This window comes from Beta vulgaris, chromosome 5 (genome assembly GCF_026745355.1).
Source record: "Beta vulgaris subsp. vulgaris cultivar EL10 chromosome 5, EL10.2, whole genome shotgun sequence".
Lineage (NCBI taxonomy): Eukaryota > Viridiplantae > Streptophyta > Magnoliopsida > Caryophyllales > Amaranthaceae > Beta > Beta vulgaris.
Window position 1 is genome coordinate 46556073 of NC_079206.1, and position 72089 is coordinate 46628161.

The 72089-nt window shown below is 35.8% G+C and overlaps 3 protein-coding genes across 3 annotated transcripts in view; 2 read left to right on the forward strand and 1 right to left on the reverse strand.

Moving 5' to 3' along the window:
• The window catches only part of LOC104908012 (eukaryotic translation initiation factor 3 subunit B), a 4840-nt gene extending 4559 nt beyond the window's left edge, over positions 1 to 281 (forward strand). Inside the window, exon 11 of the mRNA XM_010697055.4 lies at positions 1 to 281. This exon is cut by the window's left edge and continues 405 nt beyond it. The gene's annotated coding sequence lies outside the window, so the exon portion shown is untranslated.
• A 30206-nt stretch (positions 282 to 30487) lies between these two features.
• LOC104908013 (ubiquitin-like modifier-activating enzyme 5) lies at positions 30488 to 39347 on the forward strand. Its single transcript, XM_010697056.4, has 14 exons — positions 30488 to 30760; positions 31652 to 31720; positions 31817 to 31930; positions 32315 to 32443; positions 32996 to 33064; positions 33740 to 33892; positions 34009 to 34045; positions 35994 to 36076; positions 36168 to 36242; positions 37077 to 37151; positions 37728 to 37814; positions 37916 to 38031; positions 38317 to 38363; positions 38745 to 39347. Exons 1-14 carry the CDS (start codon positions 30671 to 30673, stop codon positions 38891 to 38893), a joined length of 1293 nt encoding a protein of 430 aa, XP_010695358.1. The 5' UTR covers positions 30488 to 30670; the 3' UTR covers positions 38894 to 39347.
• Positions 39348 to 40275: 928 nt separating this feature from the next.
• Positions 40276 to 49495, reverse strand: LOC104908014 (uncharacterized). The gene is made up of 9 exons (XM_010697058.4): positions 49192 to 49495; positions 49012 to 49087; positions 42412 to 42451; positions 42247 to 42305; positions 42130 to 42167; positions 41961 to 42024; positions 41766 to 41819; positions 41207 to 41308; positions 40276 to 40587 (listed from the first exon to the last, which is right to left on the reverse strand). Exons 1-9 carry the CDS (start codon positions 49386 to 49388, stop codon positions 40531 to 40533), a joined length of 687 nt encoding a protein of 228 aa, XP_010695360.1. The 5' UTR covers positions 49389 to 49495; the 3' UTR covers positions 40276 to 40530.
• Positions 49496 to 72089: the final 22594 nt, after the last annotated feature.

The window sequence follows — 72089 nt, forward strand, 5'->3', positions numbered from 1 at the left end:
CACCTTCCCCTGCCATATCATCTTTGCTTCACCATTAGTTTAAAGGCGCGAGTTGCTGAGAGGACGATCGACTTTGTGGCGGATAATTTTGTTTTGCATTGGGATCATTTTGTTTATTGCTTCCTTGTTTTCTTTTGTTGTTTTGATATGTACCTCGTACGGGTTTGTAGAATAGGTTCGGATCTGATGGCAATTGTTTGTCAATCCTATTTACTTGAAAAGGTTTTGTTGTTCAGAGAGATGATATTACTTGCTCATAATGCTTACCCAGGTAACTCAAATTCGTTGGTCGTTCTCGAGCAGGTTGTTTTTTTGATATGTTTTGATTCATTATGTTAGGTGCTCCTTCTGTCTCCCAATAGATTTCCCATTTTCCAATATATGTTTACGTTTGTCAATGTATGTGTATTGTTAATATTTTAATTTATATAGTATTGAAATTATAAAAAATAGATTTTCTTGATGTACACAATGAGAGAATTACACAAGATTTAATTGACAATTAGTTATTAGGTTTGGGCTATGTCCCATGTAAGAAAAAATTTCATTTATTAATATTGTACTTTGAAATGATAACACTAAATACAACTTGGTCTAGTGGTTAAAACTTTAGTACATGAACTTGAGGTCATGGGATTAGAACCTATACTATGCAAATTTCTAATTTTTTTTATTGTACATGGATTACATGAACTAAAACTCCTTAGGGAGAGCGCTACGTGGCACCGTTCCTGGTTTATGCACGCCTTTTAATATATTAGTATAGATTATTGGAATTTTTTTGAAAATCTTCTTTATTTATGAATAGTGTTTAAATTAAAAATAAAAAACCTATTCACAAATTATTAGAACAAGCGGTCTAATATTATAAAAATTAAACGAATTTAAGATTGAATTTTCTAACAAGTTTATTTCATTTCACTCTAACCCAACACTATTTTAGTTATCCCTTCTCTTCTCCTTCTGTTTTCTTGTTTGTCAAACTAAAACAGACAATTTTAGAATATAACTTGATAATCTTACCGAACGGTTTAAACTAGTCACCAAATGAATTAAACTAGTCACTGAATGTCATTAATAATTAGATTAAGGCCATGTTTGGCACTAGCGTTTAAGATAGCGGTTAGCGGTTGGACAAGATTGAAACGCCACTTAAGAAAATTATGAGTGTTTGGTAAAATAGTGGTTGTAGTAGCGGGTAGCAGTTGGAGTAGATTATGAGTAGCGGTTGTGGAACGTTACTACAAGTAACGTTTGAGATTTAGAGGTAGCGGTCTAGCAAATAAACACTATATAATAGCATAATGTAGAATTATTAACCAATGTTTTTTATTTTTTTCCTTTTACCGTTTATTAATTGTTTTATTTATGGCAATTCAATGTTTGTTTTACAATAGCGGAGATGTAATTCAAATATTTATTTTAAAGATAATATATTTTACAAGTATTTTACTAGTAATATAAATTTTTTGAGGGTTGAATATTTTCTTAGAGTACATTTCTTTGAGCAGCTAAAAAGTCGTATACTCCTTTTTGCGTAACTTCTCTATAAAAAATATATAATTTAACTATTGAACGAATATATGAAATTGTTTTAATTCATTTCATATTAGAATAAATGTCATTTATTGTCTTTTACAATTCCAACAGCTACTTTTGCCAAACACTTCTAATTAAACAACTAATTTAATCGCTGACAGCTACTAGTAGACCGCTAGCAACTACCCCCAATAGCTACATCTACTACAACCGTTAATAGCTACTAGAACCGCTAGTTTTGCCAAACATGCCCTAAAGTGGTGACAAAATAGATTAAACTGATCCTTAAATAGAATAAACTAGTCACTATATTAAAAAAGGTGGCATATTCTCTTTTTCATATCGAGCTTGAGCCGTATTTAATCTATACAAATATATTAAAAGGCGTTCCAATCAAAGAAACGGTGCCACGTGGCACTCTTCTTAAGCTTCTAATACATGTTTATGTTTATAATCTCATTTTAAAATATTAACAAGGATTTTTCGCCAATTGTAGCCTTTTGTAGTTACGAGTTTGTTAATTGCAGCCTATTCATTTCAAACTCTCCAATTGCAGCCTCACAAATTCAAGGTACCTTTAAGTTGCAGCCCAATTTGGATTTGAGGCCAAAGATGACGTCATGGTTAACCTCCAACGGAAATTTTTGTCTCAAACCTTTTCCAAAATCCTCGATTTCTCTTTCTCTCTCCTCTGACCTTTAGTTTATTTACGTTTTTTTCCCTCGTTTTTTTCTCTGTTTCTTCTCTCAACCATTAACACATTTGACATTGTTTTTCTCTCTCCTCTCCTTCAATTCAGTGCATTTTCATTTGATTTGCAGTGTTGTGCATCATAAGACAAGGTTAGTACAACTAAATTTTTGGTTTTTTCCCCAATTATCTTGGTTCGAGATTCTTAGGGTTTTTTATTTCAAAATTTTTGGGTGAAACAATTCGGGTTTGTTGATCTAAAAAATTAGGACTTTTGATTTCAAAACCTAAATAAGTGCAATTGTAATCACGATTTGATACTTATGTGGTAGAAATTATGTTTAAGAAGGGTAGAAGTTGGAGTCAAGATGGTAAGAGGTGTAATTGTGGGTTGTACATTTCAAAAACGAGAGCTTGAACTAAGGACAATCCGGGGAGAAGGTTTTATGCATGCCCAAACTATGATGCTGACACTAACACAAGGGAATGCAAGTACTTTAAGTGGATTGATGAGGAAGACCCAACATTGTAACACCCCGATAATTCTCTCTTTCTAGAAAATACTTTTATAACAAATCTAGAGAATTACCCAGGCATTATCGCCCGTGTGATAACGTTTCGGCTTACTCAGAATTTTGCAGCGGAAAACTTACTAAAACAAAACCAACTTTATTAAACTTATGAAATAAGAGTAAACAATGTTTGAACTGAAACACACCAACTTAAAGCTAATGTTTGAAATATAAATTCCTAGAAACAACTTAAATACGACTAATGTCACAAAAGCCTCTCCATTCCAGATTTCCCAATGGTATGCATCTTCGAACCTGTAATGTCAATGCTTTCTTGACTCTGCTCCCCGAAGGATCACCACAGGATCAATAGGCAAAGCCATGATCACAAACACAGACAAGCACGTAATCAGCAAAGCTGAGTACTACATATCAGACACAAATAATCCTAACATGATACTACAACAAACTGTAGGAATAAATAATAACATAAGTAAATAATACTCTACAACAACTTTTACTGAACTAACTGACCAACTTTTATTACTTTAATGGAATAGTTATTGGACGAGTTGACCAACAAAAATAGGAAATACGGTCATGACTCCGTAAACCAGAATGACCTCGATATCGAGGAACCTTTGAACTAAAGAGGAATGGTGATCAATCCAACCTCGAAGATACATATCACGGCGGACTATGTACCCCAACCCTTAGTGTCCAACTCTAGACGTGCACCAGTCTAAAGTCTATAACTTATTCTCGTTTCACTTTACGTTAATATATTTATTACTTGTGTTGACACCACAACAACCAAATAACAAACATATTCATAATCACATAATCATAACAACATTCTTTTTATCTTTGAATTAACAAGTGTTCAAACTTATCAATCAAGACTCCTTTTATTTCTTTTTATCCTTTGTTGAACCTAGCCAACATAAATCCGTACCTTTATATAGGTATAATCCATACTTACCAAATAAGATCCACGGTTCTTATAAGATAAATAATAACTCCAAGAAATCTATGTAACACATGATTCAACTTACTTAATTAATCCACTTACGAATTAATACCAAAACTGAAATTATTGTCTTGCATCAAACTTCCATACAAACAAGTCATACCATACATATTCTCATTTACATGTAGCACACAGGCAAGTAACATGTAAAGCAATTATAGAAATCATATACATGACAACAAGGTCCTATACATGATACTAATAAATAAAAACATCCCTAAGGCATGTTCTAAACCATATAGCACGTAGACTATGTACGTACCTTGTATAAACGCAACGGTAGGCCACTTTTATGCTCTAAAAGTCCCCTACATGAAATCTCCGCCTAGAACAATAAATAATCAAGTAAATACTTGAACTAAAAAAAATACAGCAACTTTAAAAACGTCCCAAACCCTTTTAAACGTCTTTAAAAATCGTTTTTATAATTTAAACTCTCGTTATTTTTAATCCCTAGTATAGATAACCTATTCTAGTGATTAAAAACATTAAAAACCTTAAAATATTAACTTTCTGAATTTCCAGCATCATAAAATTTTCTAAACTTCTGAAAATATTTTAAATGCATATAAAAATCGTATTCCAATCAAAATTCATATTCATACTTTAAATATACGATTTCTAGTGATTTAAAACCCTAAAAATCACATCTTTCATGATTAAAACTAAAAATAATAAATCTGAAATTTTTTCTTTATACATATGAGAACCGAAAAAATTCTTCATAATAAATAATAACTCAAATCGTAATCATGCAAATAGTAATAAAATAACAAAAAAATTAGACTTTAATGGAATCTTAAAGGAGAAGTAAAGAAAAACAACCAAACAAAGGAGGAAGAGCAGGCCGCGGCTGTAGAACAGCAAGGAGGTGGCGGCAGCAGGTTTTGGCTTCAAGAAATTTTGTGACGTTTCTTGTTCAACAAGAAACGTTACTTAGCGAAGAAGAAACGATTTTTGAGAGAAAATATGAAACTCACGCTCAAGAGGAAGAGGAGAGAGAAAATGTCGAGTGAGAGAGAGGAATTCGGAATCACGTGCAAGGGAGGAAGAGAAAATAAAGTGTAGGGCAAAATATTTGGGTTTTTAGGATATTTAAATAGGCTAATCCTATTGGGCTTAGGAAAAGGAATTTCAATAATTAAAACTTTGATGACTAACAAGATGGGCTTATTAGGACTTTAGTCATCAAATTATCCTTTCCCTTTTATTACTTTTGGGCTTTCGATTCCATTAAGTTTCTTTTCAAATATGCTTTTAATAATTAAACTCTTATTTAAAACACGCTTAATTAAAATATTACAAATTTTATTAAGCTAAGAAAAATATTTTTAGTTGACTTTTAAAATAGTCAACCCTTTTTAAAAGTCAAATCATTTTCCAAACTCATTTGGATTTAAATATAATTACATAAATACTTAATATATTTATGAAAATCCTTTAAAAATGTGGGGGATTACAGTCTCCCCCTTAAAAGAAGTTTCGTCCCGAAACTTAACACAAAACCCTCGTGTTTTCGAAAGTTTGAACTCATCATTTCGAAAATCTTTTGAAGAAAGGTAGTGCCTCTCGTGCACTTTCCCATTTTTAAAACACTTTTGTTACTTATGAACACTTTTCTTATGCGGAGACTCTACTTCTTTTGCACTAACATGTGCAAATTGCCCAACATAGGCATACATATACATGAAAATCTCATAAAAATAGACAAAAAGCGCGAAATTTATCGCATTCTACCCCCCTTAAAGAAAACGAGTTACGCCCTCGTAACTCACCTCAAGGAATAGGTCTGGATACTTTTTCTTCATATCCTCTTCGGCTTCCCACGTTGCCTCTTCTGACTCGTGGTTAGACCAAAGAACTTTGACAATATGAACATCCTTGTTACGCGTACTACGCACTTTCCTGTCGAGAATCTTGACAGGTCTTTCCTCATAAGTGAGGCTACTATCTATCTGACTCGTTCAGGCTCTAACACATGGCGCTCATCAGGGATATAGCGCTTCAATTGGGATATATGAAACACATCATGCATCTTTTCAAACTCCATTGGCAATGCCAATCTATAAGCTACTTTCCCAATGCGCTCCAAAATCTCATATGGGCCTACATATTTAGCACTCAGCTTGCCCTTTTTCCCAAATCTCATAACGCCTTTGGTGGGTGATACTTTCAGGAATACTTTATCACCTACAGCGAACTCATCTTCGCGCCGTTTTAAGTCTGCATAACTCTTCTGCCTATCTTGCGCAGCTTGAATTCGAGCCTGAATCAATCTAACGTTCTTGACGGTCTCCTCAATGAATTCGTCCCCAAAACTACATTCTCACTATAGTCATTCCAGCAAATGGGACTTCTACACTTCCGTCCATATAACGCCTCAAAAGGTGCCATCTTTATACTCGCATGGTAACTATTATTGTAAGAGAACTCAATCAAATCTAATTGGTCCTCCCAACTTCCTTGAAAATCTATAGCACAAGCTCGCAACATTCTTCCATAGTTTGGTTAGTCCTCTCAGTCTGACCATCGGTCGCAGGGTGAAAGGCGGTACTCATCTTTAATGTTGTCCCAAGGTTTGATTGGACCTTTTTCCAAAACTTGATAGAAATCTAGAGTCACGGTCTGAAATAATGTCCTTTGGAACTCCGTGCAATCTCACTACATGCTTGATATAGGTTGTAGCGAGTTGCTTCTTCTTCCATGTCTCCTTAATAGGTATGAAAACAGCGGACTTGGTCAGTCTATCCACTATAACCCAAATGGTATCATTTCCACTCCTCGACTTGGGTAAGGCAGTCACAAAGTCCATAGAAATCGAATCCCACTTCCATCCAGGAACCTCTAGTGGTTGGACTTTCCCCATGGGCTCTTATGATCTATCTTCACTTTCTGGCAGGTTAGACACTTAGACACATACTCAGCTACTTCTCGCTTCATGTTCGGCTTCCAATATATCACCTTAAGATCCTTATAAGCTTGTCACCCCCAGGGTGCACAGAATATGGAGTGTTATGCCCTCATCCATAAGACGTTCTTTAGTCGTTACACTTCTGTGGTACACACCACCTTCCTTTAAACCTTAGACTCCCATCATCATGAATCTTGAAGTCTACTTCCTTACCTTGCTTCATTTTCTCTTTATCTTATCTAGATGCTCATCCCCAACTTGACCCTCAATGATCTCATCGAAAACTGACACTCCCAAAGAAAGATTACTGAGTCTAGCCTCACTTTCCCCAGGATTTAAAATTTCTAGGTTCAACCTTTGCATATCTCTACACAACTCCTCAGGGACTATCAAAGCACTCAAGCTATGACTCGATTTCCTACTCAAGGCGTCAGCAACCACATTTGCTTTCCCCTCATGATACTGGATGTCTAGATCGTAATCCTTAATCAACTCTAGCCATCTCCTTTGTCTCATATTCAAGTCTTTTTGGGTGAAATGTATTTCAAGCTCTTATGGGTGAATATCTTGCAAGTTGCCCCATAAAGATAATGTCTCCAAATCTTCAATGCAAACACTATGGCAGCTAACTCTAGATCATGGGTAGGGTAATTAGCCTCATAAGGTTTCAATTGACGCGATGCATAAGCTATTACCTTACCATTCTGTTGCAACACACACCCAAACCATTCTTCGAAGCATCACTATAGACCTCAAATCCCTCATTCCCATCAGGTAGGGTTAAGACAGGTGCAGTGGTTAAACGATCCTTCAAGATCTGGAAAGCTTCCTCACACTTCTCATTCCACTCAAACTTGGACTCCTTTTTCATTAAATTAGTCATAGGTCGCTATCTTTCGAGAAATCCTCACAAATCTCCTATAATAGCCAGCTAAACCCAAGAAACTTCTAATGTCAGTCACACTCTTTGGAGTTGGCCACTCACTCACAGCTTGAATCTTAGCAGGATCTACAGAGACTCCTTCCTTAGACACAAAATGACCCAAGAATGCTACTTTCTCCAAACGAAACTCACACTTAGAGAACTTGGCATATAGTTGGTTCTTCCTCAAGGTTTCCAAGATAATCCTCAAATGTTCATCATGTTCGGTTTCATTCCTCGAATATATCAAAATGTCATCAATGAAAACCACTACGAACTTATCTAAAAACTCATGAAAGATTCTGTTCATCAAGTCCATAAATATAGCAGGAGCATTGGTTAACCCAAATGGCATTACAGTGAACTCGTAGTGACCATAACGCGTTCTAAAGGCAGTCTTAGGTACATCCTTATCAGCTACCCTCAATTGATGATATCCTGAACGTAAGTCAATCTTCGAGAACACACTGCTCCATTCATTGATCGAATAGGTCATCTATTCTAGGCAAAGGGTACTTGTTCTTGATGGTAACTTATTCAACTCCCTATAGTCGATACATAACTCATACTCCCATCCTTTTTCTTCACGAACAAAACAGGAGCTCCCCAAGGCGATGCACTAGGTCTGATATAACCCTTATCCAAAAGTTCTTGCAATTGTGTCTTTAACTCACTCATCTCAGGAGGTGCCATTCTATAAGGTGCCTTAGATATAGGTGCAGTTCCAGGAACTAAGTCTATGGTAAACTCAACAGCTCTTGCAGGCGGCATACCTGAAATTTCACTCGGAAATACGTCCATAAACTCATTCACTATTGGAACATCCTCAAGTTTTAACTCACTTCTTTACTCACATCTTGCACGCTACAGAAAAACAGCTACACCCCTTTCTCATCAACTTCTGCACTTGCAGAGCAGAGATCACCCAAAGTTTTTAGGTTTCCCAAATCGTCTATATGAGGTAAATTTTCCCGAAGGGTTTCTCAACACTACTTTCTGGACTTCACAATCGATCCTGGCCTTGTAATGACTCAACCAGTTCATCCCAAGAATCACATCTAAATCTCCTAAGTTAAACTCGATAAATCGGATGGAAAGACACTCCCTCCTATCTTCAAAGGTAAGTTCTTAACAACTTAGTACACTTAACGACTTCCCCAGTAGGAATACTAACAGACAAGTCAATTGACTCATACTCCACAATCCCAGACTCTTTAAAACAGAAGGCGAAATAAAAGAATAGTAGCCCCCGAATCAAATAACGTTTTAACGAAAACTGAGTTAATAGAGAAATTACCAGTTACCACATCCGCAGATTCTCTGCCTCGTTATGACTCATCACGAACACTTTTCCTGCAGGTTTGTTCTGGGTAGGATTATCATTAGCAGTAGGCCTACTATGGTTCCCTTGGTTATTCTGACCTCCAGGCTTAGGACCCTGGTTCCCTATTTGATTAGACCCTGGTCTAGCCTGATTACCGTTTCCCTGAATCTTTAGATCTTTCCCGTGCTTGGCGTAGCACTCAACTCTCTATGACCCTTCTTCTGGCAATAAAGACAGTCACTGTCTCCCTTACAGTCTTCCCAGGATGGTTTTTGTTGCACACTTCAATGGATACCCTTCAGGTCTACCCTGTACGCGTTTTCCTGGTTGTTCTTCCTTGGAAATTCCCATTCCATTCCGGTTTTTCTTAAAGTTACTTTGGTTTCCCCAGTACTAACCTCCTTTCTCTTTCACCAACTATTCCAGCCTTCTTATCTCTTCTCGATTGCAACCATAAATATGAGAAGCTCTCCCATACACTACATCTAAGGATGTAAAGGTCTCACCCCCTAATCCCAGCTGGATTCATCAGTCAACCCTGTTCGAACCTCTGAGCCTTAAGCTCCTCAGTAGCTACCACCTCAGGTGCAAACCTAGACAAGGTTATAACTTACTATAGTATTCAGAAATAGTCATACTACCCATTCTAAGGTTGATGAACTCTTGGGCTTTCTGCTTCTCATGAAGGCAGGGTAAAACTTTCCTCTCAGCACAATCACAAAGGCTTCCCAATTGAATCCCTCAGCAGCACTCAATCTAGCCCCATTTTCTCTCCACCACAAGTCAGCCTCATCCTTTAGGTATAAAACAGCTTGTCCTACTCTCAATCAGCAGGCAATTTATACCTCAACCAACTTTTCAAATTCCCTAATCCAGTTTTCTAGGAAAGTAGGGTCAGCTTGTCCCTTAAAGTAAGGTGGTTTCACTTTGGACAGTCTTTCGAACATCTCTCCAGCAGTCTCTGGACGTTCAACCTTGTCCTGATTCAGTTTCTCCGCCAATAGGCGAATAGCATCAGCTAGTTCAGTGTTGTTAGCCATTCTACTTCTCGGGACCTAAAAGTAATATAACTCTACTCAGGTTCCAGAAAACTTTTATAGTCATCTAAGCAAGACAATACTTGATTTGATCACTAAAGATCGCCTATAATTTCACTAAGTTTCAACATGGAATGTTCACTAATATTCATACAGTTATTCACGTAAATAAATTCATAGTCATATGAATTTAAGCAAGAAAATTGTAATCACATAATGAAAATAAAAAAAAAATATTTCCCATTACGTGCCCAAAATAAATTCTTACTCCTTGAATAAACAGACTAGATTTTATTCTTCCATAGAAGGGAAAAAGAAAGAAGAAAAAAAAAATGTGAAATAAAATAACACACTAGTATATATATATATATTTCCTAAAATGCTAATCCTATAAAACACTTTTGTTTGTTGGCATATACCCAACATTATTCTTTTAACTAAAACCTTATGTACGTCTATATATGAAAAAGATATCTATACGTATATAACTTATGGCACTACACTGCCATCCTTATCCTTATCTTCCTTATATTGTTGAGGTACAAAGTCTTCATCACTAACTTCGTCCTCTTCGTCAGTCTCATAGTAGTCAACGAATTTTCTCTTGATCTTAGACTGCCTAGTAGGTATGGTGTCCAAGTCTTCCTCAGGTTCAGATTCCACCCTCATACATGCATCATATATGTCTTCCCTGGTAGTACCTCTAGCATGATCCATTTCTATGATGACTTCATCATCCCTAGCATAATGACTTCTCAAGATGCGACGCATTATCCAATGCAGTTCTTCATATTCCCTATGGTCAATGGGTGGATGATGGTCGTCGTCTTCATCGTCAGTCAGGACGATAGGGTTAAAGTAGTTCCTAAATTTGCAGCCATAATAGTAGAGCTACATCACAATAACCAAAAGGTTTAGCACTCTTCCTTAACGTATCCCACCAAGAATCAAAGGGTAAGAAAACAATGGCATGTAAAATATAACACCTTAATAGGCAAGAAGGATATAACAATTAGCAGGAAAGAAAACATTCATGCATCATTAGTAGGGAAGAAAAAATAATAATGCACTTATTTGCAGGGAAGAAATTTATGATGATGCTGAACTAATTTTCAATGCAGGCATATAATATTTCTATCCTATATGCCCTTCCTATACTACCCATTCTCACAATGCAATACTGTACCTTAAAGGCATGAACTAATGCAGACACTTTTTATGAATAACATTACTTTGTGCCTACAATAATTTTCGAAAAGAAATTTGGACTCCTAGGTTACTCGAAAAAAAAAAAAAAATTTCACTCGAAATTTATTTATTTATTTTTTTTCTCGGACTTCGCACGTTTTTCTTTTTTTTTTTTTTTTCCGAAAAAAAATTTCGAATCGTAAAATTTCCGGAAAGAATTTCGAAGCTCGCATTTCCGAAAATTTCGGTTCCTAAAAAAAAATTTAATCCTCAAAATATTTTGTCTAACTTTTCGAAATGAAATGTAGGAGCACTACTAAGGTTTCCTTCAAATAACCCGACCATCTAGGTAACTTAAGAAGCTAAAGTCCCTTAATAAGCTAGTTAGTTAGGCGCCTATAAGTCTTAAACTAACCTAAAGCTCTGATACCACTTTGTAACACCCCGATAATTCTCTCTTTCTAGAAAATACTTTTATAACAAATCTAGAGAATTACCAGGCATTATCGCCCGTGTGATAACGTTTCGGCTTACTCAGAATTTTGCAGCGGAAAACTTACTAAAACAAAACCAACTTTATTAAACTTATGAAATAAGAGTAAACAATGTTTGAACTGAAACACACCAACTTAAAGCTAATGTTTGAAATATAAATTCTAGAAACAATTAAATACGACTAATGTCACAAAAGCCTCTCCATTCCAGATTTCCCAATGGTATGCATCTTTCGAACCTGTAATGTCAATGCTTTCTTGACTCTGCTCCCCCGAAGGATCACCACAGGATCAATAGGCAAAGCCATGATCACAAACACAGACAAGCACGTAATCAGCAAGGCTGAGTACTACATATCAGACACAAATAATCCTACGCATGATACTACAACATAACTCGTAGGAATAAATAATAACATAAGTAAATAATACTCTACAAACAACTTTTACTGAACTACACCTGACCCAACTTTTATTACTTTAATGGAATAGTTATTGGACGAGTTGACCAACCAAAAATAGGAAATACGGTCATGACTCTGTAAACCAGAATGACCTACGATATCGAGGAACCTTTGAACTAAAGAGGAATGGTGATCAATCCAACCCTCGAAGATACATATCACGGCGGACTATGTACCCCAACCCTTAGTGTCCAACTCTAGACGTGCACCAGTCTAAAGTCTATAACTTATTCTCGTTTCACTTTACGTTAAATATATTTATTACTTGTGTTGACACCACAACAACCAAATAACACATAGTTCGATAATCACATAATCATAACAACATTCTTTTTATCTTTGAATTAACAAGTGATTCATAACTTATCAATTAAGACTCCTTTTTATTTCCTTTTTATCCTTTGTTGAACCTAGCCAACATAAATCCGTACCTTTATATAGGTATAATCCATACTTACCAAATAAGATCCACGGTTCTTATAAGATAAATTAATAACCTCCAGGAAATCTATGTAACACATGATTTCAACTTACTTAAATTAATCCACTTACGAATTAATACCAAAACTGAAATTATTTGTTTGCATCAAACTTCCATACAAACAAGTCATACCCATACATATTCTCAATTTACATGCAGCACACAGGCAAGTAACATGTAAAGCAATTATAGCAAATCATATACATGACAACAAGGTCCTATACATGATACTAATAAATAAAATCATCCCTAAGGCATGTTCCTAAACCATATAGCACGTAGACTATGTACGTACCTTGTATAAACGCAACGGTAGGCCACTTTTATGCTCTAAAAGTCCCCTACAATGAAATCTCCGCCTAGAACAATAAATAATCAAGTAAATACTTGAACTAAAAAAAAATACAGCAACTTTAAAAACGTCCCAAACCCTTTTAAACGTCTTTAAAAATCGTTTTTATAATTTAAACTCTCGTTATTTTAATCCCTAGTATAGATCAACTATTCTAGTGATTAAAAACCATTAAAAACCTTTAAAATATTAACTTTCTGAATTTCCAGCATCTATAAAATTTTCTAAACTTTCTGAAAATATTTTAAATGCATATAAAAATCGTATTCCAATCAAAATTCATATTCATACTTTAAATATACGATTTCTAGTGATTTAAAACCCTAAAAATCACATCTTTCATGATTAAAACTAAAAATAATAAATGTGAAATTTTTTTCTTTTATACATATGAGAACCGAAACAAATTCTTCATAATAAATAATAACTCAAATCGTAATCATGCAAATAGTAATAAAATAACAATAAAATTAGGACTTTAATGGAATCTTAAAGGAGAAGTAAAGAAAACAACCGAAACAAAAGGAGGAAGAGCAGGCCGGCGGCTGTGACAGCAGCAAGGAGGTGGCGGCAGCAGGTTTTGGTTTCAAGAAATTATTCGTGACGTTTCTTGTTCAACAAGAAATGTTACTTAGCGAAGAAGAAACGATTTTTGAGAGAAAATATGAAACTCACGCTCAAGAGGAAGAGGAGAGAGAAAATGTCGAGTGAGAGAGAGGAATTTCGGAAATCACGTGCAAGGGAGGAGAGAGAAAATAAAGTGTAGGGCAAAATATTTGGGTTTTTAGGATATTTAAATAGGCTAATCCTATTGGGCTTAGGAAAAGGAATTTCAATAATTAAAACTTTGATGACTAACAAGATGGGCTTATTAGGACTTTAGTCATCAAATTATCCTTTCCCTTTTTATACTTTTGGGCTTTCGATTCCATTAAGTTTTCTTTTCAAATATGCTTTTAATAATTAAACCTTATTTTAAAACACGCTTAATTTAAAATATTACCAATTTTATTAAGCTAAGAAAAATATTTTTAGTTGACTTTTAAAATAGTCAACCCTTTTTAAAAGTCAAATCATTTTCCAAACTCATTTGGATTTAAATATAATTACATAAATAACTTAATATATTTATGAAAATCCTTTAAAAATGTGGGGGATTACAAACATATTGATAGAAAGATGTGATATTACGGCTAATGGAAGACAAGAGACAACTAAGCAATGAAGTGGAGGTGCTCAGCTGAAGGAATCAGTTGCACTTGGAAGGAAGGACATAGACAAAATTATGTTGAAGATAGAGAGGATAAGGGTTAGTTTATTTAGGACTGAAATGTGAGATTTGGGTAATATGTGCACTTTTGGCATATTGTTGTTTTGGTACTTCATCTTAACTTGAGGTGTAATTGGAGGGGGGGGGGTTGTTAGTGTTATGATTTGTAAGAGCTTCCAATGCTCATTATCTATGTTTATAGTAATTAAATTTGTAATATAATGAATGAAATGGGAATGAAATAACATTTTGCGTTTGTTAACCAAACTCGACTTGTGTGGAGCTTCCCGCAAAATTTCCAGTCATTGCCACCTATTTTTGAAAATGTCAGCACGGAGAGGAGAGAGAAGAGAGGAGAGAAGAGAAAGAAAATGGTGGCCCTGGAGAGAGAGGAGAGACAAAATGGAGGTCAGAGGAGAAAAAGGAGAGAAAGCAACTGGAGGTCAGAGGAGAGAGAGAGAAATCGAGGGTTTTGGAAAATGGTTGAGACAAAAAAACCCGTTGGAGGTTAACCATGACGTCATCTTTGGCCTCAAATCCAAATTGGGCTACAACTTAAAGGTACCTTTAATTTATGAGGCTTCAACTAGAGAGTTTGAAATGAATGATTCGAACACATGACCTTTGAAAGGAAATGTGAGAATTTAACCACTATTCCACTACAATTTCAATGCTTAATGTTTCATAGTAAAACATAATAAAGTCTTACAATTATATGTAATTATAAAGACATAAAAACTTTTTAATCTCTAACACTTTTATTGAGTAACAACATTCTCTTACCCCAATTCTATTAAAATTATTATTTTTATTTCCCAATTCCTTAGAAGTTTTTTTTTAAAACGATTTATCATGTCATAACTTCCATTTTCCAATTTTGCACTAGACATAATATTATGAAAAACTGATACACTTAATTATAAAATCTATAAATAATACTTCCTTTGTTTCGTTTTAAATACAACAAAAGGTATTATTTGTGAGATATAAAATATATTTTTTTTGTATTTAAAACGAAACGGAGGAAGTAATATGTATGTGGAGGCATATCATTTAATATATATATGATAATTGTAACTGACCCGACGCATCACTGGGGCCAACATACTAGTTTTAAATTAAAAGTATTTAAATTAAAAGTATGCGGTCTCTTACAGGACCAACAACTGCAATCTATTAAGCTGACTAAGAGAGGAGAACACAATTTCTCAAACTTTACAACGAGACTTTTCAGCAAGCGGGTTCCTGAACAGTGGTGAGCCGGTGAGGGAAGATCATGAGCTTCCGTTTTTCTCTCATGAATTATGATTACCTCATTTCAGTTTTCATAGTATGGATCATGTTATCATGAGTACTTCTCTCATGATATCCACATCTTCATTTTTTTGTTTTTGCTTTTGTTTTCTTTCTTCATCTTTCTCTTATGTTTTTTTAATTCATTTTTCAATAATTAATATAGAGTGGATTTACTTTTGTTTGAACTTAATCTCCTTTGTGATTATTCCATGAATTTTAAGAGTAATTTGGTTTAGTTAACGGTTACTTTTTCTTTTAGTTTGAGGGTAACTTTCATACATCAAAGGGGTGACTTTGTTAAGTGTGTGTTAAATATGGGCCTGGACCGCATCCATCACAAGGAGAGAGAGAGTCCACTTCACAACACAAAGGAGGTTCCACTTAAAACCATATGGCAATAAGGGGAGTAACCCCCTTTGTATTATAAGGTGAAGCCATCTCTCTTATTTGATCAATGTGGGACACTCACATGTGGTGTGCGCTATACATCATAGCTTCAACATTCCCCTCACATGTGAATTGTGAGGTCCCTTTTTCAATTGGCCAGAATAAATTAACTGGACCCATTGTGGGCCTGGCTCTGATATCATGTTAAATATGGGCCTGGGCCGCACCCATCACAAGGAGAGAGAGTCCACTTCACAATACAAAGGAGGTTCCACCTTAAAACCATATGGCAACTGTTGAACCCTAGTTTTGATAATGACAAAGAAACAAAGGAACAAACTAAGTAGTGAACTAATGAATTATTTAAGTGTATGGTGTTTAAGGTATCAATGCAAGGAACTGGGAGAATACGAAGTCAATGAAGAAGTCAAGAGAGGATTTCAAAGGCTAAGTAAAGAAGTTTCTATGTTGATACTGGAGCAAGCATTGGATCAAGAATAATAGAAGCTAGGCGTTTTATTTTCTAGTTCCAATGTAAAGGAACAAAGAAAGAATGGTAAGGAACTGTGGCAATATTTGAGAATGAAGGTTTGTTCCTTTGTAAGGAACAAACTAGTGGCACTTAGCAAATATGTTAAAGGAACTGAACTAATATAAGGAACTAGACTTAGGCGTTTTGTAACGGTTAAAAGATAATGGAGTAAGTCATGCCTAGATTATAGGAAATTAGTTATTTCTAATTTCAAATGATAAAATCAGTTTTAAAAAGAAAATCTGTTTTGAAAAGATTTTATTTTTCGGAAAATAAGAAAATAAATATCCGGTTGTTAGAAAGATTTTATTTCAAAGATATTATTTTCTTAAAGATTAGAAATTCATATTTAAAGATAAAAAGAGTTTATAAAAACTGATTTTCGGATAATGCTCAAGGAACTCCTATTATTTAGGAGTAATGGCTGCATTTATCCACGTTCATTTATAGTTCATGGGATCATGGGACATGATGTAAAACGTGTTCCTTAGGGGAAGGAACATCATGGGTAAATGGATTAAAACGTGTACTCTAACATTAATCCCACGTTCTTCATGATTAACACTATAAATATAGAAGTCTAGATAAGTTCCAAATTGTGTCTGACTAAGTAATTAAGTGAGTTTAACTTATTAAGTGTCAGTGCCTTCATTCTCTCATAATAGCCATTTGTTCTTTGCCTTCTTACTCTAATTCCACTAAGCTTATTTCGATCAATTGTATTTTGGTTTTTGGGGTAAGGGAACTTTGAGTGAAGTTCTGTAAGAGAAAGGCTTTGAGTGAAGCTTGTATGTGTGAGAAAACTTCGAGTGAAGTTGAGAGGAACTGCTGTTAAGGGAACAGTGGTTCAGGAACTTGAGTTTAGGAACTCAAGGTGTGGCTCGAGTTAGAATTAGGTTGTAACAGAGTTGTTTGGCCTAATTAGTGAAAGTGTTGAGTTTAAAATCCCTAGTGGTCGAGGTTGTTTCTTCTTGTTGGGCCCAAGAAGTTTTTCCTCGTAAAAATCCCTTGTGTTCCTTTAGCTTGTTTATTCGTTTAAGTTTTAATTTCCGCAAAAAGTTACGTTTATTTCTACACCTACAATTCACCCCCCCTCTTGTAGTGTTCCTAGGGAAATAACAATTGGTATCAGAGCAAGAACTCACGTAAGATAGGAAACCCTATTGAGGAAAAGATCCAAGGAACAATGAATACCACCGAGAAACTTGAAGAAGGTTATTCCACTCAAAGGCCTCCTATGTTCAATGGGAAGTACTACAACTATTGGAAGAACCGCATGGAGATATTCATCAAGGCTGAAAACTATCAGGTATGGAGAGTCATTGAAGTTGGTGATTTCGAAGTCACAACTACAAATGACAAAAATGAGGTAACTCTTAAACCCCTCTCTGATTATGACAAATCTGATTTTGAAAAAATGGAAGTAAATGCCATGGCTATTAAATTATTGCATTGTGGACTTGGACCCCATGAACATAATAGGATCATGGGATGCAAATCCGCAAAGCAAATATGGGATTTACTAGAAGTAACCCACGAAGGAACTAATGAAGTTAAAAGATCGAAAATTGATTTACTTATGAATCAATATGAACTGTTCTGCATGAAATCCAAAGAAAGCATCCGAGACATGTTTACTCGTTTTACTAACATTATAAATGAGTTGGCTTCTCTTGGAAAGTTTATTTCATCTGAGGAACAGGTTCGAAAGGTTCTTAGGAGTCTTCCTAAGGACAGATGGATGGCTAAAGTCACGCTCTTCAAGAAACAAAAGACTTCACTAAGTTCAACTTAGAACAGCTGGCAGGGTCACTTATGACTCATGAGCTTCACCTTGATACTGAATATGGTGAAAGCTCCAAATCAAAATCAATTGCTCTCAAAGCAGATGATGAAGATGATTCGGACTCTGAAGAAGAAGAAGCAGCCCTCATGGTTCGAAAATTTCGAAAGATGTACAGGAACATGAAGAATGGAAACTTCAAAGGTAAAACTAAGAAATTTTCTAACAAAGCTGCTTGTCATAAATGTGGAAGTACAGATCACTTCATCAAGAATGTCCTCTTTGGGAAAAGACAAAACCAAAGAAAGGAACAAGGAACGCTTTGCTGAAAGGAACAAAGAATCAAAAGCACCTTTCTCTAAGGCAAATGTGCGCAAAGCTATGATAGCTGCTTGGGGAGATTCAGAGACGGAAGAAGAAGAGGAACAACCAACTGAAGAAACAGCAAACCTTTGCCTCATGGCAAACACTGACGAAAAAGAAGATGAAGAAAAAATTGAGGTAAGTCAACATGGACTTGAGTCAGAACTAGATGGTAAAACTAGGACTGAAATATATGATCTTCTTTATGATGCAATTCTTGAATGTAGAGATGAACGTGAAAAACGTGAACAAACGGAACAAGCCTTAAAGGTTTGCAAGGAACACATAGAATGGCTTAAGAAAATGAGAACTGATGTCGAAACTAGATTTTTGATTTGTTGATAAAAACTTAAAAATCAAAGAATGTTATGAGAGTTTGAAAAATGAAAATTATCTAATTAATTTAGAGATTTCACACTTGAAGGAATTTGTCCCTGTTCTGAGTTCCTTTGATATAAGATCAACCCCTTTGAAAGGATACAGATCTGAGATTGAAAAATAAATAAAGAGAAAAATATTTAAAGGAACAGATCTGTAATCTTAAAAAGGAACTGGTTGTCGCAAGGAACAGAGGCAAAATCATGAAAGTTCCTAAGTGGATTGAGAAACCACAGACCAAAAGGAAGGAAGGTCTTGGTTTTGAAAACTACAAGAAAAGGAACAAGACAAAGAAATATGTTGATCTACCTAGTGATAAGTTCTGTATGTATTGTGGCAAGGTAGGTCATTACATAAATCAATGTCAACTAAATCTGAGATGATTGGGAAAAATGTGACAATAAGTAAGAAAAAATGGGTTGTCAAAACAAATCCTAGTCAAGAACAGGAACCCACGAAAGATGGGGTTCCTTCAACTAACAACTAGTTGATTTTTGCAGGTTGGAGTGAGGGGGAACAACACTTGGTATCTCGATAGTGGTTGTTCCAAGCACATGACAGGAGACAAAACGAAGTTTCTCTCACTCACAACCTATGAAGGTGGCAGTGTAACATTTGGTGATAATAAGAAAGGTAACATTGTTGCTATGGGTAAGGTCGGTAAGTCACCATTACACTCCATTGAAAATGTATTTTTAGTTGAAGGTCTAAAACATAATCTATTAAGCATTTCTCAATTCTGTGACAAAGGAAATACTGTAAAATTTGATAAAGAAAAATGCTTAATCATCAACATTAAAACTAAGAAGGTTATTTGGAAGGAACAAGGAAAGGGAACACATACATTGTGGATCTAGACCTTGTTCCTCAAATCAATTTAACTTGTCTTAGTGTTATTGAAGATGATTCACTTCTATGGCACAAGCGTCTAGGACATGCTAGCTTTTCATTACTTGAGAAACTTAGATCAAAAGACTTGTTTTAGGATTACCTATCATAAAATTTCATATTGATCAAGTTTGTGATGCATGTGCACGAGGAAACAAGTAAGATCCTCTTTCAAATCTAAAACGATTGTAAGTACCACTAAACCATTAGAGTTAATTCATATGGACTTATGTGGACCCATGAGAATTCAAAGCAGAAGTGGAAAGAGGTATGTACTTGTGATTGTAGATGACTACTCTAGGTACACTTGGGTTATTTTTCTCTCTAGTAAAGATGAAACTTATGATGAGTTCCTTGTCTTTGCTAAAAGAGTTCAAAACCTAAGTGGACATAAAATAATGCACATTAGATCAGATCATGGCAAGGAATTCGAAAATTATAAATTTGATGACCTAAGCAGAGATAATGGCCTAGATCATAATTTTTCTGCCCCTAGAACACCACAACAAAATGGTGTTGTAGAAAGGAAAAATAGAACTTTGGAGGAAATGTCTAGAACCATGTTAATTGCTAGTGAACTTCCAAGGAACTTTTGGGCTGAAGCTGTTAATACTGCTTGTCACATAATTAATCGTGCCATGATGAGACCTATCATTAATAAAACTCCTTATGAACTTTACTTTGGAAAGAAACCAAACATCACCTATTTTAGAACATTTGGATGCAAATGTTATGTGCATAATAATGGAAAAGATAATCTTGGAAAATTTGATGCAAGGAGTGATGAAGCAACATTTTTAGGATACTCCTCACATAGTAAAGCTTATAGAGTATATAACAAGAGAACTATGTGTGTTGAAGAAAGCATTCATGTAATCTTTGATGAATCTGACAAACATAATCCAAGCATACAGGTTGATGACTATGAGATAGGGTTAGCGCAACCTAGTCAAGGAACACAGATTCACAGAAGAAGAAGAAGTGAAAGAGGAAAGGAACGAATTGAAAATATGAGATCAATGATATTCCTGTTCCTCAAGGAGGAGAAGATGCTCCTGTTCCTCTAAATGAAGGAACTGAGTCCACCGAGGCTAACAGAGGAACAACTGAGCAGAGTTCCTCACACTCAAGGAACTCATGAGGAACAACATGTTCCTATAAGAGAGTTTCAACCAAAACCTTGGAGATTACAAAAGTCACATCCTGTGGAACTCATAATCAGCGACATATCCAAAGGTACGCAAACTAGATCTCAGTTAAGGAACTTTTGTGCATTTCATGCGTTCCTATCAATGATGGAACCAAGAAATCATGAAGAAGCCTTAACTGACTCTGATTGGATTATTGCAATGCAAGCTGAATTAAATGAGTTTGAAAGAAACAAGGTATGGCATCTAGTTCCTTCATCTAAACAACAAAAAGTAATTGGCTTAAAATGGGTGTTTAGAAACAAACTAGATGAATATGGAACCATTGTAAGAAACAAAGCTAGACTTGTAGTAAAAGGTTATAACCAACAAGAAGGAATTGATTATGAAGAAACCTTTGCTCCTGTAGCTAGATTAGAAGCCATTAGAATCTTAATTGCATTTGCTGCTTACATGGGATTTAAATTATATCAAATGGATGTTAAGTGTGCATTTTTAAATGGCTATCTAAACGAAGATGTATATGTTGAACAACCCCCTGGTTTGAAAATAATAATCTCCCAAATCATGTCTACAAGCTTGATAAAGCTCTTTATGGGTTAAAACAAGCACCTAGATCATGGTATGAGAGATTATCAAAGTTCCTTTTAGAAAACAACTTTAAAAGAGGAAAGGTTGATAAAACCTTGTTCCTAAAATCTAAAGGAACTGATATTTTGCTTGTTCAAATATATGTTGATGACATCATATTCGGAGCTACTAATGAAACATTGTGCAAAGAATTCTCAAGTCTCATGAGCAATGAATTTGAAATGAGTATGATGGGTGAGTTAAATTTCTTTCTTGGACTACAAATCAAACAAACTGAAAAAGGTATAATTGTTCACCAACAAAAATACATAAAGGAACTATTAAAGAAATATGGCCTCGAAAATTCAAAGATAAATCACACTCCTATGGGAACTTCAACTAGATTAGATGAAGACTCCATAGGAACAAGTGTTGATCAAACAAAATATAGAGGAATGATTGGTTCACTTTTGTATCTAACTGCTAGTCGTCCAGACATAGCTTTCAGTGTTGGTTTGTGTGCTAGATTTCAAGCAAATCCAAAGGAGTCTCACCTCACTGCTGTGAAGAGAATTCTTAGATACTTAAAGGAACAGATGATCTTGGACTCTACTATCCAAGAAGTGATACATTCGAACTAAAAGGATATGCAGATGCAGATTATGCTGGAGATCTTGTTAATAGGAAAAGCACCTCAGGTATGGCACAATTCCTTGGTCATAGTTTAGTTTCTTGGAGTACCAAGAAACAAAACACAGTTGCTTTATCCACTGCTGAAGCAGAATATGTAGCTGCTGCTGCATGTTGCTCTCAAATGCTTTGGATAAAACAACAACTTAGTGACTATGGAATAAACTTTGAATGTGTTCCTATTTATTGTGACAATACAAGTGCTATAGTATATCTAAAGATCCAGTGCATCATTCTAGAGTAAAGCATATACATATAGACATCACTTTTTAAGAGAAAATGTTGAAAAAGGTTTGATTAAACTTGAGTTTTGTCAAACTGATTATCAGATTGCTGATATCCTAACTAAGCCTTTGCAAAGAGATAGATATGAAAAATTAAGGCTTGAGTTAGGCTTAATAAAAATTAAGTGATTGTTCCTATGTCAATTCCCCCATGTTTGAATCAATTTGAGTGACTTTGTGTGCTAAAAATAATTGTGTTTAATTGCCTAAGACCATTGCAAATTGGAATGTTGCAAAACATAAACATGAAGTCAAAGAAATTAAACAACTCACAAATGTCACATAATACTCCCCTTACTGTTCCTAAGGTCAAGAAACATGCATAGTATGAAGGATATTGATATGTAGCATTAGTTGTTCCTATAGCACAAGTTCCTTAGCATTTATTTTCTTTCAAAAATTAAAATTCATAAAAATCCGAAAAATCCGATAAAATCCAAAAATAAGGGAACCAGTTTAATTAAATCTTGGTTCTTTTTATCTTTTCTTTTCTTCTTTTTATTTTTATTTTTATTTTTTTTCTTTATTTCTTTCCCGCGTGTCATAATTACTATTACATGCAAAACTTCCTTCTTCAATTCAACTACAGAAACCGTGTTCCTCTCAAACGCTTCATCTTCACCAAATCCGAAACCTCATCACACCTTTGATACTCCATAAAAACCTCCAAACCTTCGAAAATCATGGCAAAAACTTCAAGAAACTCACCTTTTCCAACACCAAAAACAACCGACACTTCAAAAATGGAAATTTCTTCATCTCCAACTAAAACCCTTGAAACCGACATAATTCAAGAAAACCCCATAGAGGAACAGCAATTAGAATCTCCTAGAAGGAGCATGAGAAGAAGAAAATTGATTGGGGAAGAGATGAAGAAGAAACCCCGGAACAATCTCAGGGGGAAGAAGAAGAAACTGCACCTGTTCCTTCCAAAGGAACTGTTTCTTCGTCTTCCAAGAAAAGGGTCGAACGAAGTGAATCTAGGTATGTCTTGGGCTTTTGCGTCGATTTAGAATGGGCAATAAAATTGAATTTCTAGAATTAACCTCCATTCTAAAGGAACAAGGCATGGAATTCTTGTTTGAATTCGCCTTTAATAATGCTCTTGTTCCTCTAGCTATGGATGAGTTTTGTGCAAATTTTGTTAATACTAATGGAACTTGCACAACTGAAGTTAGAGGAAAGAAAATAAGGTTTAATCAAGCAACTTTAAGCAAAGTATGGGAAGTTCCTTGCAAAGGAACTGATTTGTATTTTAAAAGGAAAGGAACTGTTTCCTTTCCGAATTTTCCTCAAGACAAAATCTTAGAATATTTTGGAGGAACAGCTGGCCAAAACAAACTTAACCATAACCTACTCTCTCCCCTTCACAAAGTATGTTTAACTTGGTTTGGAGAGCACTCATTCCTCGAACTGAAAAGAGGAATGAAGTGGGTCTCTTGGATATGTGTTACATGTTTTGCTTGGACCACACATACAAATAATTTCCCTTCCCTCTTCATTCAACACTTAACCCACTGCATTGAAAATAATTGTGTTATTGGCTACGGGGCCTTGATAACTTCCTTACTTCATCATTTTGAAGTAAGACTTACTGGTTGGACCACCATAGGGGTCAAGCAAGGGAACATCTTGAATGGCTTCCAGTTCCTCAGGAAAAAGAAAAATGCCCAAACTGGACTTAGAAGAAGATGATGATGTAATCTTGGATAACCCTGTTCCTAAGCCGGAGGAACCGAAACCTAAGAGGCGCAAACACATTGCTACTAAGCCTAAACCCTCTGTTCCTTTGAGAGTGAGAAAGAGCACTCGTCGAAAAATTGCTCCTGTTCCTGTTCCTTCCAACGAGGACTCTCCTTTAGTCCTTTCGGATAATGAGGAACAGGTACCCTCTACTCTCAAGGAACCAATACCTCCACCATCTCCCAAACTCTCTGTTCCTTTCACAAAAATACCCTCCATTTCACCTTCGTCCTTCTCTGTTCCTTCAAGTTTTGAGCAGTTGAAGGATGAAATAAAAGGCCTAATCCTTTTGCTTCCACCTCCACAACTCTTCCACCCACACCACCATTCCTTCCTCCCATTTATCACCCTTCACCTTCTGTTTCCATTCCTGGAACAGATGAGCCTTCCACTCAAACCTCTCCAGTTCCTTCACAACATCCCCCCTCTGCCTCTAGTTCCAAGGGTAAGGAACAGGAAAATCCGGATGATACTAACTGGGTTAATGAAGTCTGCCTTCCTGCACAACATATGATAAAATTCTACAATCATCTTCATTGGACTTTGGGTGCCAAAACTGATACTATGATAAGTCTTATGAAGAAATTGAGTGATACCGTGGTTGCGCAGCAACAGAAGATGGAAACTATGGCTCGTACCTTGGAGGAGCTGAAGGAACAGGTTGAACTACATCATGGGGTGGTGATGAAAAAGTTGGAGGATGTGGTTGAAGAAGAAGTTGTAGAGGAACACCATTCCCCTTCCCTTTCTTAGTTTCTTTTATTTTTTTGTTGTTCCTGTTTCTTTCATCAAGGAACACAACTTTTGTTTCTTCCTTTTTCTTTTCTTTCTTTGTTTGTTATGGAACAAGTGCTATATAATCAATGACTTTTGCTATATTGTCTATGTTTCTAAATGCTTTGCATAATTTCTTCCTTGGAATGGCTAGTATTATGTGATTGATGTTTGAGCAAGTTTACTCTTTGATTTTCTAACTTAACCACTAATGGTGCTTGCATATTGGTCTTAAGGTGTTAAATCAATTCATCAATTCATGCAGAGTCTATTCTTTTTGAGGATGACAAAGGGGGAAAAGGATTTAAGGAACAAACTGTACATAAACTTAAAAAAAAAAATATCAATAATAGGTTAAGGTAAATGAAAAATCAAAAATAGGTTAAGGTAAATGAAAAATCAAACTTCAGTTACTCACATAATTGTGTTTTATTTTTCATTTTCTTCTTTATGTTTTTTTTTCATTCACTTATATTATTTGTTATTTTCCTTAGTTTGTACCTTTGTTGTCATCATCAAAAAGGGGGAAATTGTTGAACCCTAGTTTTGATAATGACAAAGAAACAAAGGAACAAACTAAGTAGTGAACTAATGAATTATTTAAGTGTATGGTGTTTAAGGTATCAATGCAAGGAACTGGGAGAATACGAAGTCAATGAAGAAGTCAAGAGAGGATTTCAAAGGCTAAGTAAAGAAGTTTCTATGTTATATGGAGCAAGCATTGGATCAAGAATAATAGAAGCTAGGCGTTTTATTTTCTAGTTCCAATGTAAAGGAACAAAGAAAGAATGGTAAGGAACTGTGGCAGAATATTTGAGAATGAAGCGTTTGTTCCTTTGTAAGGAACAAACTCAGTGGCACTTAGCAAATATGTTAAAGGAACTGAACTAATATAAGGAACTAGACTTAGGCGTGTAACGGTTAAAATGATAATGGAGTAAGTCATGCCTAGATTATAGGAAATTAGTTATTCTAATTTCAAATGATAAAATCAGTTTTAAAAAGAAAATCTGTTTTGGAAAAGATTTTATTTTTCGGAAAATAAGAAAATAAAATCCGGTTGTTAGAAAGATTTTATTTCAAAGATATTATTTTCTTAAAGATTAGAAATTCAGATTTAAAGATAAAAAGAGTTTATAAAAACTGATTTTCGGATAATGCTCAAGGAACTCCTATTATTTAGGAGTAATGGCTGCATTTTATCCACGTTCATTTATAGTTCATGGGATCATGGGACATGATGTAAAACGTGTTCCTTAGGGGAAGGAACATCATGGGTAAATGGATTAAAACGTGTACTCTAACATTAATCCCACGTTCTTCATATTAACACTATAAATATAGAAGTCTAGATAAGTTCCAAATTGTGTCTGACTAAGTAATTAAGTGAGTTTAACTTATTAAGTGTCAGTGCCTTCATTCTCTCATAATAGCCATTTGTTCTTTGCCTTCTTACTCTAATTCCACTAAGCTTATTTCGATCAATTGTATTTTGGTTTTTGGGGTAAGGGAACTTTGAGTGAAGTTCTGTAAGAGAAAGGCTTTGAGTGAAGCTTGTATGTGTGAGAAAACTTCGAGTGAAGTTGAGAGGAACTGCTGTTAAGGGAACAGTGGTTCAGGAACTTGAGTTTAGGAACTCAAGGTGTGGCTCGAGTTAGAATTAGGTTGTAACAGAGTTGTTTGGCCTAATTAGTGAAAGTGTTGAGTTTAAAATCCCTAGTGGTCGAGGTTGTTTCTTCTTGTTGGGCCCAAGAAGTTTTTCCTCGTAAAAATCCCTTGTGTTCCTTTAGCTTGTTTATTCGTTTAAGTTTTAATTTCCGCAAAAAGTTACGTTTATTTCTACACCTACAATTCACCCCCCCTCTTGTAGTGTTCCTAGGGAAGTAACAGCAACCCCTTTGTATTATAAGGTGAAGCCATCTCTCTTATTTAATCAATGTGGGACACTCACATGTGGTGTGCGTTATACATTATAGCTTCAACAGTGTGAGAATCACTTTGTTTAATTGGTTAATCTTAGAAGGTAGTTTTTCAATATTTCTATAATAATTTAAAGATAACTTTGTTTGGAAAGATTGAAAGAAACTTAACAAGCAAATATATAATAAAGTTAGAATTTTTCAAATAAGAGCTTTTCTAAAAAAGAAAGGAAGGCAAAACTAAAATTTTCGAATTTTGTGCTAAGAAGTTTTTATATTTTATGACTAACTATTTCTTATATGCGGATCATTTTGTGCTTTTTGCAGGTAACATTGTTGCCTCGGTCGAAGTTTGGGGTTATTACGCGTAATTCGTTTATTTTTTAAAAAATTAATTGAATAATATGCCTCAATATCAGCATATACATTTAGATGACATGTAACGACCTCCAATACTTCATAACTTTCAATTAGTATTGAGTATCAGGTTCATAATAAATTTATTGTGATATCATTCACTTTTCGCAAAATGAATCACTCTTTTAAATCAAATTGAATAATTTTTAAACAAAGAATAGTTGTTTACATTAATGAATCACTTGTATATAAGTAAAAGTGACCCATTTAGGACAAAAAGTTACTTAGGTCTAAAGGGTAACTTTTTATATTAAATAGATCAGTCATATATAAGTTTATAAGTGTCTATATTTAAGATCAATAGTTACCTGCACATGAACTCATATCATACAATGGATCAGTCCTTCAAATTAGTTGATTCAACACGACAAAGTTTGTAATATTATTTTTCAAGTCATAAAGACACGTTCCATTTTCGTTCCTACCTATAATTGATTGAAAATAACTACAATATTATTTTCTCAACTTTCTCCTTCGGATAAGTAGTTTTACTGCATCTTTTTCTATTTTGTTAAAGATTAAGTATAAATTAAGGGTTGTGGGTCCATTAGAGATATTTATAATACAGCAAAGTTGATTTGATATTTTATTATCACTATTATGGTAAACAAAAACTTGATCGTAATATAACTTGTAACACAAGAATAAATTAATATATTACTCATTTACTCATCTACAATGTAGGAGTTGAATTTGTGTTTCAACTTAAAAAGTATAATTACTTACACTTACAATAAATAATCAATATAAGCTTGTAAATTAGTTGGTTAGTGTATTTGTATCTCAAAGAAGATGTTGTGGGTTCGAGTCTTAACACACACATTTTTATTGTTTAATTATGTCAATTGCTCGGGAGGGGGAAGAACATGTTGGCAGCATTTCATTTGTTTGCTTTGGTTTTAGATATATATATATATATATATATAATATAATATATATTTAATATATATATATATATATAGATTTGAATAATTTGTCGAGGTGACTTACAATTGTCTACGAGTAACTTTTATGTTCATTGATATTACTTTCAACTTTTTACGAGTAACTTATGTTAACTTTACCATTTTCTCATGATTTGCCGGTTTTATATTCCAAACTCATTTTTTCACAAATTAATCTAGTATATATATAATATAATATAATATATATATATATATATATATTTATATTTATATTTATTTATTTATTTATTTATTTATTTGAACCTTTGTTACCTCTCTCATGATTCTTTCATCAATTTTAAGAGTAACCGTAGTTAAAGGGTAATTTTGGTTAGTATAAGGGCACTTTGCTTAGTTCTAACTTCTAAGGTCAGATTGGTTAATTATATGAGGGTATTTTTTTTAAGGATAACTTTAATTTGAGAAGTTTATAGAAACTACCAATCTTAAAAATAAGAATTTTCTTTTGTGAAATAAAGGAAGTCAAAACTAAAATTTTGAAGTCAGTGTGGTAAGAAATTTTCTAGATTTTACAACTAACTATTTCTTAGACGAAGGTAACTTTTATCTTTTTATGGGTAACTTCAATTATTTGTTAAGGTGACTTACAACTTTGTAAGAGTAACCTTTATATAAATTGATGTAATTTTATTTTTGGCGGGGTAAAAGAAATGGACACTTAGGAGCCAATTTTGCTAGTTTGCTAGTTTTGGAAATCCGAAACCTGACAAAAACATTGACGCGTAATAAGATAGAACAAGAGAAAACAAGATTAAGAGACATTTTTTTCTAACATGGTGGAGGGATCCAATAGGGATAGAGCACCACTTTTCCTTTTCGATCTTATGAAAACTGTCACATTTGATGAACTTTTTTCTTAATGTCTTCATCTCGAAATAAAAATAGGCTTGACACCAACTTTTTCAGTGGTGGTATTCGTCTCTTTGAAATTGAGCTTCCTTTTCTTCTTGCTTAGATTTCCTTTCTCTTCTTGCTCTTTAGGCTGATTATCCAAACTATTTGATTTCTCATGTACATATACTCATGCACTTGAGATTGAGTTTGTTGAGTAATATATTCTTACCTCGCTATGTTGCTTCACTTAAGGAGTTGAAATTGTGTGATTTTCTCCTTTCAGACTAATGGGTACTTTAGGGCATGATCTAGAGGCCCCCTCATCCGAAATGAGAGCCAAATTAGAGACTTATACTTCCCTTTACTTGCAATTGTGTAGGCCTCTACCAAGATAATAGTTTTTGAAGTGAAGGTGCGAGCTTTCAAATTAACAGAGAATGGGGCTGATATAATTGTACCTCTTTTTTTTCTCTCAATTTTTTTTTACATCTGCTTGAGAATTTTTTGTGTGCAAGAATTGATAGTCTTCTTTTGTTGAACAAAGGTAATGTTTGCAAGCAAGATGCCCAACGCCGCTCAAACGCTCTAGATCATCATCCTCCATAAGCTTCTCATTCATTTTGTCTAAAACTTCTCCTCTACTACTATTCTTCGAAGAGGAATCGCTTTTAACCTTTTCCTCGACAACCATATCCTTTTCATTAGGGGTCGATTGTTGGATATCCATAGATCTAAGCAGTTCTACGCCTAAATGTATACAATCTTGACCCTTACATGGCTCAATATTAACAACACTATGATTTCAGAAAAAGGACACTCTTAAGACTTGCAATCGCCTAATTTTTAGGTTAAACTATCGTTGGTACCTTTAGTTCATCATAATCTCTTATGTAAACTTCTAGCTTCTACTAGAGCCAAATTGCTATTAAAAAGAGCTTTCACATTATTCTTATCAATCCCAGATACCAATGGAAATAAAACAATTGCTTTACTAAACTAATTTAGTTTGATTGCATACACTATGACATTTAAAAAAAAAAAAGAAATAACTAGCTCCCTAAGTTAAAGTATGCGCAGAAACAATCATCACAAATAGCATTAAGTAGGACATAAAGACACATCTAATAGCAATGTTATTCATAAGCTTTGCAAAAATTATCCAATATGACAAGATAATTTCCATCATTCTTTAAGGAGACCACATACTTTTTCTTTTTTTTCAATTGCCTCAATAACCTCTAATATCAAATAGAGTACCCATTAACCATTTTTCTTTCCTTGGTGAAAAAAAAAAGAAAAAAGAAAAAAGAAAAAGAAAAAGAAAAAGAAGACTAAAAACTCCTCGTTAATCTCTCTTTCTCTTTAACAACATTGCTCAAGCAAAGAAGACAAGTAGAATATATCGGACTTGAGTCAATACTGAATAAACTCAATTAACCCAGAATTCTTCAATCAAATTTCAAAGAGTTGAACATTTACGGAATCATGGAGGCAGAGCTGAAAGAATTGCTTAACGATCTCGAAGATGTCAAACGATCTTTTCATGATTCATCTCTTCATAATTCCATCGATCGGGTACATTTCATCTACTTGAAAAAATCTTTCTTACTTTTTTAACGAGCTATCATTGAATTAATCGATCTACTCAGTGAACAATTGCTTTCTGGAAAATGCATTGTCAATTCCAACTTTTTGCACTTTCTAATTATAATAAGATTTTGCATTTTGGCATAATTGAGGCCTCAATTGCATTAAGATACTTTACTCACATTTTGCTGAATTTAGGTCATCTGAATTTTAATGCTATTTTGATTTTGTTTGCGTGTGCTTAAGTTACTTGAAGACAAGAAATATAGTATAATATGCAAATGTTAATAGAATTGTATGTAACAATCTGTATAGTGCTTGATATTTCTTATGAAATCTTACATGCAATTGGAGCTACATGATCTAATTTGATCTCTGAACTGTCTAAATTGATAATTTGGTGAGAGATTGGATATATTGGAAAATGATCGAGATCTTTGGTATGAGGGATTGGATAGATTGGAATGTGCCTTGCTTATGCTCGTCTATGAAGGAGTGAAGCAAACAAAGTTTGTGTTGAAATTGTATGCTTTATCAATTTTGGTACCAGAATTTGTTAGATGCCAAACTTGCGTCGCACCAATTTTTACCATGCTGTAACCTTATAACTGTGCCTCCTTGGCTCCTCTTTGGAGGTTCTGGGAGAGGGGGCTGGGAAAGATGTTAGAAGTACACTTGGTGTGTGTTTTAATGGTATATTGACTATGCTTTTATGCTTGCGAAAGGTTATAATTTTCATAATTTTTTTTTCTAAGACACTGGATTCAAAAGACATTGACGGATTCATTACGGCATTGTATATATGATGCTAAAAGATATTGTTGTTAACTCCTTTCGTCACCATCCTTTCTTTTGGTTTCTGGTTGTTTGAATCTACAGTTGCGACTACGAGTGGAGCATCTTGCTAGCCTTGCAGAGTCAGCACCAGTCCGACGTTCCAAAGTCAAGGTCACTATCTTCTTATCAGTTTGAGTTGCAGTATTACATTAAGAATGTACCATTGACAGTATATTATTGATTTATTAATGGTTGTGCTTATAACAGGATATGAGTGCAGAAGTTATAGATAGCAATCCTTACAGTCGACTAATGGCACTTCAGCGAATGGGTATTGTGGCTAATTATGAAAGAATACGGGAATTCTCAGTTGCAATCGTTGTATGTGTTTCATTCTGTGTTCCTTGTTATGTTAGTTGTTGATTTTACTTTGAGATAATATTTTCATCTTCGGAGAAGAAGGGTATACTCTTATGCGATTATTTATATTATTAGATATGCACATGTTTTCATATGTAATGACTATTTGCTTTCCGAGCTAGCAAACAAACGGATGGTTTTAGCTTGTTATTAGTATGAGAAAGACTCCCTACCTTTATTAAGGACAAGTCATTTTCACTTTTCCAGTTATGCACAAACGTTTAAATGAAACAAAGTTCACTAATGCGTCTCCATCTTCCCCTAATGAAAAACTACTAATGACTGTATCTAATAAAAATCACAGGTAATGTTGGAAGTTCTAATGGTTTTGCATTGCCAATACAGGGTATAGGTGGAGTTGGAAGTGTTGCGGCTGAGATGCTCACTAGATGTGGCATAGGTCGGCTTTTGCTTTATGATTATGACACAGTAGAATTGGCTAACATGAATAGGCTCTTTTTCCGTCCAGAGCAGGTCTATTTCATATCTGCATTATTTCTCTTAGAGATATTATATTAATAGAGTGGGCACAGTTTTGGCTCCATATACTATTACTGACATTCTCTGCCATAACTTTACTACTGTACTGTATATTACTCCCTCCGTCCCAAAATATAGTTCCCATTTTCCTTTTTTCACGATAATTTATGCAAGTTGGGATAGTAAAGATTTTTTGTTTATTTAAATAAATGTTGTATGGGAAAAGATGATTTTAGGAGAGAGAATGGAGATAATTGGTGAAAGAGCATTAATTGTAACATTTTGGTTGAATAAACAAAGGAAAAAACAAAATTCAAGAAGCAAATAAATGATGGGACACGATTTTTCTAGGCAAATTACGGAAAAATGTGGAACTAAATATGGAAATGGGAACTATATTTTGGGACACCCAAAATGGAAATGGGAACTGTATTTTGGGACGGAGGGAGTATTGTGTGTCTGTTGACTTTTTATCATGTTATTTAGCTATTTTTTGAGGCACACAACTTCTATGATCTATTAACATACATGAGATGATGTTTACAGGTTGGTATGACAAAGACTGATGCTGCTGTCCAGACTCTATCAGATATAAATCCTGATGTTGTACTTGAGGCAAGTGTGTGTTAAATTTGGTCCAAGCTGGTGAAAATTGAAATTTACCTTTTTCCTTCTGCTTTCAATCAGTCATCGTTCAAATCTGAGTGAAATGCCAGCTTTCTGAGAAGTTAAGCTTTTGTTCGTTGAGAGTTTTTAATGGTAGAAAGGCTCAATGTAAAATGATATCCATACGTTTACAATTTTTTTTCCTTCTCGCCACCTAATCCCACTTCTTCTTTTTGATTGGATGAAGAATCCAAAAGATGACTTCTATAGGAGCTGCAACTCTGGAGAGTTATCCCACTGTTTCCTATGCTGTCTCTCATCGATAGATTAGTTTCTAAGAATTGGAATTTGTATTTTTTATGTACATAACAAATATATGTTTTGAGGTTTTCATCTTTTGAGTATTCATTGTCTCCTTCATAGTTCATACAGCTGCTCAACTTATTTCAAGTTTTACAATATACTTCTGGTCCTATAAGAGGATCCCATCATTAGGCATGAACATTCTACCTATAAATATATATAATGATGATGAAAGATGTCATATGTTACGAGTTTTTATAGTAGTGCTGTAGGTGCACCTTAGATTAGCTGATAGTCTAAAATCTAGATATCAATTAAGCTACAATCTTCTTTTTTTATGTTGTTTCATTGCTTTTGCTAATATTTCTTCTATGTTCTCAGAGTTATACAATGAATATAACAACAGTGGAAGGCTTCAATACTTTCATCTCTAGTTTGAAAAAGAAAACATTCCGCCCAGATAAAGAAGGCTGTGGGGTTGATCTTGTTTTGAGTTGTGTCGACAATTATGAAGCAAGGATGGTCGTAAATCAGGTTTCCTTTGTCACTATAAATTCATTTTATCTTTTTTTTTATGTTGGTGCTTAATTTTGGATCCTGCTTGCAGACTGTTCAACTTCATCTGAATTGGAAATACTTTTGTTTTGTAGGCATGCAATGAATTGAATCAGACATGGATGGAGTCTGGTGAGCAACGTGTTCTTATGCTTACTTTATTGTTCTGTGTGATGAAAGTTGTGTTAACTCTTGTTTATTCAGTTCTGTTGATTAGGTACAAGGGTCACACTTAACTGAGTATCATCTCTTGCATGGTCCTTAGTTGCTGCTACTTTTTTGCCTGAGTGATGTGAGAGCATTCTTTTTCTTTGATGGATTAGTCTAAGATTTGAATATTACCCATTTACTTCTTGTTGCTGTGACACAACACCTTGTGACTGAAAAATTGATTTTAAAACTTGGTTATCACTTAGAGAGAGGACTATAGTATCTTACAAATTAAAGTCATGGCTAATCCTCCATCATATATCAAAATGATTTTTGCTGGACAACATCAAAAGGATCTACTTATGAATTAATTTCTTGAAAGCAAAAGAATATACTACCGTAGTTTGTTGGAGCCGAGCATTCGTTGATGATGTGTTTTGTTTTGACCTTTCAACTATATATTATCTATTGTGGAATTTGAAGTTGAATCTTTTTTATTTACTAAAACCTGATGAACATTGGTAAGTTAAATATAGCCTCTATTTTTGCCTTTTTTTTGTGGTATATCTGAACTCTAAGACAGGAATGGTGGTTCTTTTATTTCTTTTGAAGTTTCTATTTCCTCAGCTCAAAATCTGGATTTATACCATGGGAATGACTTATGGCATTGTTTAACTAAAGAATTGAAAAAATTTATAATGTGACTTAAGAATTGCATTCAGCAATCCATAGGAGGAACACTCTTGGCCACAAATATACTGATAAACACTAGCTTTGTGGCCAAAGATATTTATGGGCAATAGGCAATGCACTTCTGGATGGGTCGTTTTACTGCTTCCATTTTTCATTAGAAGTATTAGTACTTCCAAAACTTTTAAAAAGTTTCCCTCACACCCATTTCGGTACTAAGAGTAGGTTGATAGCCTACAGCGGAAGGTATTCGACCCGAAGTATATTAATGACTTAGGGCGACTTAGGCAACAGTAGGTGTGGTAGTACCTTTTACTGTGCTGGTAGTTGTTAGTGGTTAGTGTGTAGTTGTTAGTTGTGCTGCCCAAGTAGTTGTATAAGATATTGATATTCAGTAAAAGTAGCTGTCAAAGTAGCTATATACAAATAACTAGTAGAAAACTCAAACGAAATTTTAAAGTATACTTTACACACCACTAAAAGCTACCCAAAAGCTACAAATTGTAGCTTTTGACAAACACTACTAAAACACTACTTATACCACTAAAAGCTACTTATACCACTATCTGATCAAACGCTACTATTTATCTTAATTAGTGTTTTGACTTAGTCAAAACTCTAAAAGCTAATTCAAATGCTTGTGCCGAACACACCCCTTAGACTAATAGAACATGATATTGGAGCCTTCTAGGGAATATAGGGATTATTCTAGTTAAAAATTTGATGAAATAGATAAGATTATTCTTTTAGTATGATTGTGACCAGACATTAGTGGAAGTTCGGGATAATTACCTATGTTAGATCACACAATAGCCATAATTCTACAATTTTAACTCTTTTTTTTTAATTTTTTTGACAATGTTATCTTTCAAAGGAAAATAAAATAGCTGTCTCTGCTTTATACTTCTGCTGTCTTGTGTCTGAGTTGTTATCCTTTCTTTTTTCCGCACAGAAGTATGTAACTTTGATATAATTTGATTTGCTCAATAATTGGCAAGTAATAAACACCCTACTAAGGGGAGAAATTCTGTAAGAAAGAGGGATGATCATCTTGTGAATTGGCACACATATTGATAATTACTTGTGACATAAAGTATTGCGTTTGAAATTGCTTCCTTATAAAAGTATATTAGTTTCTTATTGTTTTACTGCAAAGCATTTAAAAGTAATACAGTGATCTGAAATGAGACATAACTTCATTAAAAACTTTGGAAGTTTATATCAAAGATTCCCTGTGCAGGTGTCTCTGAGGATGCTGTGTCCGGTCATATACAATTGCTGATTCCAGGAGAAACAGCATGTTTTGCCTGTGTTCCCCCTCTGGTAAGCTCAATGGTTTATTGACTTATGCCATAACAACTGATAGGATTCATGGCAATGATAATTACTGTATATTTCAATGAGTACCTTGCAGGTTGTGGCGTCAGGAGTTGATGAGCGTACACTTAAGCGTGAAGGTGTCTGTGCTGCCTCTCTCCCGACGACAATGGTAGTTATTTATATCCTTTGAAAGTAAAGAAACCTTATACTTCCTCTGCGTTTGATAATTTGCACATTTTGCAACGCTCAAATTTTGTCATCAATAAAACTACCCCCATTCTTAATACATGCAACATTGCAAATATTGCACTATTCACATACTCAAGTTTGACCACATTTTAATGCTAATATATAAAATCAAATGCTGTGATGTTATATGTTTTCACTTTTCAGTTTAGTCTCAATATATACTTTGATTAATATTATAAGTTTTACTAATCAATAAGCAAATATGTTCGCACTTAAAGTAATGATTGGCATGCGTAAAAGTCAAACATGTTGCATGTATTAAGAAACAGAGGGTGGTGTTAGTTAAATTTATGAAAATGATATTTTGAAAATATACGTTGAGATGAATCGAACTTTTTCAAAACTAAAATATGTTTTATACAGTAGTCAAGATTTTCGATCAAGGTTAGTAAACGAAGAGTGCCAAAACTCAAAACACGGCAACTAAATAAAGATGGACAAAGTGTCTTTAATGTTTTTGAAAGATGAAATGAACTTACTATTTGCAATTTCACATACCTTTTTTTAATGATTCTCTTTCTGGCTAATGCTACATCATGCTCTTTGTCCTTCATACTAAAGCACGCTTTAGTTTGGTGGCTGTCTTTCTCATATTGAATACATACGTGAGAATTAATCATTTCTGGAAGCCCTGTTTTTGTTGGTGCAATTTGATGATTCTATGTTGTCACATTGACCTCTTTACTATGGTGATGAGTTTAACAATCTCCTCTACTGATATGCTCTCTATTCATGTTCACTTTTTTTCTTAAAGGGAGTTGTTGCTGGCCTTCTTGTTCAAAGTACACTTAAATACCTCCTGAATTTTGGACAAGTTTCACGGTACTTGGTAAGTCTTTCTGAAATTGCTGCATCATGAGCCATAATGCTCCGTTTCCGCATCTTTTTGCTTCTCTTTGCTTTCAATTGTATTTATAGCTAGACAATTATATTTGAATTTCAAAAGTGTGTTTTTGTTAAACTCTGTAACCCTAGTGCTGATGAATACACGCCTCAAGCTTCTAGAATCTTCTCCTGCTCCTACCTCGTCTTATTGTGTGTATAAATTTACAGCCTTTTTGGTTGGTGATAAGATGGTGGTAATTGTTGTGGGTTTTTTAATGTAATTTTGTACAAAAGTTTTCATGCCAATTTCCATATACTATCAACACTCAATAATCAATACCACCTCTAGTAAACTGAAAAATGTATGATAGAAAAGAACAAAGTTTAAGGATGGAATTTCCATTAAGTTGAATGTTATTATGAAACAAATTATACAAATTAGATGTAGCATCATCACTAATACTGCTTGATTTTACTGTGCTAAATGGGTATTAGAAGTTAGAACTTGGACTTTTTTTTATTAATATATATATCTAGTTCTGGTGTTACTTCAGTTTTCTGCTTTGTTGCTTGATTTTAGGGTTATAATGCTTTGAAAGACTATTTTCCAACCATGGAAATGAAACCAAATCAACAATGTTCAAATACAGCCTGCCTGGAAAGACAGGTAATTGGGAGCTGGAGTGGAACTATTTGCACTATAAAAATATTTAGGACCAACTTATTCACTTTGTGGTTTTTACACTGGGTGTGCTCTCTGGTATTCAGAAAGAATACATGTTAGCAAAACCTGCTAGAGATGCTGCAGCAAAAGCGAAGATGGAGACAGAATCATCATTAGCAGAAGAGATCCCACTTCATGTTGATAACGAGTGGAATATCAGGTACTACTTTGATGGAATTCCATTTAAACCAAATTAAAATCTCTGTGCTGTCTACAGCTAAAAGGTGCTGGTTGCTTTGTTTTTTAGTTTCTGATACGTCAATTTTTTTAAAATATGTTCTTGAATTCATTCGAGATGTGAGCAAAATTAAGGCATATTATGATGTTACATGTTACTAAGCAAATTCTATGTACCCACCGGATGGCATTGTTTAAATAATCATATATTGAAGTTGATTTAGTATTCTTTGAGTTTTATTGACCATTTTGTATTTCGGTCTTTTAGTGTCGACGATGACATTGAGCCAGAAGGATCAGCAAGTCGAAGTGCAGGTAAATTTTGTCAATTTCATGAGACAGCCCTCTATCATTATCTTACATTGAAGGATGTAATTTGGTGTGTCTTATTGGACGCATGTTAAGTATTGACAACAAATATCACATTCCACTCATGGAACCAAATCTTATACTTCTATTTTTTTTTTTTTTTGCAACATTTGCCATTTTAAAAAGTTGCATATTACTTGCAATATTGACATTCTTGGCAATATATCATCCCTTTCGCTGTCCTAGCACATGAGAGGTCCTCTTATCTCTTTCTATCTCTCTCCTCTCCTAAATTCTTGTGCAATTACTTCAATGTCGCAAATGCAATATAAAAGAAAAGAGGAAAGTATATCAGTTGTCATTTTCTAAAATGAAAGTTACTTTCAGATTCCCTTCCGGAGGGTCTTGTCCATGAGCTCCCTGCTGCAGATGAATACAAGCATGCACCTCTATTGGAACAAGATGCACAGGGTGCTGATACAGCTGATGATCTTGAAGAGCTCCGTAGACAACTGGAGGCACTTAATGCAGATTAGGGCTATTTTTGAGATAATCGTTTTTGATGAAGAGAAATGTTAAATGGACACGGATTTGCACATTTTCTGGAAGTAAGTTAAATACCATCGTCCATCTCTCAGAAAAATGTTTCATCCCCATCTTCGCTAAACCTAGACTTATCCCCCCAGTTGGGCGGGGATTGGGTGGGTTCCCTACTTGACCCACCCCAATGCCATCCTTAGTTTCAGGTCCATAATATTTCCATTTGGGTTTGGGTTGTAGGGCTCGGGTCAATATTAGATTGGGTAAATTCGATCAAATTATATTGAAAATTATGGGTCTTAATTTTGTTCGGGTGATTTTTGAGGCAATTTCAGTTCAAGTTATCGTTTTTTTGTTTATTTTTAGTTGTAATATTGCGATGAAATTTTATGATGAAATTTGAATTCCTATTAAAAAAAATATAGTCAATATTTCATTTATTTGAGTTGAGATCGATGCTTACTATCTATCATGTTTGAGTTCATATCGGATTGTGTATAATTGATTTGGGATACTGAATTACGAGTTGTCTTCAATTCTAACTAATTTCATCTCAAATTCGGATCATAGTTATTAAGGTTTATTTCATGTCAAGTAGATTTCATTCAGGTTTTTTAATCACAGGTTATTTTTAGGTCTGATAATCTCCGAGTCGAGTTCAAGTAGTCATAATTCAGGTCAATTTCAAGTGGGACATATTCACTTGGGTCATCTTTGAGTATGGATTGTGTTTGAATCTGGTTACTTTCAGGGCCAGGTTCTATCAGACAGTTTATTTCGGATTTTGATTAACTTATTGTCGTTTTTTCGTAAAAAAAGGGGTCTTGGGTTGGTATTTTGGGTCGGTTGATTAGGCATGGGTCAATAATGCATACCACAAAGTGAAGACTCCTGAATCTCCCATAAGATACTGCCAGACATGTTCTAAAGCGAGAAATGATAAACATCTATCTGATAGATGTTTGCAAACATCTATCAGGGAATAAAAAATAATAAAAGGTTGAAAAAGTGGTGATGTGGGTCCCAGAAAATAATAAAAGGCTGAAAAGGTGGTAATGTGGGTCCCAAGAAATAGAAAAGGAATAAAACACTATTTATATTTCATGAACACTATTTGTTAGTTGCATAAACACTATTTGTAGTTACACGAACACTAGTTGTAGTAGCATGAACACTATTTTTCAGCTCGCAATTTTCGAGATCACTTTTTTGTTTGACTGACAGTTTGCGGTTTCGAGATCACTTTTTTGTTTGACTGATAACTTGTTCCCATGTATATTGACAGATTTATCCCTAATAGATGTTTGCAAACATCTATCAGTTAGATGTTTATCATTTCTCGTTCTGAAGCTGCACTTGAGACTCCGATTTTAAGATATTCTAGTATGAAAAAAACCCCTCCTTATAAGGTAGAGTCTAGTTAGCAATTCATTTTGGTGATTGTAGCTGTGTAGGCACCAGCGAGCTTCCAAGCACAAGTTGTAGCATTAACAATTGATCCAAGTATATAACTTCAGAGGTGCAAACCAACAAGCTGCAAGTGCGAGCTTCAAAGCTCAATTTGTAGCATTAATACAACTTTAGAGGTGCGAACCAACAAGCTACAAGTGCAGCAAGAACTTCAAGCAATTCTTTAGGGCTCTTCAAATTTGATGCTGATCTGATCCATTTGTGGTTGATGTTTCCTAACCTGCATTAGAAACCAGTCAGAAAATGCAGCAGGAGTTTCTGAATTCTGCATGCGTCATGCCAGTGTATAAAAGTATGAAGAGGCATTCCGCATTCATTAGTTGATGAAACCATCATATATCAGTTGTTACTTGTAAATATTATTCGCGGCCAAACAGGCTTCATCTAGCGATTTTGATCATGTTTCTTTAAGAACAATAAAGAAAAGTATAATTCCTGCTCTTGAAGGAAATTTATGCTATCACAACTTGCATGTCAACCAAGGATGTCTTAGCCTAGTGGTTAAGATTGAGGTGCTGTGAATGATAGGTTACAGGTTCGAATCCCCCTCCCCTTCTTTATACTTTGTACCGCCTTCGTGGCTCATATGGATAAAAAAAAAAACAACTTGCATGTCAGGTACCTTCTTAATTTTTGAGGTGTATAGTTGCATGCATTGAATCAGTGCAGAACTTATTTCGGGTTATTGTTGTTATAACCCTCCATATCTTTCATTACATAAAATTCATAATTCGGCATGGAAAGGGAGGAGAAGAAACCCGAAAAGTATGAACACTAAAACCAGATAGCAAGTCACAAAGCAGTTATAAATGTTTGTTCTAGTAGGAAGGGACACTTGCCTTCACATTAGCCATTGATAAGAGCTTGTGAGAAGCGACGTAACATTTGTCAGAATTTGGTAGCCTCTTCTCCACAAAGTAAATAACTTCAGAAACACCTGACTGTAGACAATTAAGCAATTTAGCAAAGAACTGAGCTAAGTAACTGAGACTTTTCTTAAACAAAGCCATAGAAACTATAACAGGGAATGCCTCTACTAGAAACTAATCGAGTTGTTACATAATATCTTTGTCAGTCCAGAAATCACAGAGCTCATTTTTTGAATCAACCAGAGGTCAAAGTCTACGAGAATAATATAAACCAAATCCAAATGCTTCTTCCAACGCGAGATCACTCTACAATCCCTGTCATTTCCCCCTCTTGCCCTATCACATCAATTCACAAACTGAATATTTTTTTTCCCATCTTTGCCAGAATACCATTTTTCCGTTTATGGATGCATTAAAGAGAGATGACAGTTCTTATGCATATACATGCTTGCAGACTAAGGTCATGGCATACACGTAAGCAATAAACACAGTTCATAGAATACCAGAAAAGTAGGATAATCAGAATCACCTGAATAATCAATTTAGCACATTCATTGCAAGGGAACATTGTAACATAGAGTTTCTGCAAATACAAAAGGAAACCATTCAAAATCATTTGGTGAGAATGAAATATACGTACGTTAAAGATGAAACATGGGATGCAATTAGTAATTAGTCTGAGTTTCATTCGAATGTGAGCAGAACAAAAAGGTATTTCAGCTACCTGTCCAGCAGCAGATGCATGGTTTCTGTTGAGAATTGCATTCACTTCAGCGTGACAAACATAACTGAAAGAAAAAAATGTTTCACAAAAAAGACTCAACCACATTTACACACCCCAGAAAATACAAACAGATTAAAATTAGCAGTTTATCAAAGAGAACACCACTCACGGATACTTCGTTTCCAAAGGATCTTCACTTTTCGACTTCTAAAAGGTGCAAAAAAAGATATGTTAAATGTTAGTAAGTCGATAATCTCTTGGAACTAGCTTAAATCAAGAGTACGACCTTTGCCCATGGAAGCTTGTCATCTGAACAACCTCGAGGAAATCCATTATAGCCAATGCCTGACTAGAGAGCATATTATGTATAGTTTATAAATATTAAACTCATACAATAGCAAAATCATCTCTTTGAGTTTATCCAAACATGAAAATTTCCAAGGAATCTTACCAAGTATTACACCGTTTTGGCTAACCAAGCAAGCACCAACCTACATATAGCAACAATTTAAAACTTCTGGCATCAGCAAATTGTGTCAAGGGTTTTATGAATTATGCATAATTCAGCTTGCAAGCATTAACATAAATGGTGCATTTTCTTCACCTTGAAAATTATGTTTTAGTTCATATAAGTTCTAATAGGTTATAAGCTCCAATAAGTTCCGATATGATGTCGTTCAATGAGTTATAATCAATTCAGATAAGTTCCAATTAGTTCTGGTAAATTCAGTTTACACTAATAAGTTCACATAAGTTCAGGAGAAATAAGGTGAAGAGAACGCACTTGAATTGTTAGAATATCAGAATATATGATAATATATTCTGATTTTATGTATATATCTTTGTTTGTAAAGTATATATTTAGTGCCTAATTTTAGCTAATCAGTTACCTTAATCTTAGGCTAATTATCCTCTTGTATATTGTATATATTCTCACTCTTGATAATGAGAAAGACAAGCATTCTAATTCTTACATGGTATCAGAGCCAGCGTGACATAAAGGTCACGGGTTCAAATCTCATCCACCCCCTCATTGCTAAGTGGAAGATTTAGCGTCAGGTATGAGGGAGACCTATGCTGCATCCACACTTCAAGCCCAATGGGCTCTCGCGTGAAGGGAAGTGATAGAGTATTAAACTATTCCTGGGACTCCAACCATCAGCTTAAGCTTTTAGTTGAGTTGGTCCTTTGACAGTTTAGGTTCTATCCTAATTCTCTAACAAACACCTACTTCCTTATCTTTTTCTTGTCTTCTTCCGCTGCACCTCCTCCATGGCCGACACACCCAAATATCAGCCTGCTTTAACCATCACCAATGTAAAGTCCTTGATTCCCATTACCTTAGATGCAGAGCATGACATGTATCACTCTTGGGCGGCATTATTTAAGGTTCTTGTTAGAGTACATGATTTGCACCACCACATCATCCCTCCTACGTATGAAACACAAGTAGCCGCTTACGCCGCATCAAAAGCCGCTGACCCAGCCCTATGCTGCGGTCCTTCAATGGATATATGGAACAATATCCATGGACATTCTTCAAGCTATCTTGCTCAAGGACGATACTGCTCATGGTGCGTGGGATCGTCTTGAATCAATGATTCAGGACAACAAAGTTTCCCGCGCTACTCATCTTGAAGATGAACTTGCTGCTCTTGATTTTGAGAATTTTTCCTCCATTGATCACTATTGTAATCCCACATCAAGTCGTTGGCCGATCGACTTGCCGATGTTGATGCACCTCTCTCAAACTCTCGTCAGGTTCTTAAACTCACGAGTGGGTTGCCTGAGGCCTACGTCGGGACGGTGGGTTTCATACAAAATCAAGAACCCATTCCTTCCTTTCAGAGTTGTCGTTCTCGACTCAAACTCGCTAAACGTACTATTAAAAATCGGTTGGCCAAGGAAGGTGGACTGGGCACTCGCTCTAACACCGCCCTCGTCACTAGCACCGGCGACAACAGTCCAGACAACACCACTGGCTTCGGTTCTTCATCTCGCCACAACTCCAAAAATAATAAAACCAAAAGATCTCACTCCAAGCCTACTGGAAAAGGACGTAATAATTATGGGCAGGGAGTTCACTCAAACTGGGCCCAATACTATTTCCTGACAGCAACACCCTTAGGCTTCCTGGGCTCCGTGGCATCCTCAGTGGCCCACGCCACCACCCTGCCCTTATCCTGCTGCTTCTTGGGCTCCGAAGCATACTGGACCAGGAATTTTAGGTGCTCGTCCGCAAGCGTATAATGTCGTGGCTCCCTCCTATAATTATACTCCCACCGACAGTGAAGCCGCTATGCATACTCTCACTCTTTCTCAACCGGACGGAAATTATTACATGGGCACCGGTGCTACATCTCATATGACTGCGGACTCAGGTATTCTTTCTTCTTATGTCAATTCCAGCATTAAAAATAATAACATTGTTGTTGGTTGTGGTCATTTAATTCCATGGTCACGGTAGTACTACGTTACCCTCCCCATACCCTCCATTTACCTTGAACAATGTGTTACATGCTCCTAAATTGATTAAAAATTTAATATCCGTCCGTAAATTCACCACAGATAATTCAGTCTCCCTTGAATTTGATCCCTTTGGTTTTTCTATGAATGATTTACAGACGGGAACCAGACTCATGAGATGTGACAGTACCGGTGACCTTTATCCCATCTTCTCAAACACTCAAGCTATTTACGGGCTTGCTACTTCCTCATATCTTTAGCATAATCGCTTAGGACATCCTGGTGCTGCTGTTCTTAGATCAATAAGTAGTAACAATTTTATTGATTGTAATAAGGCTTGTAATTCTTATTGTTTTTCGTCTCCCCTCGGGTAACACTCTAAATTACTTTTTTATGATTCTGTGTCGAACACTACTTTTCCTTTTGATATTATTCATAGTGATCTTTGGACATCTCATGTTACTGGCCACTGTTTTTGTGTTCTGTTTCTTGATGATTACAACAAATTTTTGTGGACATTTCCTATTGTAAAGAAATCTCAAGTCAAACACTTGTTTAAATCTTTTCACACTCTTGTCCATACTCAATTTGAACGTAACATTAAAACTTTTCAATGTGACAATGGCACAGAATATATTAATGGCACCCTTCAAGAATTCTTTGATCACCATGGCATGATTTTTCGTCTTTCTTGTCCCCACACTTCTCCTCAAAACGGAAAAGCTGAACGACACATTCAATCCATAAATAACATCATTCGAACCTTACTTGCTCATGATTCTTTGCCCTTATCTTTTTGGCACCATGCTTTAGCAATGGCCACGCATCTATTAAACATTCTTCCAACCAAAGTTCTAGGATTTAAGTCCCCAACTCAAATTCTATATCAATGTGATCCATATTTTCGGATTTACGTGTATTTCGTTGTTTATGTTTTCCTCTTTTTCCCTCCACTTCTATACACAAATTGCAAGAAAGGTCTACTCCTTGTGTCTATCTTGGGCCCGCCCCAAATCATCGGGGTTCTAAATGCTATGACATGTCTAGTGGAACAATCATTATTTGTCGTCATGTTAAATTTGTTAAACTGAATTACCGTTCTCTAAGCTTCACACACCCCACAAAGATGACTATAACTTCTTAGATCATAATCCTTTTTTCCACTACTTACATCACTAAAATAGTGCCCGTCCTGCCAGTGTAGCACAGCCCACTGACCCCATTCATTCTGCTAGGCCGTCGGGCTTAGCTGGGCCCTCTTACACCCTTTCTTCCTCTACCGGTACTGTCCCTCTTGGAGACCAAGCTCACCAGCCTAGTTCGCCTCTCTCTTCTCCCATGCGGACTGGGCCAACTTCTCACCCCACCTCACCATCAGCCCATGACCCCCTCCATCCTTTAACACCTGACGGCCCGGTCCCACACCCCACCAAATGTTCACAAGAGCTAAAAATGACATCTTCAAACCCAACTCCAAATGTTCTTCTAATTTCAACACCATGACTACCCCTAACATATCCCCTCTTCCCAAAGATCCTGTTAGTGCTATTCGTGACCCAAATTGGAAAAATGCGATGTTAGATGAATTTAATGATCTTATTAATAATAAAACATGGGAATTGGTACCTCGGCCAGAGGATGTGAATGTCATTAGGTCTATGTGGATTTTTCGTCATAAACGGAAATCTGATGGTTCTTTTGAGCGGCATAAGGCTCGCCTTGTAGGTGATGGGAAGACTCAACAACAGGATGTCGATTGTGATGAGACTTTCAGTCCGGTTGTCAATCTGGCCACTATTCGCACTGTTCTTAGCACTATTCTTTCTAAATCTTGACCTATTCACCAGTTGGATGTCAAGAATACTTTCTTACATGGCCATCTCAATAAAACAGTGTATATGCATCAGCCCATGGGTTTTCGCAGCTCGAGTCGCCCGGATCCCTATATGGCCTTAAACAGGCTCATCGGGCCTGGTATCAGCGATTTGCAGATTTTGTTGCCACTATTGGTTTTTCTCACAGTTTATCTGATCATTCATTGTTCATTTACAGACAAGGCTCTGATATGGCTTATATATGTTGATGATATAATTCTTACAGCATCCTCTGATCGATTAAGAAAGCATTTTATGGCTCTGTTGGGTACTGAATTTGCTATTAAAGACCTGGGTCCTCTAAGTTTCTTTGTGGGGATTGTTGTGACCTGTAATGCTAATGACATGTTCTTTTCTCAGAAACAGTATGCTACCGAGATAAATTGAGCGAGCTGGCATGACTAACTGCAGCTCTTGTCCCACACCTGTTGACACTAAACCTAAACTTAGTGCCTCTAAGGACTCACTTTATGAGGATCCCACTAAGTATCGTAGTCTTGCTAGTGCTTTACAGTATCTGACATTCACTCGACCTGACATTTCTTATGCACTTCAACAGGTTTGTCTTCACATGCATAATCTACGGAACGAGCATATAAGTGCTCTTAAGCGTATTCTACGCTATCTGCAGGGAACCCTATCATATGGTCTTCACTTATATAAATCCTCTCTTGATAAGCTCATCTCTTATACTGATGCTGATTGGGGAGGATGCCCAGATACTCGACGATCTACTTCCGGTTATTGTGTTTTCCTTGGTGACAACTTACTTTCTTGGTCGTCTAAATGACAACCAACACTGTCACGCTCTAGTGCTGAAGCTGAGTACCGAGGAGTAGCTAATGTCGTCTCTAATTCATGTTGGCTCCGGAATCTATTACTTGAACTACATTGTCCTATTCACAAAGCTACCTTAGCCTATTATGACAATGTGAGTGCCATCTATTTATCCGGCAATCCGGTGCAACATCAGCGCACCAAGCATATTGAAATAGACATAAACTTTGTACGTGAAAAGGTTGCTAAAGGCGAAGTCCGAGTTCTCCATGTTCCCTCTCGATATCAAATTGCCGACATTTTTACCAAAGGTCTTCCACGTATATTATTTGACGATTTTCGGGACAGCCTTAGCGTTTGTGATCCTCCCGCTTCGACTGCGGGGGAGTGTTAGAATATCAGAATATATAATAATATTTTCTGATTTTATGTATATATCTATGTTTGTAAAGTATATATTTAGTGCCTAATTTTAGCTAATCAGTTACCTTAATCTTAGGCTAACTATCCTCTTGTATATTGTATATATTCTCACTCTTGATAATGAGAAAGGCAAGCATTCCAATTCTTACATGGTATCAGAGCCAGCATGACATAAAGGTCACGGGTTCAAATCTCATCCACTCCCTCACTGCTTTAGCGTCATGTATGAGGGAGACCTATGCTACATCCACACTTCAAGTCCAATGGGCTCTCGCGTGAGCAGTGGCGGATCTAGGAATTGAGCCACGTGGGTTCGGAGTAAACATAAATTTCAAATTACATTTTACTATCCACAGTTACACTTTTTAATAAAGAGGAAAAATTTCAACAATTGTATCTAACAAAGCTTTCATTTTTGGTTACATTGTAACAAAAAAATAAAAAAATTGTACTAACAAAAGATTATCAATATCTTATAGAACAAATACAGAGTTATAAAACGAACTACCGTTTGAGTATCAAAGATATGAAAGTAATTATATATCAAAGATATGGAACAATGAAAAAAAAAATACTAGCAACTAGCTAGCACACTTTTCATTACATATCATATAAATATATGAACAGTGAATCAAATAATTAACATAGTATTTCACTTAGTGCATGATTAATTGGAGAACGGGAAGAGAACGAAATATAACCTAGATTCATTATCTTTTGATGTATTAATACTTGGTGGGAGGGTGAGATTTATAGATATAAAGGAGACATAATTAATAACGGGAGGATTAAAAAATGGAAATGGAAGACCAAATAATGAAATATAAGCTCTAGACCTTTAGTAACAAAAAATAAGCAAAAAAGAAAAAAAATATATAAAGGAGATATAATTAATAACGAGAGGATTAAAAAATGGAAATGGAAGACCAAATAATGAAATATAAGCTCTAGACCTTTAGTAACAAAAACTAAGCAAAAAAGAAAAAAAAAAAAAGAAAAAAACAACTCCTTCAGGGAGTAGAACCCGCGACCTGCTCTGAAGAAACATTCTATCATGCACACTTTACCACTGAGGCAAATCACTATGAACTCAATTATTATGCGTATTTACTATATATACGTTTCTTAGTCCCTTTAGTTTTCAGTTTTCCTCCGGATCCACGTGGGTTCAGTTGAACCCACTGAACCCACGCTGGATCCGCCACTGCGCGTGAGGGGAAGTGATAGAGTATTAAACTATTCTTGGGACTCTAACCATCAGCTTAAGCTTTTAGTTGAGTTGGTCCTTTGACATGAACACTAGAAATTTAGTTAACTAATTCAGCAATTCAAATTGTTACTAAAAATAGTACAGGCAACAATTTAACAAGTTCATCCTCATCATTAAAAAGATATAACCTATGACCAACAATTGACGAAAAATCTGAACTACAGACAGATGAACTACACAACAATTTTCAAAAGTCAATTCGCTCAATAATAAAAAGAGAAAAAGAGGAGAGAGATTAGACCTGGCGATTAGGATCTTTGGAGCGTTGAGCAGAGAGAAAAGCTATCGCCATGAAATAGTCATCCCAAGATAAGTACCTAATACCTCAAAACACGATTAAATTGACAAAAATCATGAACAATTTCATCAGAAACAATCGATAGGAAACAGAAATAGAATTGAAATCAGAGTTAATTCAGACCCTTGGCGTTTGGAAGGATCGAAAGGAGAACGAGTAGCGGAAATTGTGCGTTGAAGAACTCCATTTGATTTAGGAAATTTGGACGAAGACTGAAATTTCTGCTCAGGTTTATTGAAGAAGAAGCGAAAAACAATGGCGGATGCGACAACACCGAAAATGGTAGCGGAAGAAATCAAAGTTGCATCTCTTGAATTCATGGCTTCAGTAACTCAGAGAGAGAAGTTGGCGGCAATGGTAATGGGAGTGGGAAAAAGGGGCGGGAAATGTTTCTCTTTGGGTTTTAGAGTTTTGGGCTAATTTGTGAGACAGGCCTCCTTAACATCAATTAGGAGCGTTTTCATATTTATACTATTTCCTCAATTGACGGACTTCTAGGTAATTTTTGGTCAAGAAAAAGGTAGAGAGTGAAAAGAAAGGGGACCCACGTGAGAGGAGAGAGATAGAGAGACCTTATCGGCAAAAAAAAGTGTAGCAAGTAATGTGGAACTTAATTCCCACAGTGGAAAATATAGCGAGTATTATGAAACGGAGAAGGTATATTCATTCTTTTGTACCACCTTTGTTTTTTAGTTGACGCGTTTTCCATAGTCGGACTGGTCGCACATGCCAACTATTTCAAACCTTTATATCTCTAATTATCAATAAGCAAAAATTAAAAAAAGTTGATATTATGAAAATAATACATTAAGATGAATCTAACATAATCTCGTATGACTATATTTTTCCTTAAGTAGAAACCACAAAAAATAGTCAAAGTTACACATGTGAATAGTGTCAAAACTTAAAATAAGTCATAAAAAAATAATGGAGGAAAGTAATTGTAACCTTTTGATATTTACACTATTTAGTTATTTACAATGTTCCTATTTGATGTTCATACTTCAACATAGAGAGAAAATTTGGCCATGAGTTTTGGTTGATGTATATGTAAAAAAAGATAGTCATGAGAGAGCTTGTTCGATTCGTCCCGACGTATAGTTTAAAAATATCCAAACTATTATAACTTTTTTATGAAGTGTATCTCAAGATATCATTGCTCGAATATATGCATTGCAAATTGTGCAAAAAAATAAATAAGATTTTTAATAAGAATTATGTTGTTAGATTAGATTAACATATATTTTTAAATTATTAATTTATTTGTAAATTTTAAAAAGAAACATTAAAAATATTAATTCTGAAAGTTAAATGTTGGAAAGCGTGAAGTTAAAATAATTGCAATTTCAAAAGAAGGAATGGAAAATTAAAAGGGTTTTGCGCGCTTCTCTCTCTAGGATTCTCTTTGCGTATTTTGTACGTTGAGTGCCATGGCAAGAAAATCTAGAGCTAAGCAGAAGGCAACTCAGGCAAGCTCATCAAATGTGAAGGGGAAAGGTCCATTTGAATCACAAGCAAAGAAAGTGAGGTTAGTCGATGAAGTCATTAGAATAGAAGAAATGGTGATTGAGGATGAACAAAATGAACTGCCAGGAGTGATCCCAATCTCCTAAATCATCATTAATGACTCTTAAACAACAATCTCTCCTGCACGATAACTTCTCGGACTGGTTAGAGTCAATCCAAAAATTTAGGGAGCGGATTGGGCAGGACAAGTTACCTCGAGAAGGTAATATTGATCCTGTACCTATTTTGTTTTCTCCTGAAAATCAGACCGAGAATGCTAATGTTGTTAAGATTGGAATGGAGGATGTTCAATTGGAAATAGATTATTGGAATTCGACTTTATATTGTTATGTTGTCGGTGTCAATCCTCCCATTCAAGTAATGGAAGGTTTCTTTCGGAGAATCTGGAGAAATCATGGTATTGATAAAGTAGCGCTGGTCAAAAAAGGGATTTATGTTGTTAGGTTTATATCTATGGAAAAAAGGGATTTAGTTCTTGCTAGAAACCCTCCCTTTTTTGATAGTAAGCCAATGATTTTGAAATGTTGCACTGCTGATGTTGATATGTGTAAGAAAGATGTCAATGTGTTGCCCATTTGGATTCAGTTGATGCTTAACTTCAAGTAGTGGGGAATATCTTGTTTGGAGAAGATTATTCAGCCCTTAGGAAAACTGATTAAGGTAGATCAGACAACTAGCAAAAGAGATGAGTTGCAATATGCTAGAATCATGGTGGGGGTGAATACTAGCCAGCAGTTCCCTGATGAATTAAAATTCCTTAATGAAAGAAATACTATCATTGGTGTTCCCATTCATTATGAATGAAAACCTATTATGTGCAATACTTGTAAAAGTATGGGTCATGATACATTAAAGTGTACTAAAGCTGTAGTAAGGCATGAATGGCGAATGAAAAAACCACATGTTCAAACTAAGGGCAAAAAGCAGAATCATATAACCGAGGGCCAGATGACTCAGAACTTTCAGCCAGTAAGAAATCTAGCTAGAAGAAGTCTAAGTTGTTATGTAGATGCTCCTATTCAGAATACTTTTGATGCTCTGGAGGCAGAAGAAGGATCTAATGAGAGGGATCCTATAAAGGATGTTACAAGAGGTGAAAAAGAATCCACAAAAGCAGCAAAAGTGATGATTGGTATGGTGGCATGTGGCTCAATAGGAGCAAGGGTGACAGGAGGTAGCCAGCCTCTTAAAGCTTATGGTTAAGATAATAGTGTGGAATGTGAGGGGGATCAACAACCAACATAAACAAAAAAGATGTAAAGATGCTCTTAAATAGGCAAAAAGTTAGTTTGGTTGGCCTCCTTGAAACAAAGGTTAAAGCTCAAAAAATGGGGCAACTTTACCTTAGTTTGTTCAAAGGGTGGTGTTCCACTTCAAACTCTTCTTTTCACAAGGGAGGGAGAATTGTTTTGTCTTGGAACCCAAAGAGTTTCACTATCACTATTCTTAGCTGTTCAAGTTAGCTGATTCATTGTGTGATACAACCAGTTAGTGGTGCTTATCCTTTTAACTGCTCTTTTATTTATGCTCCAAATGATGCAAATGAAAGAGAGGTGTTATGGCAGGACTTAGTAGAAATTGCTAAATCAATAAATAGTCCTTAGCTTGCAGTAGGGGACTATAATTGTGTCTTATATCCTGATGAGAGAATTGGTACTATTATAAGACATCAAGAGACAGCGGCAATTCCAAAGTGTGTTAGTTTATGTGGTTTTCAAAACATGGCTTGCATATGTAGTAAATTTACCTGGAACAACAACAGCAAGGCATGAGTAGAGTATTTTGCAAACTAGATAGATCCTTAGTAAATCAGGCTTGGTTAGACTCATTCACCACTGCAATGAGTCACTTCATGCATGAAGGGCAGTTTGATCACTGTCCAGTTATTATTATGGTCTATGCAGCTATTAGAGTTGGTAAACATCCATTCAAATACTTTAAAATGCGGAGTAATGCTCCAAATTATACTCAAATTGTGTCTGCTAGTTGGAGGTTGTCTAGACCAAGTACTCCTATGTAAAAGGTGGTGCAGAAAATGAAATAAACCAAGCAGCCTTTGAAGAAACTGAATGATGAAGGTTATTCTGAAATTCAGAGTAAAGACATCACAACATACAAGAATATGATTAAAAGTCAAGAAGATTTGCAGAAGAGTCCTCAAGTCGAATCATTGAAGAACAATGAACTGCAAGTTGTTATGAATTACAGGAGAATTCACAAGGACTATCTTACTTTTTTAGCTTAGAAGTCTAAAGTGAATTGGTGTAGGGATGGGGATGATAACATCTCCCTATTCCACCAATCAATCAGAGCAAGAAGATTAACAAAATCCGGTTAAGCCATTACTGATAAAGATGGTTAATGACAGGATAACTTGCAAGCTGTGAATGAAGCTTTTCTTGCATACTATGAGCAGTTATTGGGTTCTCCACTGGTGAATAGAACAAGAATAAAGAGGGTTGTGATTGAGAAGGGTCCTGTGCTGTCTAGATAACACAGTCAGTTACTTGAATTACCTTATACAACAGTGAAGGTGAAACAGGCTCTATTCTCTATTCCAGGGGATAAAAGTCCAGGTCCAGATGGATTTGGAACACACTTTTTCCATAATGCTTGGCATATTATTGGAGAGGAAGTTACTCAGGCTATCTTGGATGTAATTCACTCTGGTAAGTTGCTAACTGAACTGAATTCAATAATTTTAAACGAGTTAAAAAACCAATTGGAGGAACTACTCGACAAAGGGTATATTAGACCTAGTATGTCACCATGGGGAGCTCCCTTCTTAGTTGTGAAGAAGAAAGATAGTAGTTTAAGGTTGTGTATAGACTATCGTGAGTTGAACAATGTCACTGTGAAAAACAAATACCCATTACCTAGGATTGATGACTTATTTGACCAACTTCAGGGTGTAGGGATGTTCTCCAAAATAGACTTAAGGTCAGTTACCATCAATTGAGGATTGCTGATCACGATATGCCTAAGACTGCCTTCAGGACTAGATATGGTCGCTATGAGTTTACAGTCATGCCTTTTGGGTTAACTAATGCACCTGCTGTTTTCATGGACCTCATGAATAAAAAATTTTCGACCCTACCTCGATAAATTTGTCGTTGTGTTCATAGATGATATACTGATCTATTCTAGGAGTAAGGAGGAACATGAGGGTCATCTGAGGGTTATTTTACAAGCACTTAAGGACAACCGACTATATGCAAAGTTTTCGAAGTGTTAATTTTGGTTGGAAAGAGTGTCATTTTTGGGTCATTTCATATCCAAGGAGGGTGTGTCAGTAGATCCTGCAAAGATCAAAGTCGTGAGTGAATGGCCTACCCCAAAGAATGTCACAGATATAAGGAGTTTCTTGGGTTTAGCCGGTTACTATAGGAGGTTTGTGAAAGACTTCTCCAAAATAGCAAAGCCCATGACCAACTTAATGAAGAAGGATTGTAGATTTTTACTGGAATGAGGACAGTGAAAAAGCCTTTCAAACGCTCAAGGATTGGTTAACCTCAGCACCTGTCCTAACCTTGCTTAACGGGAATGAGGGATATGATGTGTATAGTGATGCGTCCAAGAATGGGTTGGGTTGTGTTCTAATGCAAAATGGGAAGGTCATAGCTTATGCGTCCCGTCAATTGAAGCCATATGAAGTTAATTACCCGACACACGACCTAGATTGGCTGCAATAGTATTTGCCCTAAAAATCTGGAGACATTTCCTTTACAAGCCTCAAATACATCTTCACCTAAAAATACCTTAATATGAGGCAGCGTAGATGGCTGGAGCTCATTAAGGACTACGATTTAGACATCCAGTACCATGAGGGTAAATCAAATGTTGTTGCTGATGCGTTAAGTCGCAAGTTTAGCCATAGCCTGAATACCTTGGTGGTTGCCGACAAACTTTGTGAGGAATTTTCTAGATTCCAGATAGAGGTGGTTCATGAAGGGGAGGTACAAAAATTGCCGAATGCCCTAACCATCCAGCCCAACTTTCTGGACGAAATAAGAGAGAGTCAACCTGAGGATGTGAAACTTGAGCGAGTCAAAGCAAAGCTTAAAGAGGGCAAAGCATAAGGGTTTGAGATCGATGAAGATGGAAGTAAACGATATAAGGGTAGGTGGTGTGTAGACTGTGTACCACAAAAGTGCAAGGGGTTGAAACAGAAGATAATGAGTGAGGGTCATAACACGAATTATTCCGTCCATCTAGGGCGGATTAGTTGTATAAGGACCTCAAGAAGATGTTTTGGTGGTCTGGGATGAAAAGGGCAGTAGCTGAGTTTGTTTCTAAATGTCGAACGTGTCAGAAAGTCAAAAGTGAACGTAAGAGACCTCAAGGAAAGATTCAACCTCTAGATATTCCAACATGGAAGTGGGATTCGATATCCATGGACTTCGTTGTAGCCTTATCTAGGAGTCGGGGAGACAATAATACTATATGGGTAATAATGGACAGACTAACCAAGTCCGCGAGGTTCATACCTATGAAGGACACGTGGAGTATGGAAGCTCTAGCCAAAGGTTATGTTAAAAATGTCATTCGATTGCATGTACCCACGAGTATAGTATCAGATAGAGATTCGTGATTCCTTACGAATTTCTGGAAAAGGTCCAGGAAGCATTTGGTAGTGAGCTATTGATGAGTACAACCTTTCACCCAGCTACAGACGGTCAAACTGAAAGAACTATTTAGACCTTAGTGGACATGTTGCGAGCTTGTGCCTTAGAATACCAGGGATCATGGGAAGACCATTTGGACCTCATAGAATTCTCATAAAACAACAGCTATCATGCTAGTATTAAAATGGCCCCATTCGAAGCACTGTATGGAATAAAGTGTCGTAGCACCTTGTGTTGGAACGACATTAGTGAGACTGTGGTGTGAGCACCTGAGATGATTCAGGAGACAATGGATCAGGTGCGTGTAATTCAAGAAAAGATTAAGGCTGCAAAGGACGGGTAAAATCCTATGCGGATCAGAAGCGAAGGGAAGAGAATTACGAAGTTGGGGAAAAAGTATTGCTTAAGGTGTCTCCAATGAAAGGAGTGATGCGATTTGGGAAAAAGGGGAAGCTAAGCCCTAGGTTCATAGGACCATATGAGATTTTGGCAAGAGTAGGCAAAGTCGCTTATCACCTGGAATTGCCCAACGAGTTAGAAAGGGTCCATAATGTGTTCCACATATCCCAACTCCGGAGATACGTACCTGATGAGTCACATTCTGAAAACGTCGAGTTAGATGAAACCTTCTCTTATGAGGAGAAACCTATCAAGATCCTAGACCGCAAGGTGCGTAGTACGAGGAATAAGGATGTCAGAATTGTCAAAGTATTGTGAAGAAATCAAAATACCGAGGAAGCCACCTGGGAAGCCGAAGATGCGATGCGTCTAAAGTACCCTGAGTTTTTCAAGAGGTAGGTGAGTTACGGGGACGTAACTTTTCTTTTAAGGGGGGGATAATGCAATAGAATTTCGTGCTTCCACCCTAAAGTATGTTAATTATGTTAGTTATGTGTATTTATTGCTTATCTGATATGCGAAAGTTAGAAAACGCTTTTGAAATGTTGGGACTTAGAAGTGCGAAAGATCGTCGTTAAGACTGGCTACCTCAAAGTTTCGAGACGAACTTCCTTTAAGGGGGGAAGCCTGTAATACTCCGTATTTTTGGAGTTTTTTCTTTATAAATAATAAAATATAAAGAATATAATTGAAAGGTATTTTAGTATTATTTACAAAAACATAATAATAAAATAATAATAATACAACTTGAGTACACTTACAACTTTAACGTAATTCCATTATAGTTCGATTTCTCTTAATTTCAGAATAATTAAATTAAACCGAGTCTTACTAGACCTAGGTTTGCCACACTATTAATAGGAGAGAATAAGAAAAAGAAAAAGAAACAGAAACCCTAACTCTTTCTCTTAGTCGTCACTCCCAATTTCTCTCTCTCTCTCCCTCTCACCCGTTTCTCTATCTTTAATCCTCTCTTTCTTTCTTCTTCTCTCTCGTCGCCTCCTCTGAACCTTCGACGAAGTTGGCGTGCGAGTTAGTGTGTGTGTGATTCGAGAGGTCGGGTGGTGCGAGAAGGCTGCTAGGTGTGCGTGGCTGTTCGAAGTTGTACGAGAGTGAGGGTTCGAGCGTTGCGAGCGACGAACCGAGCATGTGCGAGAAGAGTGTCTGCGCGAGCATCGAGGGGTGTACGAGGTTGGTTGAGTCGTGCGAAGTCGAGTGTGAGGTCAAGGGTGGTGTGCGAGAAGGAGTGCGAAGCCTTCGAAGGTTCGAGGGTGAGACTCTGTGGGGTACGTGTGGAGGTGCGAAGCTCGAGTGTGGCGAGCGGGGTGTGCGAAGACACGCCGGTGGCTCGAGGGTGTTGGGCGACGAGCGAGGCTTGTGACTAAGACTCGTGGTGTGTCATCGTACGGTGCGCGAATGCGGTGCGTGACTAGTCGTCACCGGAGTACGGTTGCCGGTGTTTAACGCCGGCGAGATTCAATGGTATAAAAACCTAACATGTATGATATGATATTATATTAGTTTTAATATTGTATATTATATTTTTCTATTAATTTAAGTTGTAAGTTAATTAATTTGTAATTTGAGTAAAATAGTAATTAATTAAGTTGTATAATTAATTAAAGTTGTTAATCTGTTTTAAGTTGTAAATTTGATTTAAGATTTTGTAAATAAGTAAGGTATGAAGTTAAGAAAGTAGATTAAGGATTATTAGATGGAAAGTTATAATGACCTTGCTATTCAAATCGGATTTTAGGAGCATTGGACGTAAGGACTTGAATGGAGTTGGTAAAGGTGGTATACTATCGAGTTAACTAAAATCAGTTTGGCTCACTAACATTAACTCTTAAAAGACGCTAAGCTCGGAAAAGGAAGTTAATAAACAATGAGATTAGTTATTGTTTATACTTCGAATTACTAAGTCGATATAACTTCATAAGCGGAATGTTTGTTTAGGCAGCGAAAATTCTTCGTTACAAGGTACACACGCGTACCAGTTCAGTTGCAATTATTAGTAGGGAAATTCTATATGGTGACCCTCAACTTTTTTAAATTCTATTTGGTAGACAATTTTTATCTTTCCTCTATTTGGTAACCCTCTACTCTATTTTTTTAATTTTATTCAACCTTATTGCATTTTAAAATCATTTTTTAATTTAAAAACTGATTTTTCAATGACAAAAAACTGATTTTGAAATATAAAAAAAAACCCAAATCCTCCCCCACCATTACCACCCATCCCACCCTCCTCCCTTAGCCTGTGACCACCACAAATTCCGACGACCCCTCCCCTTCCCTTCTCCATTTCCGGCGTCCCCTCCATGTTTTCGGCAACCCCTCCCCTTCCCTTCTCCATTTCCGGCGCCCCATCCTTGTTTCCGGCACCCCTCCCCTTCCCTTCTCCATTTCCGTCGCCCCCTCCCCTTCCCTTCTCCATTTTCGGCCCCCAGCCCTATTTCCGACGCCCCCTTCCCTTTTCCATTTCCGGCACCCCTTCCCTTTCCCTTCTCTATTTCCTGTTCCTCTTCCCTGTTTTCGACACCCCCTCCCCTTCCTTCTCCATTTCCGACCTCGGCCACCCCAACTCCCTACCCCGTCCCTAATTTCGACCCCCTCCCCTTCACGCAACCTCCATCCTTTCTGCTTTTCCTGTAGGTTAAGGTTCCAGGGAAATCTGTTCCGTCAAGGTGGTTTTGTAGGAGTAGGGAAAGAGAATGGATTCTGGGAGGGGCTTATTTTCGATAAGGGAGGAGGTCAGAAATGGAGAAGGGAAGGGGAGGGGTGGCCTCTATTTGCGGTGGTCACAGGGTAAGGAGGGGAAAGGAGGGTGGGATGGGTGGTAATGGTGGGAAAGGATTTGAGTTTTTTAAAAAAAATTTCAAAATTAGTTTTTTTGTAATTGAAAAACCAGTTTTTAAATTAAAAAATGATTTTAAAATACAATAAGGTTAAATAAAATTAAAAAAATAGAGTAGAGGGTTACCAAATAGAGGAAAGATAAAAATTGTCTACCAAATAGAATTTAAAAAAGTTGAGGGTCACCATATAGAATTTCCATGTTAGGTTGTGGATTATTCGATCGGAAACTGGAATCATGATAGGGAACAACTGTGAATGTTGAGATTGTTTGGTAACATGATTATGATTGGAAATCGATATGTGGCATTGTAATGCGTAATTCTATCGTATCATGAGCATGAGTATTGGATTTGTATTATTTGATCCATGGTGTAACAAGAATGTTACAAGAGAAAAGATTTGAGTAATGTATCTAAGAAAGCATGTTAAATGATTCTATTTTATTGTGGTATGAATGGACATTATTAAGAATGGACTATGACAATAAACTTGTAGTTGGACTCCTTACAAGTGATGAACAATGGGTGGAGTGTTGGACTTGTTCTACACTCCTACACAGGCCTACTGTGACGACAGTAGTGCCCTTATAATTTTAGATAACTCAAGTAGGCGGAAGGTTCCGTACGATCTTGGGGGTATGCATACTAAGGTGATGGATGTGAGACGGAACGAAACGAAACCGTATTTGCATTTCATCAATAGACCAAGTTGTCTATTAATGATTAAGTAGCCCATATGATTCTAGTAAGATAACGGTGCCTGTTCACTGCCAACTAAATAAAAAGTAAAGAATATAATGCTATTGTAGTATCATGTCTAGGAATGATCATTTTTTTTTTTTTTTATGTTTGTATGCATTCAATGGTTTACTATGTACTCAGTATAGCTGATTTTGTGTTATTGTGTGTTTGTTGACCTGTGATGAACCATTGATGCTACAATGAGAAGCATACTAGGTATACTGATGCTGCTGCATGATACTGAGCATACGGGGGATAGTCCTTAGTCCTTGCACTTTAAAACGTTTTAATTAAGTATGATAAGGCTATTATGATTTACTTAATTAGTTTGTGGTTTGAATAAAAGAGGTCGTTGATGATTCCCGAGTTGTAGTTACATTATTATTTCTGTTGCATTTTAGACAATGATTTGAGTTAATATTCCTTTTTAATAAGCCTTTGCGTTTCATCGCGGCGGTAACACTCCCAAAGTCGATGCGACATAGTCGTAGACATGTATGGATTTTGGGGGTGTTGCATTAACTTATTATTAGTGGATGGCTAAAAGGTTAGCTTATTCCTAACAATTCTTATACTACTGTTTACTAATTAAAGTAACATGACTTCCTTGCTAATCCCATACATAAGGAATAACATAAACCTTTTTCTTCTACCGTCATATATAATCATCAAATAAAGCAATAACAATTCATTTAACAACATCAATAATAATAATTATATGTGTTAACTAGAAGAAAATGAAATCGATCATGTCCAAGATTTGTACTAAATGCATCATTATGGATGAAAAAAGTTAGTTCAAGAAAAACATTTAAGTATACTTGATTTCAGAATATAGAATAGGGGGGAGAGTCTTCCTAATCCTAGATAAAGCTCGTCACCCCAACACATCTACACCCTTCATCTTTCTAAATAAAAAATATATACCTTTTTGTGGCACTATCAAGATGCATTTATATAAATCGTCGCAGTTAAACTTAACAACAATTCATAATGCAGATATGAAACTCTATATCCCATCTTATGTCAGCCCATCAATTTTGATATTTAACATTTATATTTCAAGACCTAAAAAGCCGATACAACTTTTTAACACCCCCTAAATTACTCACTTTTATATAAATAATTTAATAAATAATATCTGAGTAATTTAGGAGTATTACCACCACGTGAATAAAATGCTTTCGGCAACCAACTACTAACTTACCAAATAACTTGCAACGGAAGACTTTAATCGGAATAATAATAACAACTCTTTATTATTAAAGGTAAATATTTTCTCAAACTTAAAACAAATAAAACATCCTAATCTAGGTGAAGATCCCCTTCATACTACGCTCCCATGCACAACCAAAATTCACTAGCAAAATTGCTTACCAAAAAGCTAAAAAGAGCAAAGCCAAATAGGAAAAAGAAAATACGCGTTAGTATAAAACTGAGTACGAAATGTACTAGATAAGTAACACATTTGTTAGTTCCCAACATTTTACATTTCGGAAACTCCATCACTAGTAATGTAAGAATAACTTTTTAAGAATAAACTCTTTCCAAACACCTTAATAATAATTCAAAAATAACCTTTAAGAACAAACTCTTTCCAAATAACTTGGATTAAAATAATCTTGAGAACAATTCCTCTTCTTATCTCCCCTTCCTTTTCCTAAGTATGCACATCCCCCAAGCTAGTCACTCCATAACAGATGTATATCAAGGGGTAACAATAATTGTCAACAAGTAGACTTTGAAGCATAAACCCTTCTTGATGTTTTTTTTTTTTTGAATGGGCTTCTTGATGTTAATCAAGCGGTAATAATAATAATATGACTAGTAAGTCATGAATAAATCTCATTTTCTCATAAACAACTGTTTTGAACCTTCAAAGTTCATAAAAACCAATCAAACCATTCCTTGTAATAATAATATAATTTTCCAAGAAGGAATACAAACTTTCAAATAAAAATAATTGATTAAACCATTCTTTTTTTTCACTTCCAACAATAAATAATAAAATATTGTAATCATTTTAAACCAAATTTATAAATTCATTCAATCATTGAACCAATAAAGAACTTTAACACATAAAATCACATTTCATAAAGATCTAGCTACATAACGTACCTTAATCTTGCACAAAGAGTATACTAGTATTGTCACTTAGTTTTATACTTCAACAATCTTCTACCCAACCAATAATATAAAAATCCAATACGTAACTTATCACATGAACTTAATCAGAAGATTAAACATGAATGACCTATCATGAGCATAATATCTTTGAGTAAGAAATATAAAAATATTTTTCTTACAAAGAAAATTGGAGCTTGAATAAGAGATATTAAACTAGAATAGATTAAGAAGAGAAGGAAGAACCTTGAAGTAAGAGAGTTTGGATTATTGAAAGTTTTTGTGTGAAAAAGATGAATTAAGGTACGGAATATTTATAAGAGTATAATAAGTAGTACTTAATTCCAAAATTAAATAGTTCGTAACTTTCACCATAATTGAGGAGATTAAACCAATATTTATAAACTACACACTAATTAGAGACTTTTTAAGGGGGAAAAAACATAACTTCTATCCTAAAGATGGTGGCCGGCCAACATGCATGGCCTTAATTTCTTTTTTCAAATAATCATTTTGTTTAAATGTGTGTTTCAAAGAAAACTTAAAAGTTTGACAAGGATTTAAATCGCACAAGCTTGACAAACCCAAGTTCGACACCATATTTTCGCCAAAATAATTTTAAATGAGTGAAATTATTAAAATACCCTTTTTTTAAAATATTTATTTTAAAAATAAATTTTTTAATTACATATATAAATACTCAAAAATACGGGATATTATACTTAGCATGGTTCCACCCCCAAGCTTGAGGGGTGTGATGTTGGAGATACACTTGTAGCTTTTACATAACAACAGTACGCATTGCAATACACTTGATTATTTCCTAGTTGCATCACATGTACACCCGATTAGCTATCGTATAACTTCTTCAGTTAGTTAAGTTGTCCTAAGTTGAGCTCATGAGATTGTATTCTTTTTTCTCTTTAGATTCTTCTCCTTTTTATGTATATAATGAGATCTTAGCTGCTGTAATAAATCATCCAATAATACAAACATATTAAGTATAACAGCATAGCGAAAACATAACAATATCGAAAAATAAATATGAAAAAAATGCAAGAAAAACAATCAGGGTACACAATATTTAACGTTGGAAAAACCCTCTAAAATGAGGTAAAAACAATCCCACGGACGAGAAGTACAAACAATTCACTATATGAAAATTATGAAAGTACAATTACCCTAAATTAACAGGATAAAATAAAATTATAACTTTCACAATATTTGATTACAAACTCACAAAAGAGTTTTTTAGATAGAATAGTGGAGTAGGGAGCTTGTGGGTATATGGAGAGTATGTATGGCTTTCTTGTGGATTGCAACAAAGTTTTACCCCCAAGATACATATTTATAGTATTGTAAGTCTATTATCAAGGTTGGCAACATGGGATTGAATTATCTAGAAAAATCCATCACCAAGGGCGTAAATAAAGGCTCTTGATTTTTCTTGAGATGCTGCTTTCTAGAGAAATAAAAATCATGATGTTCATCAAAGTACACCGAGCCACCAACATATACCATATTCATGTTGGGCCAAATTAAAATTTGGGTCAAATTATATAAATCTGACAATGTTCACCTTGGACCAAATTTTATATGTCACTCGTCGTCTGAACCTAGCGGGCCTAGCAAGAATTGTAACACCCCAACCTCTAATCAACGTTGTTAAGTTAATTAATCGATTATTAGCAGTGGAACTGAGATAGTCGGCGCGTTACTGCCGTACTTTCCATTAGGAAAATACAAGGCAACATAAATTCATAAACTTAAACATATTATACCATGAAATATAATATGGATCCAACTTTAGTCTTTATAGATAAAAACTTAGTTACTAATTAGAGTTTTGACATTAACTTTAATTAAAACCATGAGAGTCCACATAAGTCTACATATTAAATAAATCCTCACTGCTACGCCATCCCGTTATCACCATCAGTACCTAAAACATAAAACAAAACGTCGTGAGCCGAGACTCAGTAACATACTACTCTAACCTCGTAAATTCATTTCACATCATTTTATTTAAAAACAGGGAGGAGAGAATGTGTAAAACTATTTCACAAACATATCATATTATGTTACATTATCTTCTTTATCATGTTCATCATCTTGATTCATATTATTTGGTAACTTGGCTCGTACAACAGAAGGGACGTCTCCCCAGAATATAATAACATCGTAAATGGGAGGCAGCCACCCGAGGACAAAAGCCATCACTAAACGGGAGGTGGTGTTAATGCTTAGATTATATAAATGCGTAGTGCCAACCGAGGACAATAGCCCTCATTTCTTGCCAAGAACCGTCTTTCACTTGAACTTATCATGTTTCATTTCTTTGAAGCATATCATAATCATCGTGAATAATTATATTCTTTCATTTCATCCATAACATCATCGTCATCATTTCATAGCATTATATCATCGTAACCATCATAAAATATTTCATTTCCCGCAAACCATATGTAAGACATAATATTAATCATGATCATAAAACATACTTTGAAGGGGAATGCGGGTGTTAGAAGTAGACGTTACCTGAATTTCTGCTTAACAACTTGATAGCCGGGGGAGGCTTGTAATATCCTTTATCTTCTTTAATCTATTCAAGAATAATTTTATTGATGAATGTTTCATTATTTAGCTTTTAAGCCTAAATATTAGCTAGAGCTTATTAAGGTCATAACAATCATTATAACGTCATAAAGGTCTCAATAAAGGTCATTATTAACTTAGTTATTAATAGCTTTTTAAGGTGACTCTTTAATCGACTAATAAGAGGAATAACTCCTTTAGTTATACTTTTAGAATTACCGAAACATTATATTTATATTATTACATATTATATAACCATTAGAAAGTATAATATTATAGGAGTTCATAGTTAATCATTAATTAGTCGCCCATTATTAAATTAATCAAGTTTCTTACTATACTAGAACCATTGACTTTATTATAATATTATTTAATCACATAAAACTAGTAAGTCAAGCTATCTTTTTATTATAAGTAAACTTAAGGATTAGTGGAGTAATGATGACTTAAACTCAATTATATATAAATAACAAGCTTTTTGAATTAGTTTTAAACACTCAACTAGTTTGGTAATCATAAAATATAGCCCATTAGTAGTTTTTAGGAATCAAGTTAAGTATTCTAATTGAACTAATCAAATTAGTACCTTAATGAAAGCATAACAAGTCCAATCACCTTTTAGCCCAACATAAAACATATAAGATTTATAAAACCTAACTTTAAGTTCTATTGTAGTATCCTAGGCCCAAACTAGTATACAACTTGGGCTTGAATTTTTTGCTAAGTAAGTAAGTAGATTAATTAACCAACTGATTACAACCGAAGCACTTCAACTAGGAGACAAACCAACTAGGTTGGACTCCCTCCTAGAAGCACAAAAACCAATTACTTACAAACTTATTACAACTTACTTAACCATGTTTGATCCTGTCTAGTAATTCTCCTGGGCACAACTTCTAGTACTCTAGATCTAACTACATTCTTACATTGCTTAACAACCATAGCAATGCTAGGCAGACATTGTTGCCAATACAAAGAGTTTCTACCTTGCCATAGGCTATAACACAATGCAGCTAACATAGTAAGAATTACTTGCCTCTGAAATTTTGTTATGCTCCCTCTTTGTATCTTCCTATACATCTGCTGTAGATCATGTTCATCTGATCTAATTCCAAGCCAACTCTTCAAAACATTTTAAACTTTCACTACTATAGTGGCATTGAAAGGATAAATGATTATGGGTCTCTTCATTACTTCCACAGATTGAGCAAATAGCACTTTGGCTCACACCATACCTATATAGCCTAGCTGTAGTCGGTAGTCTGTTTTGCACAGCTAGCCATACTATAAATCTATGCTTAGGCACACTTAACCTATTTCACACCAGTCTAGCCCATGGAACCTGATGTTGTTCCCTTATAAACCTTCCATAAACTTCTCTTAATGAATATGAGTCCATGGAACTAATATCTGCTTGTGAATATAACTGTTTGAGCTGCTCTTTATCCTGAAAAATCTTCTTCCAGTACCAACTGACTCCTGCCGTAGGTGTGTAATTCCAACATTCAGTATTCTTCAGATATACTGAACTAATCCACTTTATCCATACACTGTCCTGCTTAGTCTCAAGTGCCCATACATATTTACCCAGACATGCCTTGTTCCACTAAATGATATTCCTGAAACCCATTCCCCCTGCTGCTTTAGGAGACCACATTTATTCCCAAGAAATAGACCCATTCTTACGACTAAATTGCTGCCCACTCCAAACAAATGCTCTACAAATTATGTTGATTCCTTCCAGCACTTTCTTAGGTAAAATAAAAAACTGTGCCCAGTAACTATGTAGGCTCAGTAACACCGTGTTCACCAACCGAGCTCTATTTATGTAAGTCAAGTTTCCAGATCTCTAGACCCTTATTCGAGCTGTCATCTTTTCTATCAATGCTTCACATTGTGCATTAGATATCTTCTTTGCACAATGGTACCCCTAGATACCTAAAGGGCAACTTCTCTTTTTGAAACCCAGAAACCTCCATGATTCTCCTCTCCTCTCCCCCATTCACACCACAAGTATAGAAAAAAGATTTATTAATGTTTGCTTTCAAGCCTGAAGTGTTAGAGAACAACTTAAAGGCTCTCAACAAGAGATATATGGATGTAAACTCACCCTTACAACACATTATAAGGTCATCTGCAAAGCACAAGTGTGTGAGCTTCATCTCTTTACACCTAGGATGGAATTTAAATTGCTCTAATTCCCCCATTTTGGTCAAGATCCTGGACAAGTATTCCATACACAGAACAAATAACAATGGTGAGATAGGGTCACCTTGTCTCAACCCCCTTGAAGATTTAAAAAATCCTATCATGTCCCCATTCAACATTAAGTAAAACATAGTGGTTACACACTCCATTATGAGCTCTGCAAATGGTTCTGGGAAATCTAGAGCTTGCATCATTTCGTTCAAGAAATCCCAATTGACTGTGTCATAAGCATTTTGAATATCTATCTTCAAAAGGCCATACAGCTTGGCAGAGCAGTTTTCCTTCCATAATGCCTCACTAAATCTTAGATGACCATGATATTGTGAGCAATATACCTACAATGTACAAAGTCTCCTTGATTCTCCATTATTAACTCGGGTAGCACCCTCCTAAATCTGCCACATATAACCTTAGTAACACACTTATACAAGGTGCTACAACAGGATATTGGTCTAAATTCACTCACATTCTTAGGACATTTAGTCTTAGGAATGAAAGTGATTATTGTTGTATTTAACTCCTTCAACATTCTCCTCCCTTGCAATGTATCCAAGACAGCTTCAACAACATCAGCTTATAAAATTGACCAAGCATCTCTATAGAAATGTGAGCCAAAACCATCTGGGCCTGGAGCTTTATCACCTGGAATAGACATTAAAGCCTTCTAAACTTCTTCAGCTGTGTATGGTGCTGTGAGTATGCTTCTATGTGCTTATGTTATCACTGGTCCTTATCTAAGCAATTGAGCATTGACCTGCTTCCTATCTTCCACATTTGATCCAATTAATTTCTCATAATATGATAAGAAAGCCTTGGATATATTTTATGAACCTTCATGCCACACTCCAGCTTCGTTATAGATGCTACGAACTTGGTTCTGCAATCTTCTTGCCTTGATGCTTTGATGAAATAAAGATGTATGTGTTCTCATCGCCATCTTTAATCCAAGCATGTTTTGCTTTTTGAGCTAGAATTCATTCTTAAATTGCTTATAATGATATTCCTTCACAACCTCTAATTCAATCTCAGCTAACACTTAATCTCCTGGGTGCTTATGTAAGTCTGCATGAGCATCTTGCATTCTATGTAAGCTTGTATTTCAGCTGCTTGTATTTCCATAAAACCTTCTTTATTCAATTCTTTTAATGCTTTTTTCACACTCTTGAGCTTGTTAACTAGTCTGAACATCTTTGTCCCCTGCACTTCTACACTCCAAGCACTTCTAACACATTCCTCAAACTTTGGTGATGATCTCCACATTGTGAAATATTTAAAAGGACTCTTGCCCTTACTATCATTTGCATAGACTGATATGACTACAGGAGTGTGATCAAATTCCCCTTCATTCTGAAAATAAGCTTCAGCAGAAGGATACAAGTCCATCCAAGCTTCAGCAGCTACAGTAGATTTCGGATTTATAGTAGTGAATCCTTCCAACTAAGGGAAAAAAAACAAGTTAAAACGGGTTTTCTCTCCATTGGTAGTGTACGGTAGCTTAGGGGTTAAGCTAACTACTCAAATCACCACCAATGGGTCGCCGGAAAAGACCACAAACACCACAGCAACCAGTAGAACAAGGAGGGAGTAATAATGGGGCTGTAAATCCAAGCAGTAAGGGGAAATCCAATAGAACAGTAACTAGGGTTTCTGAACAACCACTAGTTGCGAAATCGATGGAAGATGCAATCGAAGCAATGAAAAATGTGTTCCAGACACATAGAGAGGCTTCATTTGTTACCTTAGTAAGGAGAAGAGTGTTGTTGATACTGAAGCAGAGAGGCCTAATGTAAACAAACAAGTGGTAGAACAGGGGAAATCTGATAACGGAGGAGTTGTGAGAAGTTTGGAGCTTACTGGACCAGTCAAATGGTCTACTGTAGCTGCTAATAAATCCCTTACAGCTAAGGGTACATCTCTGAAGTTTGTTCCGCCTATGGTGAAAGAAGGGAAAAGGTATGCTCAACTGGACAAAGCTGAAGTAGCCTCACTGACTGAGGTTTGGACTAATGCTATAATCCTTTATGTTGTTGGCCAAACTCCTTCTATTGGAGCTGTTACTAGATTCATAGAGCAAGCATGGAATAATGTAACCAAGCCTAATATTTTCCTTCATGAAAAGGGTTATTTTATTGTCAAATTTGCTAGTATAGAGGACAGAAATGAGATACTTTATTCAGGTCCTCATATGATTAACAGCAGACCTATGATTGTCAAGGCTTGGTCTCCTAGCTTTGACTTTCAAGCTGAGGTTCTTAGAGTGATTCCATTATGGGTTAGATTATATAATCTACCTTTGAATTGCTGGGGTCCTGAATCCTTAAGCAGGATAGGGAGTATGCTGGGGGTGCCATTATTTGCTGATGAATGTACCTCTAAACAACAGAGAGTTACATTTGCAAGGTTACTGGTTGAGGTGGATGTCATTAAGGAGCTACCTAAGACTATTACTATTGAAGATATACATGGTGGTATCACTGAACAGAAGGTTCATTTTGAATGGGCCCCTCCTTACTGTTCTAAATGTCATGTTATTGGGCATAATTGTGCTAAAAAGGTTCCAGTAAAAGCTAAAGAGCCAGAAAAGAAGCAGAAATGGGTTCCAAAAGTGGTGAATCAGGGGTTAGCACTAATACCAGATGAATCAGTACAGCCAGCCCCAGTGGAGACTGAGACTACACAGGAGGAAGAAGTGCATAGTGAGAGGAATGACACTTCTATCACTGTTCTAAGAGACCATCAGCAAGAGAAAGGCCCACTTCCAGTGTGGAATATTGTGACTCGAGGTCAGAAGGGTAAAGAAGTTGAAGTAGGAGGTCCTAGTGTTGTAACTCACTTGGTGGATGAAGCAGGAACAAGCACATTCACCATCTCACCTGGTTGATGAAGCTTTGTACTTGGAATATCAGGGGTTTAAATAATCCCTGTAAAGTAGTGGAGGTAAAGAAGTTTATTGCTGCTAATAATTTACATATGTTTGCTTTACTTGAAACAAGAGTAAAAAAACATAATAGTATGAAGATTAGAAAGAAATTTAGGAATAAGATGATGTGGGATGATAATTATGATCATTCTAATAGAGGTAGGATTTGGTTGGCTTGGGATCCTGCAAAATTGGGAGTCACTATATCTAGTAAATCATCTCAATTTATTCATGGGCTTGTGGTGGATAAAAATAGTGGCCTGCAGAATTGGTTCACTATAGTGTATGGTCTGCATACTATAGAGACTAGAAAGCCTCTATGGATGGATCTGATGACTATTAATGGTGCAATTAATGAACCATGGTGTGTCATAGGGGATTTTAATGCTGTAGCTACTGTGGAAGATAGGCTTAATGGGGCTTCTGTTACTACAGCTGAAACACAAGATCTTGTTTATGTGTTGAATCATACTGATTTGGATGAATGCAAATCAGTTGGGCACTCTTACACATGGTCTAATAAAAGCCTAGGAGAGGCTAGAACTTGCAGTAAGATTGACAGATGTCTTTTTAATAGCCTCTTGATGGCCCAATATACAAATGTTGTGGTTGAAGTCGTGAACCCAGGTATATCAGATCACTCTCCTCTTGTTCTTAAATATGCTTCTGGGAGTCAGAGTCATGGTAGACCTTTTAAAATTTTCAATTATATGGCTGAACATGGGGATTTCATGTCTATCATTGAGAATAATTGGGGTAGTTATAGGGGTGATAAGATGATGCAGAGTATTTGGAGGAGACTTAAGGAAATTAAGACTCATATTAAGAAATTGCATAAAAGAGATTGTGCTCACTTAGCTAGTCAAATTGAACAAGCTAGGCAAGATCTTGATGCCACACAATCTGCTCTAAAGTCCCAGCCAACTGAAGCTCAGCTTACTGCTCTTGAGCAAACTCACTATCTTAAACTCCAGAAGCTTTTGTCTATTGAAGAATCAGCAATTAGACAAAAGTCTAGAATAACTTGGCTGCAACAAGGTGATGCTAATACACAGGTTTTCTTTCAAGCTATGAAGGCAAGGTATAATCAAAATAGCATTGATATTCTGTATGATTCTCAGGGAAGACAAATGATCAAATCTTGTGATATTCAAGAAGAGATTATAGGATTTTATCAGCAGCTACTTGGGTCTTCTAATTCCTCTCTTCCCCAGATTGATGTGCATTTGGTAAGAAGTAGAGTGCAGGTTTCACAACCTGCTACTAGGTAGTTAATCAGAGATGTTACTCCTAAGGAGATTGATGAGGCTTTGAGTTCAATTGATGATAATAAAGCCCCTGGTATTGATGGCTTCAATAGCTTTTTCTTTAAAAAAGCTTGGCATATTATTAGGCATGATATCTACAAAGCTATTACTCATTTCTTTGACACTGGGGAGTTATATCCTGCTATTAATTGCACACTGATAACTTTGGTTCCCAAAGTTCATAATCCCACATATGTGAAGGATTTCAGACCTATTGCCTGCTGTACAGTTTTATACAAGCTCATAGCTAAGATACTCACTAGAAGAATGCAAAGTATGATTAATGAGGTGATTGATCTTGTCCAAGCTGGGTTTATGCCAGGGAGAAGTATATCTGATAACATACTGCTGGCTACTGAGCTCATCAAAGGGTATACAACAAAACATATCTCTCCCAGATGCATGATGAAAGTTGACCTCAAGAAGGCCTATGATTCTATTGAGTGGCCTTTCCTTCAAATGATGATGAGTGAATTGGGATTCCCTTCTAGATTCATCAAATGGGTTATGGCTTGTGTTTCTTCTGTGTCCTTCTCTTTTTTGATCAATGGGATCCTTTGTAAACCTTTTAAAGCTAAGAAGGGTCTGAGACCAGGGGATCCCATGTCCCCTTTTCTTTTTGCAATAGGCATGGAATACCTATCTAGATGCCTGGGCAACCTAAAACAAATTCCAGACTTCAATTTCCACCCTAGGTGTGAGAGACTAAGCATCACTCATCTAATGTTTGCAGATGATCTCCTGATGTTTGCTAGAGCAGATGCCAGCTCTTTGCAATTAATGTTTGATGCATTTACTTCATTCTCCCATGCTTCTGGATTGGTAGCTAATCTAGACAAAAGTAATCTGTACATAGCAGGAGTTTCAGAAGAAGAAAGGCGTAATTTGCAGCTTATTGTTCATATGCCTATGGGAGCTTTCCCTTTTAAATATCTTGGTGTGCCCCTCACTACCAGGAAGCTTTATTATCAAGAATGCAAGCCTCTTATTGAAAAAACTGTTGCTAAAGTCAGATCTTGGGCAGTTAAAAACATCTCCTATGCTGCTAGATTGCAACTTGTAAGGTCTGTTTTACAAGGATTCCAACTTTATTGGTGCCAAATCTTCATTTTGCCTAAGAAGGTTTTGAAAGAGATCCAAGGAGTTTGCAGAAATTACCTGTGGAGTGGCCAGAGTGGTGGTAGGAGAGCTCTTGTTGCTTGGGATAAGCTTTGCATGAAGAAAGCTTGTGGTGGCTGGAACTTAAAAGACCTTGTTACTTGGAACAAAGCAGCAATTGCTAAGCATCTTTGGGCTATCACTATGAAGCAAGATAGGCTTTGGATTAAATGGATACATGCCTACTACATAAAGCAGAATAACCTGCTTACTATGCCCATTCTTGCTAGGCTCTCTTGGGCTTTGAAGAAAATTTGGGCTAGTAGGGACATATTAATTGATCATCATCCTCAGCAAGTGTCAGGTGAGCACTTCTCAATCAAAAAGCTGTATCAGGCAATGAGGAGTGATCAACCTATTGTTCAGTGGAAAAGAATTATTTGTGATAATAAGGCTAGTCCTAAGGCCTTATTTATAACTTGGTTGATGCTTCATGGTAGATTGTCCACTAAAAGCAGACTTTGTGAATGGGGATTACTGGAAGACAGTACATGTGTTTTGTGCTCTAATGCTAGTGAAACTAGCTATCACTTATTCTTTGAGTGCTCAGCTTCCAAGC

Excerpts from the sequence above, each read along its gene's own strand:
- LOC104908014 (XM_010697058.4), bottom strand. The coding sequence starts at position 49,388 with ATGAATTCAAGAGATGCAACTTTGATTTCTTCCGCTACCATTTTCGGT. Across the intron at positions 49,088-49,191 it reads GATCCTTCCAAACGCCAAGG|GTACTTATCTTGGGATGACT; the intron begins GTCTGAATTAAC and ends TTGAGGTATTAG. Across the intron at positions 42,168-42,246 it reads ACAAGCTTCCATGGGCAAAG|AAGTCGAAAAGTGAAGATCC; the intron begins GTCGTACTCTTG and ends TGCACCTTTTAG.
- LOC104908013 (XM_010697056.4), top strand. The coding sequence starts at position 30,671 with ATGGAGGCAGAGCTGAAAGAATTGCTTAACGATCTCGAAGATGTCAAA. Across the intron at positions 31,721-31,816 it reads TCCGACGTTCCAAAGTCAAG|GATATGAGTGCAGAAGTTAT; the intron begins GTCACTATCTTC and ends TGCTTATAACAG. Across the intron at positions 33,893-34,008 it reads CAAGGATGGTCGTAAATCAG|GCATGCAATGAATTGAATCA; the intron begins GTTTCCTTTGTC and ends TTTGTTTTGTAG.